Consider the following 72,089-nt stretch of genomic DNA (forward strand, 5'->3'; position numbering starts at 1 on the left):
CCACCACCATTCTGCAGTTGCTCAGCCGGTAGTTGAAGAGTTCTTTTTCACTGTCCAGGGCGCCTGTATAGGGCTTCATGAGCCATGGCATTAGCGGGTAGGCTGGGTCCCCGAGGATCACTATAGGCATCTCCACATCCCCAAGAGTTATTTTTTGGTCCGGGAAGTAAATACCTTCCTGCAGCCGTCTAAACAGACCAGAGTTCCTGAAAACATGAGCATCATGAACCTTGCCCGGCCATCTACGTTGATGTTTGTAAAACGTCCCCTATGGTCCACCAGTGCTTGCAGCATCATTGAAAAGTAGCCCTTTCAGTTAATGTACTGGCTGGCATGGTGGTCCGGTCCCAGGATAGGAATGTGAGTTCCATCGATAGCCCCACCGCAGTTTGGGAATCCCATCGCGGCGAAGCCATCTATGATGACCTGGATGTTTCCAAGGGCCACAGCCTTTGACAGCAGTAGCTCAACGATTGCATTGGCTACTTTCATCACAGCAACCCCCACGGTAGATTTGCCGACGCCAAAGTGATTTGCGACTGACCGGTAGCTGTCTGGCATTCCAAGCTTCCCGAGGGCTATGGCCACTTGCTTCTGGACAGTCAAGGCTGCTCGCATCCGGGTGCCCTTGCGCTTCAGGGCAGGGGACAGCAACTCACAAAGTTCCAGGAAAGTTCCCTTCCACATACGAAAGTTTCGCAGCCACTGTGATTCATCCCAGACCTGCAGCACTATGCGGTCCCACGGCATCAACATGACCCAGTGCCACCATGATGTCCACGGCGCGGGGTCCCGTGCTTTGTGAGAGGTCTGTGCCAGTCTCAGACTTCATGTCCTCACCGTGCTGCAGTAGCCTCCTCGCCCAATTTCTCAGCATCTGCCTCTGGAAAAGGTGGATGATAAGGTGCGAGGTGTTGACAACGGCCATAACTGCAGCGATGGTTGCAGCGGGCTCCATGCTCGCAGTGCTGTGGCGTCCGCGCTGTCACTCACCAGAAAAGTCCGCGAACTGATTGCCCACCGGCGCTTTCAGGGAGGGAGGGCGGGAGTGACGGTTGAATGACAACAGTTACCGAAAACCACTCTCGACACATTTTTTTCCCCAGCAGACATTGAGGACTCGACCCAGAATTCCAATGGGCAGCAGGGACTGCGAGAACTGTGGGATAGCTGCCCACAGTGCACCACTTCCAATGTCGACGCTTGCCCCGTTAGTGTGGACTCACAAAGTCGAATTACTGTCCTTAGTGTGGATACACACGTTCGATTCCACATATTCAATTTAAGTACAATTGAACTACTCTCGTAGTGTAGACATACCCTAAGTGACGTGAAATTTGGGATACGCAAGACCAATCAGACTCGTGAAAGGGGTATAGTAGTCTAGAAAGGATGAGAGCCACACTAGCAGCTCTTGCATAGACACAGAGAGCAGTGCAGCATGAGAAGCTATCCCACTGTGGAACTGGCCGCAGGGTGCTTTGGGAAGGGTTTGCAATGCCTCATGGGGGCAGGTGCAGCGTCACATGATGCAGGTTTCTCGTTCCATGGGCATCCTATTAGATTACCAGCCGCTTTTCAACTGCTCTGATAACCTGCACCCCAGCCATCTCTGTCAGAAAGCAGGATCCTACACTGCTATTCAGTATTGTGCTGTGCATTGTGAACACAAGTCTATAAGAGGGGCTCAGCGAGGGGGCTATTCAGCTGAGGGATGCCTGGAAGGAGCATTTTAACACTGAGCCACAGTGATGTGTGTGGCTGTAGTGTGCTGAGCCTGGCAGTGTTTGTTTGCACCTGCTATGAACCTTGAAATGATTGATGTGTGTGCCCCAAAAGTAACACCTTTTAAATCACTTTTTAAAAGTAGCACTCGGTAATCTGAGTGCTGAGCTGAGCACTAACACAAGAAGCCCACAGAAGTGTGTGTGCGGGAGGGAAGGTTGTGTGTGTATGAGTGAGAGAGAGGAAGAGACCAAGTGTGAGTTGGTGAAGTGTGTGTGTGGGGGAGGGGAGGGTATGTGTGTGTGTGAGTGAGAGAGAGAGAGACAGAATGTGAGTTGGGGAAGTGTGTGTGTTGGGGCAGAGTGAGTGTGTCACATGCTGTCTCTTTAAGCATAGCACTCACCAGCCTGAACACTTGCTCAGACAGCAGCCAGAAACAACCAATCCAGGTGCCCCCCGGTCCCCACATCCCAGCTCAGCGGAGACCAGTACCCCACTGGGGGAGGGGAACACCCCGACATCAGCCCCCGCCTCCCTCCCTAGCTCTGCAGAGCACATATTTCCCTCCCCCACCCCCCACAGCAGCCCACCCTATCTGCCTGCTGCTGTGGCCCTAGTGCCAGCAAGAGCAGGATTCTATGATTCCCTCCCAGTTCTCCCACAGGAGTTGAAAATGGTGAGCAGAGCGGTCAGAATGGGCATTGTGGGATACCTCTGGAGGCCAGTTTCAGTGATGTAACTACACCTCTACACCTCTCCTTGAGGTGGTTTTCGTTATTCGGCAAAGCAGAAGAGTTGTGTCGGCGGTATTGCCGTGTGTACACCACCACTGTTTTGTCGATAAAAAGCTGCCTTTTGTCTACAAATCTCTGTAGTGTAGAAAAGGCCACATATTAGTGTAGTGCATCCCCCTAGGGAAAGTGGAATAAGCTATACCAGTACAAGGCACCTTTATGTTGGTAAACTGCGTCCGCACTAGAGGTTGCACCCTACCTGTAGAACTATTTCCATAACAAAAACACACCACTAACAAAATAGTTATATTGCTGCAAAATTTGGGTGGAGAGCTAGTGTGAGTCCCTAAGAAAACACATCAGTACATTCATGGCATTGAACAAACTCAAGTTAACTGTCCTTTGCATTCGTAGAATCATAGAAGTATAGGACTGGAAGGGACCTCAATAGGTCATCTAATCAAGGCCTCTGCACTCATGGCAGGGCTACTTAATAAGTAGAGTGATTAAGAGTCAATAAACTTGGAAATAAAAATGTAAGCCATGCTGTGTGAAGATCCAGGTCTATCCTAGAAGAGGGCTGGGAATAATAATTTTCTAGTTTGTTTTACATTCAGAAATAAGTGAATATTTGTATTCTTCCATAAAGGCTCGAACAATCATTTCCTTCAGGGAAAGAAGTGACAGTATGTCAAGCTTCATGGTGAATAAGGACAGTTTTGGAGTGAAGTTGCAGAATATATTGAAATACATACAACTGAAATGATTATATTCACTGTACCCAATCAGACCAGGAATTGGCTAGTGTGAATGTATAACACTGTCCTTTACGGGATGGAATCAGTACTGTTCTGTTGCTTATCAAACTCTCTAACAGACCAATAGAGGCCTATAGTTCTGATAGAAGATTATCTAATACAGGGGTTGGCAACCTACGGCACACGTGCCAAACATGGCACACGAGCCAATTTTAAGTGGCACGCAGCTCCCTGCTGCGGTCCCGGCCCCCAACCCCACTCAGCCACCCTCCCACCGCTCTCCCCTGCGGGGGCAGGAGGCAGAAGCTTGGTTCTGCGGCAGCCAAGCTTCCTCACTCCCCCTCTTCTTCTCCCAGCTGTGCTTTCCGGCCCCTCGTCCTCTCCTTCCCTGCGCCAATCAGCTGATGGCCCTAGCAAGGGGGAGGGGGAAGAGCAGCAGCATGCACACAGCTCCGTAGAGGACGCAGAGAGAGGTAGGGACGGAGCCTGGGGGAAGGGGATGGAACAGGGCATATCCCTTCCAGCCCCCTGCCCTGAGCCACTCCACGAGCCGAGCACCCCACCCCTATGCCCTGAACCCCCACCCCCACCCCAACACACACCCATCCCTCTGCCCGGCACCCCCACAGCCCCATCTCTCTGCCCTGAACCCCCCCACACACACACTCAGCCTTCTGCCCTGTACCCCCATATCCCCAGCCTTCTGTCCTGAACCCCCCACACCCCAACACACACCCAGCCATCTGCCCTGCACCCCCAAACCCCCCAGCCCTCTCCCCTGAACCCCCCACCCCAACACACACCCAGCCTTCTGCCCTGCACCCCCACAGCCCCATCCCTCTGCCCTGAACCCCCCCACATACACTCAGCCTTCTGCCCTGCACCCCTCACACCCCCCAGCCCTCTGCCCTGAACCCCCAACACCCCAACATACACCCAGCCTTCTCCCCTGCCCCCCCACCTCCCCCCCCCCCCACCCCGGACCTCTGCCCCCCCCCCCCCACACACACACACCAGCCCTCTGCCCTGACCCCTGAAACACCCCCTCCCCAGGTCTGGGGTCCCGGCTGCAGGCCCTGTTCAGCCCTCTGCCAGCCTAGGTGAACAGAATCCCAGGTTGGCAGTGACCTGAGCAAGCTGGTGGCGTAAGATCAGCATTTTAATTTAATTTTAAATGACGCTTCTTAAACATTTTAAAAACCTTGTTTACTTTACATACAATAGTTTAGTTATATAATATAGACTTATAGAAAGAGACCTTCTAAAAACGTTAAAATATATTACTGGCACGCGAAACCTTAAATTAGAGTGAATAAATGAAGACTTGGCACACCACTTCTGAAAGGTTGCCGACCCCTGATCTAATGTATATAATTGCTGTGGCACTGAAGATCCACATGATCATGAAACTTGTCAGGGATTTGGGAAGAAACTATTTGCACTTTATAATCTCAGGTCTCTAACTTCCATGCTTCCATGGTCTGGGCTTTTCCAATAAGCCTAAGGGAGTTAGGTACCAAACTCTCATAGCAATGTGATGGGAGTTGGATGTTTATTGTGTACATTACGCCTTTCTAAATCCCAGCCTAAATGAGTGAAGCACGTTGTTGTCTCTGCATTTTATCTGAGTAACAATCCGGTAACATTTCAAAAACACTTAAGCGAACATCAAAAGTGATTTAGGAGCCTAAGACGTGTTGACCTTCAGTGAAGATCTAGGCTGCTAAGCCTTAGAAACTAACAAACTTTTGAAAATGGGATTTAGGCTCCTAAATCACTGAGATGATTTTTAAAATGTTACCTGAACTGATTGAGTAAGCTTAAGATTTCCAAAACTGCCTCAGGGAATTAGCTGGGAACTCAAAATCACTCAGGCAGCTCTGAATATCTCAGATGTAAAATCTATAATTAATGCGTTTTCTTGACAGTCACCATAGCATTCACTCAATAAAAATAGAGATTTGTTTTAGGATTAGAATTTCCTTCCCTCTCCAGGACTTTCCCTTTGAGATTAGAAGTTTGACTCTACTGAAGTTTTCTAAAAGTCAGCCAAAACTTTTCCTTGCCTGTTACATTCCCCACAGCGGAGATGCCTCAGGAGACTGCATCTTGCCACAGAAGGATATATAACGAATCAGAGAAGACGTTCCCCATTTAGCGGAGTGTATTATGCACAGGGCAAGTTACCAGACATGGTAACGGAGTCTCAGTAGCTTTTCTAGGTTATGACATTCTATTTACTGAGTAAATGAAAGAACATGGATGCGGTGGGAAGCGAAGATGGACTGAATAATCTGGATCCTGGTCTCTGAAACGGTGAGTGAGAAGGTGACAACAGAGATTCTGGCTTGTGACTGACCCACCTTAAAGGTAAATCAGCCTTTTCCTCCCTGCTTCTTGAAGCTTGAGGTTTTTGAAGCAATATAATTTTGCTAGGTAACTGATTCCATGGGAATCCAAGGGGAACTGGGCAATGATCTCTCTCAAACTCCCAACCCAAAGCAAAATGACAGAATTTGGAAAAAGGAAAGACCAGTGAGGTCTCTGCTATCCTAGCTTCTTATTTGGCCCCTATCAGTGTAGTATCTGGGCACCTACTGTCTTTAATGTCTCTATCCTCCCATCACCCCAGGAGGTGCTACTATCCCTGCCTTACAGATGGGGACCTGATGCCCAGAGGGACAGATTTATAGAGGTGTTTCAGCACCTAAAGACACATACACACACTCCTAGTGGGAATTGTAATCGATGGGTGTTAGGTACCGCACATACTCAGGCACCAATGAGCATTTTTTGTACCTAGAGAGCTTTGATAATCTGGCCTGAAAGTCACACAAGGAGTTTGTGGCTAGGGAGGGAATTGAACTAACCTTGCCCAAGTCCAAGACGAGCTCGTCAAACACTGCAGTATCCTTTATTCCACTTTAATCTTCCCTCTGTGCTACTTACAGGATTTTACTTTTCTTTATGGCACAGACCTCGCTGGGGCATGGAGAGGGTTAAGGAGATGTTGTGGGTAAAAACTGAGCTGGTATTTGCTGCTGTGCTCAGTGCTAAGAGAGGAGACATTGGCAATGAATTCGCTTGGCAGAATCTGGATTTTTTTTTTTTTGTAGTTTTCACGACTAATGTTGATTTTTATTAATTCCCCCTTCCCCCATTTTAAACTATTTTAATTTTTACGCTTGCAGGAAGTTCAGCAGGGGGTGGGGTTGGGGTCAGGGTTAGGGCAGCGCTTACAGCGGGGCTGCAGGGGCTCCCAGCATTCACCAATAGGATACTGGTGGCTCCCTGCACCACCAAGGTGCAAGGAGCAGGGAAGGTGGCTGCCCTGGTTCAGTGGAGCAGTGGAGTGGCTTCCCCTTAAATAAAAAATCCTGATGCATTTCAGCAGTGGAACTGCAACCTATCAAAGGACACTGTTCTGCGTTGATACACCAGGAAGTGAAAGCTGTGACTATTGGAACCAATATCTATCTGTGTTTCTGAACTGTTGTACATGAGCCTCATCACCATAGTATTTGAGTATTTGGTGTGATCTCTCCAGTTACTACACAGGTTTCCAGAGAGATTAACGTTTTGGTTAACCTGCATTCTGCTCATATATCAAATCTGTTCCAGGGGTCAAGTGAGATGGCATTTTCCTCATTTCCCTTCCCTAGCCTCCACTCTCTACTCAGTTATTGTTCTGTTAAGCAGCTGCAGGGACAATGAAAACAATGCTGACCTTTTATTGAGTGAATGTTCTTCATTTATATCCCATAGTGAATTTCTTTCCCGTAGACACAACCTATGACGAACCCAGAACAGAGAAATCAAACGTCCATCGCAGAATTCATCCTCCTGGGATTTGGGACTCTTCCTGATCTGCAAATCCTTCTTCTTTTCCTGCTGTTTCTCTTGATCTACATTGCAACCATGGCCGGGAACATCCTCATCATGGCGCTAGTTGTGACTGATGGTCACCTTCACACCCCCATGTACTTCTTCCTGGGGAACTTGTCCTGCTTGGAGACCTGCTACACCTCGACCATCCTGCCCAGTATGCTGGCCAGTCTCCTGACTGAGAACAGAATCATTTCATTTAGTGGGTGTCTCACACAATATTTTTTCTTTGGTTCTATGATTGCCACAGAATGCCTTCTCTTATCAGTGATGTCTTATGATCGGTATTTAGCGATATGCAATCCAATGCACTATGCAACCCGTATGAGTGGCAGGTTATATCTCCAGCTTGCAGGTGGCTCTTGGACAGGTGGCTTCCTATGTAGTGGCATAATAACATTGTCGATATCCCAGTTAACTTTCTGTGGCTCCAATGATATTGACCATTTCTTTTGCGATCTTATCCCCCTGGTAAATCTCTCCTGCAATGATCCTCAGATGATGGAAATGTTGGCTTTAACACTATGCTTGATTTTCTTAGTGGTCCCATTCCTACTTACCTTGATGTCCTACATCTGCATCATTGTGACCATCCTAAGAATTCCTTCCACCATTGGGAGGCAAAAGGCCTTTTCCACCTGCTCCTCCCACCTCATTGTGGTGACCATTTATTATGGAACTCTACTGATTGCCTATATGTTCCCAACAACCAACACACTGAGAGATTTCAAGAAAGTTCTCTCTGTCGTCTACACCATCCTGACTCCCCTGGTCAATCCCCTCATCTATAGCCTGAGAAACAAAGAGGTCAAAGAAGCTCTGAGGAAAGCTAGCAGGAAGTTCGTGTTTGGACGATGCTAACTGATCAGTTTCCTTAGGTTAAAATGAAATAGACATATCATAGGCTGGTTTGGGGCCTGAACCGCAGCCTGCTGTAGTCCAAGGTCATGGGTTTCGTGTCATGCTCTTAGAGTCACAACCATGGGAGAAAGTAGAGACAGAGAGCTCTTTAATCCTGTGACCCCATTCTTTTTAGAACCTTTATAAGATGCCACAGGTGGGTACTACTGGGTTGCTGAGAGACTTGAACTTCTGGCTGCTCAATGTTCAGACAATGAGGGGAGTTTGTGCTCAGTGAGAGGCTGCAGGCAAGATGAACTCAGCTGGAATGCTGAGCATCCATTCATTGTAGGGTGAGAGAATTCTACATACACACACACACAGACACACACACAAACACACACACACACAATGTGTGATTCCTACATTATAATTATAATTGCAATGTCCACATGGAGCTCCAGTGTTAGGCAATTGTATAATTAACTTTTGTTTCTTAGTGTCTTTCATCCCCAGGCTTCTTTCCAAAGGAACAGAAAAGCAAAAGGAAACCCTCTAACCTGTACCACAGGACACAGGACATCAGCCCAGGCCTCTTATATGCCAATTTTTAACAATGACTTAGGCCCAGTTTTTCAGGATACTTGGGTGCCCAGTGGGATTTTCAAAAGCATCTGGGCATCTCGCTTGCTAGATTGGGCCCAGCAGGTGAGCCAGACCAGGGAACGTCTCTCTTCCCCAGGTCCGTGCATCGCTCTGGGGCTTCGGCGATGAGGTGCCTGGTGTGCGGCTGCAGGGGGCATGTCCAGAGACAGAAGCATAGGGGCCTATGGGCCTTTTACTGCAAACACTTAGGTGCCTACAGGGTTTGCCGGCAGCTCAGCAGGGTTTTGTGAATAACAGGGGGCCGGATTCTGGGATTCAGAGGCCTAAAGTGGAAGTTGTGTGACTCTAGCCCTAGCTCCACATCCTTATCCTCATGTTATAGCTGGGGAAACAAAGGCAGAAAGATGTGATGTTACCTGCCCAGAGTCATTCAGCAGGCTAGTGGCAAGGACAGGCAAAGAAACCAAATATCCAGAGTCCTAATCCAGTGCACTGTCCACTCCACTATGTCCAGTTGTAATTGACAATGGGACCTAAGGGTATTAGGTGCCCAACTCCCATTCACTGTCCATAGGATTTGGGTGCCTAACATCAGCCTCTTATAGAAAAACCCAGTCTATACATTTATAGCCAAAGCAATGCCCTGAGAATTCCTTCCACTCCCAGGCGATGTTTCCCACCAGTTCCTTCTAATGTTTTACCATTTTCAAGGAGACCCTAATAATTGTGTCTCTGTTACCAAAAGCATCGTTCAATAAAAGAACTAAACTAAGTCTTCTCTTTCTGTCATCTTTGTTGTCATACCTCCCATTATCTACCCTCTTCATAACCAGTGTGAGGAATACATGTGTCAAGGCTTGGCTACACATAAAAGTTGCACCACTTTAACTGTACCGGCCTATCCCTGCCTGTGACAGGGCCGCGTGCCCTTGGGCTGGAGAGCCTGAGGCCAAGCCAGCCCTGATTAGAGAAGGAGCCCAGCTGAGGGGAATCAAGCAATGTTCAATAAAGGGCAGAAGGGGGCTAGAATAAGAGGCCAGCTCAGGAGGCTGAAGTGAAATTTCAGAGAGCGAGAGAGGGAAAACCCTGGTACTGGGGGAATTGCTCCAGCTAGGAAGAGCTGAGAATAGCCTGCTAAGGCGGGAAGGACTCAGATCAGATGGGGAGTTTGGATGTATGCAGCTGGAGGGAAGACTTCTGGGTTTAGTTTTGAACTTTAAGTTAATAAATGAAACCTATATGGGGCTGATTTTGATTGGAATGGAAAAAACCCATGTGGAGTTTATTTGGGGGAATGAAGATTGCAAACTGAGGTGAGGGGCCGTGTTCTGGGCTGCCCTCAGGCCTTCAGGGGGCACTGTGAGGGGGCCATTCATGTACTCTGACTGGATGCAATTATAGTGATGTAAAGGTGCTCATTTCGGTATAGTTCATTCCCATACGGGAAGGGGAATAAGCTATAACAGTATAAGGGACTTCTATATTGGTAAACTGTGTCCACACTAGAGGTTGTACCGGTATAATGATTTCCATAACAGTGTCACACCACTAACCAGAATAGTTATACTGGTGCAAAATCTGTGTGGAGACCTAGAGTGAGTCCATGTGAAAATACATCAGCACATTCATGGCCTTGAAAAGAACGCTGATAATCCAAGGAAACTGTCTGTTGCATTTCAATGGAATGCTGATAATCTACGCTGATTGGCCAAGTCAAAAGCGGCCGACTGACGGAAAGAGAGACCAGAGTGAATAATTCACAGCTAGACACTTGGGGGGCATCTACACTGCAGCCGGGGCGGTGAATGGCAGCTCCTGTAGACATAGCCGCTGTAGCTGTACCCTAGCTAGCTCACTCAGAATAGAAGTGAAGAAACCACAGTACCAGCTTCAGCGCCGGCTGCACAAGCAAGAATGTACCCTGGCTGCCAGTGCTGAACTCTGCACTGGGGGCAGCAGAGGGGGAGGGATGGGAAAGGGGCGGCTTTATTGTGTAATGGCACTAGGGGTAACAGAGGGTGGGGCAGGGATAGCTCAGTGGTTTGAGCATTGGCCTGCTAAACCCAGGGTTGTGAGTTCAATCTTTGAGGGGGCCACTTAGGGATCTGGGGCAAAAATCATTGCTTGGTCCTGCTAGTGAAGGCAGGGGGCTGGACTCCATGACCTTTCAAGGTCCCTTCCAGTTCTAGGAGATAGGATATCTCCATTTTAAAAAAAAAAAAAAAGGGTGAAGTCTGGTAAAGGTGTGGCTATGGTGTATAATGGGCACTATGCAGAAGCCAAGCTTAATAAGGCCAATGTTTTATGTATCCTTTCTAATGATCTCTAGATGACAGCGGATCATAGGGAATGACAAATGGACAGTAATAAATATTAAACCTGTGATTTCAGTAAAAAAAATATTAAGTGATTAGGAGTCGATAAACTCAGAATTAAATATTTAAGCCAAAGCGTGTAAAGATCCAGGTCTATCCCTGTATTATAGCCAATTTTCAGTTTAGATCTGTATCCTTCAAAGAGTTAGGCAATGGGTTTTCATCCCTATCTGCAATATTTTTGTCAGAGATTAATTAAAAGCAAAGCAAAAAAAAAAAAAGAAACCTGTTTTTTTCCCCTTAAATGCAGTTATGTGGGCCACAATATTCAACATTGGGCATTATGAAAAATAAAGCTTTGGTAACACAAAATTATTCACACAGGTGATAAACTGGACTGACACCTTATTACATGGTTAGTGAGCACATTACACTAGGACAGGACTTGGAATAACAATCTTCTAGTTTGTTTTGCCTTCAGAAATAAGTGGATATTTGTATTCTTCCATAAAGGCTGGAACAAACCTTTCCTTCAGGGGAAGATGTGACAGTATGTCAAAAACTTCATGCTGAGAAAGCCCAGTTTTTGAATCAAATTGCAGAATATCCTATAATACAAAAAGAAATGAAATGATTATATTAACTGTACCCAAATAGGACCGTGAACTGGATAGTGTGAATATATAACCAATCCTATAGATGAGAGCAATCAACAATGTTCTGTTGGTTATCATTCACTCCAATAGACCAACAAGAGGCCTATAGCTCTGGTACAAGATTATCTAATTTGTAATAATTGCCATGGCACTGAAGATCCCTGAAACTTTTCAGGGATAGGTGAAGAAACTATTTGCACTTTTGTAATCTCAGGTTTCTAGCAATTCAATGGGAGTGGGGTGTTTATTGTATATATTAGCCCCCTTTGAAAATTCCAACCTAAATGTGTAAAGCACCTTGTTGCACCTGCATTTTATCTGAGCAACAATCCCTATTTGCTCTTTTCAGAAATGTCTGAGCAGGAGGCCTTAAACGAAGGGTAACATTCTGAAAAACAGTAGAGCAAATTTTAAAAGTGACTTAGGAGCCTAAGACCCCTTGACTTTCAATGAGACTTAGGCTGCTAAACCTTAGTAATTAGGACCTTCTGAAGATTGTACTCTTAATGGCAGCACCCACCTCACTGGGGCACTGGGAGGGTTAGTGAGATGATGTGGGTGAAGCAGAGCTAATATCTGCTGCTGCTGCTGCACTCAGTTCTAGGGGTTGGGACATTGGCTATAAGGGTTGAAAAAGGCTAAAGGCGTTAGATGTCCAAATCCCATTGAAATCAAAGGGTCCAATCCTTTAAGTCAGTGGGAATTTTATCTTTTACCACAGCAAAAGAAGGCTCAGACTCAACACAATTATTTCCAGGTGTAAAATTAACTTTGTGCATACCTGTATGCAGGATCGGGTCCTTACTTGACAGACAGAATATAATGGCAGATAGGACATCCACAAACAAAAAGATGGAGAGAATTCATATTTTTTAACCAAAAAAAGAGAAGAAAATATAGAGCTGATCAATCATTTTCTAATGGAATGTTTTCCCATCAGAAAATGCCAAATTGTCAAGATCAAAATGTTCCATGGGAAATTTCTACACAATTTTTGTTTAGGGAAAAACTAATTACTGTATATTTTATAAAATAATACAAAATGAACTATAATATAAAAATAAAATAAAATAGAAAATAAAATTTAAAATGAACATAAAAAGTCATAAAAACTGAAATAAAATCTCAAAATAAAATGTAAAATATATTTTTGGAAAGTCAGAATTGGAATGAAAACAAAAATTTGAACTCATGGAATTTCCCATGAAATGAAAATTCTGGTTCCTGAGTAGCTCTACGAATAAAAAAATCACCATGTTTCTTACAAATTGCATACAGAATTTATTCATGAATAAAAGGGTAAATTTCCAGGCAAAATAAAATTTGTGGCTTGTTTGTTTTTGGTGGGTTTTTTTAAAATGAAGACAGGATAAGTGTGTGACCAATAATACCATTCCTACCGTGGGGGCTAACCACAGAGATTTTCAAACTTTGTTACTTTTGGCGTAAGAGAATTACCAGGCTGGGTCTCTGTATGTAGTGAGCCCTATTGTGGAATAAGGAAACACTATGAAAGGGAAGGACAGAAGTGTGTATGTAGTAGCATACACACTTCTCTGGGTGTATGCCATGAGCGTCATGGGAGGAAATGACAACAATGATTTTAGGTATCAGTTCTGCCATACGTACTTGTGTCTCCCTCACAGACCACTTGTCCCAAACCTACACATCGAGCTCAGTTCTGGACCTACAAAGTGCTGGTGCCACTGACCTAGACCTGATGGGGAATCCTGAACTTGATCATAGAATCATAGAATCATAGAATATCAGGGTTGGAAGGGACCTCAAGAGGTCATCTAGTCCAACCCCCTGCTCAAAGCAGGACCAATTCCCAACTAAATCATCCCAGCCAGGGCTTTGTCAAGCCGGGCCTTAAAAACCTCTAAGGCAGGAGACTCCACCACCTCCCTAGGTAACGCATTCCAGTGCTTCACCACCCTCCTAGTGAAATAGTGTTTCCTAATATCCAACCTGGACCTCCCCCACTGCAACTTGAGACCATTGCTCCTTGTTCTGTCATCTGCCACCACTGAGAACAGCCGAGCTCCATCCTCTTTGGAACCCCCCTTCAGGTAGTTGAAGGCTGCTATCAAATCCCCCCTCATTCTTCTCTTCTGGAGACTAAACAATCCCAGTTCCCTCAGCCTCTCCTCATAAGTCATGTGCTCCAGACCCCTAATGTCAATGTGAGCAGACTGAATCCTGCCTAGCACTGACCACTCCAGCCCCAATGCAGCAAAGCATTTAAGCACATGCTTAACTTTAAACACCAGGGTATTCCCACTGAGGTCACTGCAGTTAAAGGTGTGTGCGATTTGCTGGAGTGGCGTGTGGGGTAGCTCCGTTCATTATGTCCATTATTACCAGGATATTGAATTCAGTGAACTAACACAAAGGATTTGTGTGTCTAATAGAGATGGAAGAGGAGAGAGATTGGAACTTTCAGGTTCACTGGTAGTGAGTTATACTGAACTGCACTTTAGTGATGCAGGTGGGTTTTTATGTTATCTCAAGGGCACTTAAGGACAGATTGTTAAAGATATTTAGGTGCCTAGTGGGTTTTTCTAAAGCACCAAGGTTTATAAAACTCACTGACTTCAAAGGGTGTTCGGCGCTTCAATGCTTTCGAAAATCCCACCAAAGGCTGGATTCACAAAGGGTCTGTGATCATTGGACCTACGAACTTACCCTCATTGTGAGCTCAACTGTGAGAAGTGCGTGAAAGTTCACAGAGCATCACAGTAACCTAGAACAACAAATGTTGATGGGAAAAGGAGCAAAGAAGAGATAAAAGACTGAATTAGTCCAAACAAGAAGGTCCCCTGGTATAACTCAAGGACGGTTTTACGGTCATGTCTGGTAAATGAGAACAGCGTGAGACAGGAAATCAATGAACCAAAAATGGCATATCACAAATTAGAGCTAATTGATGGACAAGATAATGAGGGGATGGGCTTTTTCACCCATCACTCCCTTTTGGGGTTCTCAAAAAAAGAGACTTTGGGAGGAAGTTTGCCATCACCATGCTGGCTGACTAAAAGACAAGAGAAGGGGAAGGTCCAAGCTTCGCCAACATGGGCTCCCACCCCCACCATTTTCTGGGACCCTGGACCTTCTTCATCCTAATCAGGATGTACAAAGTAAAAGTGCTTGTCAACGCAACCATAACTCTGCGATCCTTGAGCAATGACCCAATCTGCGTAACACACATAGTCACACTCTGCCTTTGCAGATCACTCAGGCACTAGGGCACAGGACAGCTCTAAGACATGGCGGAGGAGTATGAAATAACTAAATATTCACTGGAGCTAGAGGACTGGAGCTTGGGTGTCCCAATTCCTACATGTGAGCCCCAACCACGCCATTACAGAGTAATTGTAAGTCTCTTTCTTTGGCCCGACAGATTTTTAACTATTTCATACTAAGCTTCAACAGGCCAGAGTAAGAAAGGCCTGGGGCACAGACCATCTTTTTGTTCTGTGTTTGTACAGCACCTAGCACAATGGTCCCTGGTCTATGTCTAGGGCTTCAAATAATAAAGTCTTTTTAGTTTTGAAGCTTTTCCTTCTCTGTTCCATCCCCTCTGTGGCCAGAAGAAGTATGATTCTATTAATATACTGTCTACCATCAACAAATAAACAAAACATGCAAATAACTTTTCCTTCCCAGTAATTTAAAATGCTTATTAGCAGATGTCTCAAGGGAGAATTCACCTGCTGTGTTTGCAGGATAAATAATTGCTCTGGAGGAATATTCATTTTCTGGTGAGAGATACAAGGCAAAGCAAACCAAGGGTCTCAGCACAACTAGGGTGTCCAGCCAGGAACATGCAGGTCTCATTACTGCTTTTCACTGCGGTGTGTAGCTACACATATCTTACACGCTGCCGCCAATAATGAGCAGTGTAGACATACCTTGAGACAACTAAAACACATGAAGAGGGTGCAGATAGGAGACAAATGGCAGAACCAGGATCCTGCTCTCTGAAACACTGAGTGAAGAGGTCACATCACAGGTTCCAGCTTCTTCTATGCCAGCCTTAAGGTAAACAAATCTTTCACACTCAACTTCATTAAAAATAGATCATTCAAGAAAGGGAAGCAAATGTCACCTTATCCATCCAACCATGTCAATGTAGTTTCCTTTCTGATAACCCTATATCTTTTGCCTGGGTCACTGAAAAAATTAGGGTGATGATGGAAACTCAAAGATCCAAGCAGAAGTTGCGGTACTAGAAAATTTGCTGCCAGAGTCTTGGTTCTTCACTGAACCAACAAGATGAAGGGCCTTATGGAATATTTATGGAACTAAATTGAAGCTGATGGTTGATAAAAATGTATCATCTTCAGATTCTATTGTAACTTGTGTTTTCTTTCCCCTAGTTGCACCTCATGGCGAACCCAGAGTGGGGAAATCAAACAGTTCTCACAGATTTCATCCTGCTAGGATTTGGGAATCTCCCTGGGCTGCAAATTCTTCTCTTCTTGTTGTTTCTTGTCATCTACATTGTGACAATGGCTGGGAACATCCTCATTGTTGTGCTAGTTGTGGCTGATCAGCAACTTCACACCCCCATGTATTTCTTCCTGGGGAATTTGTCCTGCTTGGAGACCTGCTACACCTCCACCATCCTGCCCAGGATGTTGGCCAGTTTTCTTACTGGGGACAGAACCATTTCTGTTAGCAACTGCCTCACACAATATTATTTCTTTGGGTTCCTGGCAGCTGCAGAGTGCTATCTCCTGGCAGTGATGTCTTATGATCGGTATTTAGCAATATGCAAACCACTGCACTATGCTGTCCTTATGAATGGCAGGTCCTGCCTCCAACTAGCAGCTGGCACTTGGATTAGTTGTTCTCTGGCTATAGACATAACAATATTTTTAATGCAACAATTAACTTTCTGCGGCCCCAATGAAATTGACCATTTCTTCTGTGACTTCATCCCAGTAATAAAACTCTCCTGCAGTGACACACGTATGATGGAGCTTATCACTACCATACTGGCTGCTATATGCACTCTCCCGCCATATCTATTAACCCTGGCAACATACGTCTGTATCATCACCACCATCCTGCGAATCCCTTCCACCTCTGGGAAGAGAAAAGCCTTTTCCACCTGCTCCTCTCACCTCATCATGGTGTCAATTTTCTATGGGACCATAATGATTGTCTACATGCTACCAAAAATTGATACACTGAGAGACCTGAACAAAGTGTTCTCTGTCTTCTACACAGTCCTGACTCCCATGCTCAACCCCCTCATATACAGCCTGAGGAACAGAGAGGTCAAAGAGGCCTTGGGAAAAGTTGCCACTAAATTTTCTGCTGTCAAAAAGGTTCAAACCTTTTTATCATAGTTTGTTCAGTGCACGTGAAGTGGGAATGAGCTAGTTTGCTGTAATAGGTCTGAGTCACCTCTGTCACTGGCCATCTGGCTTTTTAGGTGAGATTAGTGGCCGCTATAGCTCGCAATCAATATTGGGGCTGATATTTGTGCTGTTTGGGCTTAGGGATCCAGGTCTTTGTGGTTTTGTTAGTCTGATATTTATCACTGCTATTGTGACTTGCTTTAAAAAACATTGTCAATGAGGCACCAAGGCAGAGAGATGCCATCCTGTGCTTCCATTACGATACCGCCTGTAATTACATGAGCACACACTGTGTTTTATACTGGGACCCTTTATCATGGATTGCACCAGATGCTCAATATTTCTTTTTATCCATCTCCTTCAATATGCCAAGGTAATGTGAGATGAGGCCCAGGACCCAATAGCTCTGTAAGAACTTGAGCACTGAGGTGAGACAATAAAGAAGAAAGGTTGGTACTGTGATAATGGCACAGAGAGACCTGGCTTCTATTCCCTGTTTTGTCACTGGGATCCAGGGAAGTTGACTTCACCTCTCTGGACCTCAGTTTCCTAAGGCCTTGGCTACACTTACCAGCTAGTTCGACGGCTGGAAATCGAAGTTCTGGGTTCGACTTATCGCGTCTAGTCTGGACGCGATAAGTCGAACCCGGAAGTGCTTGCCGTCGACTGCGGTACTCCAGCTCGGCGAGAGGAGTACCGCGGAGTCGACGGGGGAGCCTGCCTGCCGCGTGTGGACCAAGGTAAGTTCGAACTAAGGTACTTCGACTTCAGCTACGTTATTCACGTAGCTGAAGTTGCGTACCTTAGTTCGAATTGGGGGGGGGTAGTGTAGACCAAGCCTTATCTGTACAATGGAGTTTCTTGACACCCTTGTGTGAATGGCTGCTTCAATCCCTTACTGCCCAGGGTACCCTTGTTTTGCAGATTTCCAAACTTTATAGCTCTGAAATTTGATCTGTCAATTATACAGCAGAGAAAGCATATGGTGTCCATTCCTACAGGGTGCTGGGCATTTCCTGTGAAATGCTGAGCACCCACAGCTCTCAGTGAAGCCAGTGGGAATTGAGGGCACTCGGCATCTTGTAATGTCAAGTCCAAGGTGAGCATGATTGTGGGTGAACACAGCCTGGTCTGGGGCAGCACCTGGAAGATACATCTTATTTCCCAAGAACTCCACCAGATTCTGTATCAGCAATTCATTGTTGCCCCATTAGTGTCATTGTGATAGCAGAAAATGCAGAGTGCCAGCTCTGCTATAATTAGGCTTGGAAGGATTCGATTTTTATCAGTCAATGCCGGTAAGCATCAATTTCCCCGTACATGCACAACTGAGAAAAACATATTTCCACAGATAATAATCAAAATGTGCAGATAGGCAAAGTAAGAAAAATGCTGTTTGAGAACTTATTGGAGTTTGATTTAAGGATATTTACTTTGTATATTTTGACATGTGAGTTAACAATTTGTGTTTTAATGGTTATGAAATTTAACTTTGTAAATCTAAATGTTTTTTTGCCATTAAACAATTATTGTCTGCTGCCCTCATTGTCTGACCGCCCATAATTTTGCACCACTGTGAAAATAAAAAATAAAAATAATGCTTAAAAATGAACATCAATGTTATCCATCGAATTATGTTTTTAAAAAAACGAATTCTGCCACGCCTAGCTATAATTAGGGTTGAGCTTCACTTTTTCTTGGAAGGTGGATCATTCTAAGTGCTTATAAATTTGCCCTACCTCATGGGGCAGCCAGGTAACATTAGTGTTCCAAATTTGAACCAGAGATTCCTGAGTTTCAAACACCCCCGCAACCTTCCCAAGCAACAGCATTGTGAAATCAAGTTCTTCTAAGGATTTTTTTTGTCATACAACTGGGGCTCAAATTACAGCCTGGATCTGCCCCAAACTTATCTCAGTCACTCAGGATTTATCTCAGCTAATGCACAGCACACACTGCCCCTTTGGGGTTACATTGAAGAAGCTGTTGTGACCCAGAGACCTCATGGTGTGAACTGGCAGAGGGCTCAGGGGGTCCATAGAATTTTACAGGGATCCTCTAAGTCAGTTATATGCATAATAGTTCACCAAAGGGTGGCGTGTGAGGTCTCTACCAGGAGCAAGTAGCTCACTGATCATCATAATTATTGGAAGATGTTTGTACAGGCAACAGTTAAGAGATATGTAAAATATTCGGTTCCAAAACTGTTAAAGGACAGCTTGTCACCTGAGTCAAGGCAAGGCTCAGGGCTAACTCAATTAGCACACAGAACAATGAGTATCCGGGGAAACAGCCTATATTTACTGTCTGGGCCAGATGAGGGCCTGAGGATTTACAAAGACAAAGGAACCCCAAGAAAAGTCTCTGAAGAGGGGATCTTTTGGGGGAAGAGACAATGTCTGTAACTGCATAAAAAAAGAGGAGAGGGGACAAGATTTTATGCTTCAGCAAGGAGGCAAGCTGGCAGTGTGCTTTGTCATAAGGAATAGGGGTCACAGGCAGCCTGGCTGTAAAGCGCTGGTGAGCAATACCTTATCAGACATGAGAGTATCTTGTTAATTAAGTCTCGGCTCTAGGATGCTGAGACATTCCCCAGGGTACAATCTGGACAGATGGACAGCTGTGTCCCCTCAATTCTCCAACCTGGGGTGCTTTTTACATTGCTTTGCTGTGAGAACAACCACTCCTTACCTGCTCATACACAGCCCTCAGCATGTAAATCACTCCCTGCTACATTGAATGAGTGTTATAGCCAAACACCCATGAATTACATACAGGGTGACACCAGCAAACTCCCAGTCCCAAATTTGTCCCCAGAAATGTGTGTCTTGGACTGCCCAGCTCTCTCCTTCTGGACAATACAAGCTCATAGAAAGTCCGTCTAGAGAAAGTCAGGCAAGGGGAGGGAGGATGGGGGAGATAATGTTGTGCCAATATTCAAAAAAGGCAAGTAGGGTGCTTGAGTAACTATAGGCCAGTTGTCCTGACATCAATCCCAGGCAAAATACCGGAAAAGCTGGTACAGGGTTCAACTGATAAAGAATGAAAGGACAGGAATATAAATAATGCTAGTCAACCTGGTTTTATGGAAAACAAATCTTGTCAAACTAACCTGATTTCTTTCTTTGATGAGATTACAAGTTTTGGTTGGTAAAGGTAACTGTGTAGATTTGATTTACTTAGACTTGTGCAAGGTGTTTAATTTAATACCATATGATATTCTAGAATCATAGACTACTAGGGTTGGAAGAGACCTCAGGAGGTCATCTAGTACAATTCCCTGCTCAAAGCAGGACCAACACAAACTAAATCATCCCAGCCAAGGCTTTGTCAAGCCAGGCTTAAAAAAAAAAGGATGGAGATTCCACCGCCTCCCTAGGTAACCCATTCCAGTGCTTCACCACCCTCCTAGTGAAATAGTGTTTCCTAATATCCAACCTAGACCTCCCCCACTGCAACTTGAGACCATTGCTTCTTGTTCTGTCATCTGCCACCACTGAGAACAGCCTAGCTCCATCCTCTTTGGAACCCCCCTTCAGATAGTTGAAGGCTGCTATCAAATCCTCCCTCACTCTTCTCTTCTGCAGATGAAATAACAACAGTTCCATCAGCCTCTTCTTGTAAGTCATGTGCCCCAGCCCGCTAATCATTTTTGTTGCCCTCCGCTGGACTCTCTAATTTGTTCACATCCCTTCTGTAGTGGGGGGACCAAAACTGGACATAATACTCCAGGTGCGGCCTCACCAGTGCTGAATAGAGGGAAATAATCACTTCCCTCGATCTGCTGGCAATGCTCCTACTAGTGCAGCCCAATATGACATTGGCCTTTTTGGCAACGAGGGCACACTGCTGACTGATATCCAGCTTCTCGTCCACTGTAATCCCTAGGTCCTTTTCTGCAGAACTGCTGCTTAGTCAGTTGGTCCCCAGCCTGTAGCGGTGCATGGGATTCTTCCTTCCTAAGTGCAGGATTCTGCACTTGTCCTTGTTGAACCTCATCAGATTTCTTTTGGCCCAATCCTCCAATTTGTCTGGGTCCCTCTGTATCCTATCCCTACCTCCAGCATATCTACCTCTCCCCCTAGCTTAGTGTCATCTCCCAATTTGCTGAGGGTGCAATTCATCCTATCATCCAGATCATTGATAAAGATGTTGAACAAAACTGGCCCCAGGAGAGACCCCTGGGGCACTCTGATTGATACCGGCTGCCAACTAGACATCATGATCGCTACCTATTGAACCCGACAATCTATCCAGCTTTCTATCCACCTTATAGTCCATTCATCCAATCCATACTTCTGTATCTTGCTGGCAAGAATACTGTGGGAGACAGTATCAAAAGCTTTGCTAAAGTCAAGATATATCACATCCACCACTTTCTCCATATCCACAGAGCCAATTATTTCATGATAGAAGGCAATCAGGTTGGTCAGGCATGACTTGCCCCTGTTGACTGTTCCTGATCACCTTCCTCTCCTCCAAGTGCTTCAAAATGGATTCCTTCAGGACCTGCTCCATGATTTTTCCAAGGACTGAAGTGAGGCTATAGTTCCTCGGGTTCTCCTTCTTCCCTTTTTTAAAGATGGGAACTATATTTTCCTTTTTCCAATCGTCCGGGACCTCCTCCGATCACCATGAATTTTCAAAGATAATGGCCAATGCCTAAAAATATAACACTATGCGCAGTATCAGTAAAGACAGCAGAGAATGGCAGAAAAAGAGCCATTAGCTGGAAGCTGAAGACAGACAAATTCAAAATAGAAATAAGGCCCACATGTTTTAATGATGGGGGTAATTAACTATTAGAACAAAATCCCAAGGGCAGTGGGGGATTCTCCATCTCTTGTTGTCTTCAGACCCAGCCTGGCTGCTGTTTTGGAAGATGCTTTAGCCAGACACGAGTGATTGGGTTCAAAACACGGGTAACCGGATGAAACGTAATGGCCTGTGCTGCACAGGAGTCAGACTAGGGGACGTAATGCTCTCCCTTTTGGCCTTAAACTCTATGAATCGCTGATAACTGGGGATGGGTGGTAGGGAAGAGGATTGAGAGTTGGGGAAGTGTCCAGGGGAGGATGAGTTGGGCCAGGAGGAGGGGAGAAACACTGGAAGGGGATCATGGGTGTGGATGGCAGGGGGATGGAGTCTAAGGAGGTGGGGACTGTCAGCTCCACATTCCCCTATCTGGTTTGAAGCCACCACCCCTTTCCTCTCCCCTCCCCTGCTCCTGTCCCAACTGGGTGGTATGGGTGGTGAACGAGAGATGCCTTTTATTCACAGCCCCATCACTCAGGGCAATGGCTGGGAGATAGAGGGGCACACCTCAAACAAAGGGGGGAATGGTGTGGCAGCGGCCCCAGACCCAGTCAGGATCTGGGGGGCCCTGCTCCTCTGGGGGTGTCTGATCACCTGTTCCTGCCCCCCATGCATGAGCCTCGTCTGCACACTTCCACTGACACCACCAATAGGATTCGGTGCTGAAATGAGGTGTCCTTGATCTCTCAAAGTGCAGCCGCACCGCTCCTCATATCACAGCGACAGCTCTGATCGCAAGCTGCTCCTGCTAATCTCTCCACTGCTCAATGCAGCTACGCCTAATACAGTGACCCCGCTTGGGGCAGACGCAGACCAGTGCTGGTATTCAAATCTGTGGAACACACACCGACAGCATCCTATTCTCTTAGCCCTTCCTCACACCTACTGAGTGTGGATTCATAGATTTTAGGGTCAGAGGGGACCAACAGATCATCTCATCTGACCTCCTGTATAACAAGACAGAGAATTTTACCAGTCACTTTTGCATTGACTCTAATAACTTATGTTTGACTAAAGCATCTTCCTGTCCTGATCTGGAGACATCAAGAGCTAGAGAATCCACCACTTCCATTGGTAGTTTAACTTTTGCAGGCACCCCCATTACTGACTTATACGCGATGGCTATTGCCAGCACCAGGAATCAGAGTTAAAGTTGTGTTGTGGCGATAGTGTGTACCTTAACTCTTCATTTCCTGGTTTTCAGAGGTTTAAGTTTAATGACTTTCCTCATTCTGAAAGGGTACAAGGCACCTCTGGGCAACCTTAACTCGGATTTAACAAAGTTTTGGGGAATTTAATATATGTTCTAAAGAGAAAAAAAATGGAGAAGAGTTTTTCTTTGAGGTTAGAAGTTCTATGCCCTCCAACTTGTTCCCTTTCAGGTTAAGAGTTTAACACTCATAACAATGTCGCAGTTTTCCTATACATTGATTTAAACTCCCATCTGCAGAAATATCCCAGGAGATTTCACCTTCTTGCATGAAGGATAAATAATGAGACAACAGAGACAGTCGCTTTTATACAAGGCGCAACGTACACCAAACAGAGCAGTAGAACTAGGGCATCCAGACTGGAATCTGCTTATTGAAGGAAATCAAATACATGGAGAGGTGGTGTTAGAAGATGGACTGTAGAACCTACATCCTGGCCCCAGAAATGTTGAACAAAGGGATCATAGCAAATGATTCCAGCTTGAAATAGACCCATTTCAGAGGTGAATCAACCTTCATTACTCTTTTCAGTTAAATCAGAAATGCAGAAGGACAAGAGTGGGCAGCTGATAATGTCCATCCTCTCTGCACACTGCTGTATTTTACCTTTCAGGAGGGGATCTGCCTCACTGAGTTGTTGAGAAACTTAGTGATAGATAGATGCTAACAATTTTTTTAGCTGTATAGGCTGCAATTTTCATACCCTCTTTACTGGGCACCCCACTCCCCTAGGCAAGTTTGAAAATCTCAGCCTGAATTATATATCTTGGAACCATAGGAATGGCTGTATCAGATCAGATCGTTGATCCACCCAGTGAAGTGGCCTATCTCCAACAGTTATATGCACACACTGCTTAAGAGGTAGGTGCACAGAGCAGCTTTCTCCCAATCAACCCATTTAATTAGCCATTTAATTGGCTTATACTCTAAGCCAAGGGGATTTATTTCCCTTCCAAACCTCTGAATTTTATCTTTGGTTTGTGTTTGAATTCTTGATAGTGTAACTCTAGACGTTCCGGTTATCCATGTAAATGCTCGGTCCTTTTAAATCATGGTTTGCTGCTCGTGGCTTCTGTTCTGCAGACCAGTGCTGCATGGTGTGGGAGCAAACAAAACACCCTTGTAGAGAACACATTTAACGGACTTTCCAAATATTTTCATGTTCTAGAACATGATGATTTCTGCAGATCCATGAAGCTGACTGATTTTTTAAAAGCAAATACAAAAATAAAATAAAAGATTGTTGTGCATTGCCACTGGCTTCCAGCGCTTTCCATGCAGTTCTTAACACTGATATAACCTGTATTGCTACAGCATATGTATACCTAGCCTGATATTTCATGTTGTACGTTCAGTGTCCATATAGAATAACAGATTCTTTAAGCTGCTGTTGGAGAAGAGCAATAATCTATTACAGAAATTGAGTTGTCTATCAATTTACACCATGGGTTACATACCCCACCCAACCATTCAGCCAGTAACCAGCAGGAGAAGTCATTAAAAAAAAAGAAACTTCTGGCATTATTTGCCGACAATACATTAATCTTTAAATATATTTTTCATGTTCTCTTCCAGGGTATACTGGATTTTCTCTAGATACCACCCATGGCCAATGCAGACTGGAGCAATAAAACAGCTATAGAATTCATCCTCCTGGGATTTGGGAATCTCCCTGAACTGCAAGTTCTTCTCTTCCTTCTATTTTCAGTTATCTACACTGTGACCATGGTAGGGAACATACTCATCATTATACTTGTTGTAATTGATCAGCACCTTCACACTCCCATGTACTTCTTCCTGGGGAACTTGTCCTGCCTGGAAACTTGCTACACCTCAACTATCCTGCCCAGGATGCTCGTCAGTCTCCTGACGGGGGACAGAACCATCTCATTCAGAGGCTGTATCATACAATTTTATATTTTTGGAGTCCTAGTTACAACAGAGTGTTTTCTCTTATCTGTGATGTCTTATGATCGGTATTTAGCAATATGCAAACCATTGCACTATGGAGCTCATATGAATGGCAAATTCTGTGCCCTGCTGGTGGCTGGGTCTTGGATAAATGGCTTTTTGGCTATTACCATGACAACGTCTTTGATGTCACAACTGCCTTTCTGTGGCAGTAAGATTGATCACTTCTTTTGTGATTTCACTCCAATGGTAAAACTCTCCTGCAGTGACACTCGCCTAATAGAATTTTGGGGTTTTGTCCTGTCAACTGTATGTTCACTGCCACCATTTCTACTAACTGTAACATCCTACCTTTGTATCATCACCTCCATCCTGAGAATCCCTTCCACCACTGAGAGGCAAAAGGCATTTTCCACCTGCTCCTCCCACCTCATTGTGGTTACAACTTTCTATGGGACTCTGATCATTGTTTATCTCCTACCCAAAACTAAGATACTGAGAGACCTGAACAAAGTGTTCTCTATCTTCTACACAGTCCTGACTCCCCTGGTCAATCCCCTCATATACAGCCTGAGAAACAAAGAGGTAAAAAAGGCCCTAAGAAAAGCAGTCAGTAAATTTATGGATTTCACGAGAATTTAGAGAATGTAAGGTCATTGTTTTAGCTGTCGATGAAAAGGCAATAAACTGAGAAGATTTACTGAATGTGAGAAACAGATTTTTCTTTTTGGTGTTGTATGGTCATTTCTTCAGAATACCTAGTGATGACTTGTGGCTTCAGAATAGCTAGTGATGACTTGTCCAAAGAAGAATGGAGTTACTAAGCCTAATAGAGTGAGATAATCAAGATTTCTCCAGGGTCAAAATCATTGGGTGATATCCTGACCCTGCTGAAATGAATGGCAAAACTCCCATGGACATCACTGGAGCAGGATTTCACTCATTAAAATAACACACCATTCAAATGTAATTTACCCAGTGTACCTGTTTTGTATTGTACTTAACAAGTGTTATATAAATAGGCTTGGCAGGATTAGATTTTAATTGGTAAATATCAGTAAACATTGTTTTGTCTGTACACACACAAACTGATGAAAAAATATTTCCATCGAAAATCATAGAAATCTACAGGCAGGCAAAGAAAGAAAAATGTTGCTTGAGAACTTATTAGAGTTTGATTTAAGGCTATATACTTTGTGTATTTTTGCATCTGATGCTGACAATTTGTGGTTTAGCCGTTATAAAGCTTTAGCTTTTTGAATCTCAGTGTCTAGAGTCATTAAATAATTATTGTCCGTTTTTTTCAACCCAAAACTATTCATAAATATAAAGTGAATTCACTGAGGAGTTTTAGCCCCAATTTTTTTTTCAGGATAGATTGTCAAGGGGACTTAAGGACCATTCACAAAACAGCTGAAGAGCTGGCACCCCCTATAGACTTTATCCCTGTGGTTAGGTCAGTCACTTGGAATGTGGGAGACCAGGAATCAATTCCCCACTCTGCCTGATGTGGATAATGGATTTGAACTTGGACTTCCATCTCTCAGGTGACTGCCCTAACCACTGGGCTGTAGCATAGCCTAGGGGGCATGAGGGGAGTGGATGGATGTGTCTCAGTCTCTCCTATTGAAACTCTTCCACTTTGTTTAAATAATAAGAACATAAGAATGGCCATACTGGGTCAAACCAATGGTCCATCCAGCCCAATATCCTGTCTTCCAACAGTGGCCAATTCCATAGGCTAGGGACACCATCCTTGCCCATCCTGGCTCATAGCCATTGATGGACCCATCCTCCATCAACTTATCTAGTTTTTTTTGAACCCTGTTATAGTCTTGGCCTTTATAACATCCTCTGGCAAAGAGTTCCACAGGTTGACTGTGCGTTGTGTGAAGAAATACTTCCTTTTGTTTGTTTTAAACCTACTGCCTATTAATTTAATTTGGTGACCCCTAGTTCTTGTGTTATATGAAGGAGTAAATAACATTTTCTTATTCACTTTCTCCACACCATTCATGATTTTATAGACCTCAATCATATCCCCCCTTAGTCGTCCCTTTTCCAAACTGAAAAGTCCCAGTCTTATTGATCTTTTCTCATATGGAAGCTGTCCCATACGCCTGATCATTTTTGTTGCCCTTTTCTGTACCTTTTCCAAATCCAATATATCTTTTTTGAGATGGGGTGACCACATCTGCATGCAGTATTCAAGGTGTGGGCATATCATAGCTTTATATAGAGGCATTATGATATGTTGTGTCTCGTTATCTATCCCTTTCCTAATGGTTCCTAACATTCTGTTTGCTTTTTTGACTGCCGCTGCACATTGAGCGGATGTTTTCAGAGAACTATCCACAACTCCAAGATCTCTTTCTTGAGTGGTAACAGCTAATTTAGACCCCATCATTTTAATCATTGGACCAGGGACTTACGTTTTGTTTTCCCACCTCCCAAGTGAATGCTCTAACCTCCAAGCTACAGATCCATGCTCTCTCTCTCACTGGCCCAATGACCATTCAAGTGCTCTCTCATCACAGAGCACAAAGAGATCTGAAACTGGCCACAGAAACCCCTAGAGAATTCTTCCTGTGGAGGGGCAATCCTCAGCCAAGGCAATGTCGATGGATTGTCTGATGGGGATAACAACCTAGTTCAATCACCAGAGAATTGAGTATCAGAGTATAACAGCTTCTTGTTGCTATCAACTAGATGAATTGCTCTTTTAGGTCAAGTTGTACAGGTCTGGCCTGCGAATGAAGGTGTCATGTTCAAAACCTAGTGCTGTTGCATGTGAGAAGTTGTTACAGTTGCACATAACGGATATTAACTGTGTGTGTTTGTGTGTGTGTGTACACATGCACACTAGTAACTGAGAGCCCCTTCTGTCATGAATTATGGCAGATGCGCCAAGTCTCCCTCATATAACCAATGAAATTGCTGCATGCAAATTAGCTGTAGGATAAGGGTGGTACTGGTAGAGTTACTCTGATAACACAATGGTCTAGGTCTCTCAGCATGACCTAGATCAGTGGTTCCCAAACTTCTGCAAGCTGTGAAACCCTTTCACTAGCACGTCAAGTCTCACGAACCCCCTCTTAAAAATGAATATTTGCAGGGATTTTCTCCTTTACCTGAGTATAAATTATAAAAGCAGTGATCTTGGAAATATAAAATTTGTTTTTATGACATGATTATTACACACTATTTATTATTAATTATTATTTATCATTACAGTATTTTTATTACATTATGAAAACGGCAACACTCTTCCAAGATCTCACTTTCGTAGCTTGTATCACTTTGAATAAGCCTGTTATAAGACAAGGCTCCTATGTTTCATCAAGGAGTATCAGATGTGAAAGAGCATGAAGGTATTTAAGAAGCCAACTCAGAGTTCCTCCTACACAAGCATTCAGGTCTTGAGCAGTCCAGGCAAACAACGCACGTTACAACAAAGCTTAAACTTGTTCTTCATAATTTAAAAACAATACTAGCTGCCTATTTAATTTTAAAAACAGCAAAAAATATCCACCTCCCTTTCCATTTCTTATAAGGAGTCTTGAAGTTTAAATCTCTTCAGTGTGATAGATCTGCTTGCTTTGATCTGCTTAGCTCTTGGAAGTCCAGAGGCCCCAGGCTGCTGGCCCCGTGCTGCCCAGGGTCCCTAGGGACAGCTCTGTCTGCCATTAGGGAATTTTTTCCTGAGAACCCCCTGTAACATTTCGCAAACCCCCAGGGGTTCACGAACCAGAGTTTGGGAACCACTGACCTAGATACACACCTTGCTGTCACACAGGGGTAATTTGTGAAGTCATAATGGCTGAAAATTTCCAGATTGGATGGTAACAGACGGTGAATCCCAGCAATTATTGAACCCGGTGATATTCTGAACAAAAATAGCTCTCAGTTATGCTTATAGCTGCTTCCATCACTTCACACTGACTCAACAGATGTTCTAGGCTGCAGAGTGATACAAAGACAGAGTATCAGAGGGGTAGCCGTGTTAGTCTGAATCTGTAAAAAGCAACAGAGGGTCCTGTGGTCTTGCATCAGAAGAAGTGAGGTTCTTACCCACGAAAGCTTATGCTCCAAAGACAGAGTAATGATCATGAAAATCTATCTATCTATCCCATACAAACATGTCTGTCTATAGCTATCTATCTATCTACGTATTGATACATAAATAAATTAAATTACATTACAATTAAATCAAATCAAATTAATAAAAAAAACTCTAGGGAATTCCATTTAAAAAAATGTATGTTAAGGCTGTAATTTTCTAAGGGGCTTAAGGAAATCCAGCACCCAAATCCTATGGAATATCACGGTGAGTTGGGCACCTACATACCTTTGGTTCTTTTGAAAATCCCATCCTATTATATGCTCTTTGGCTGAGATTTTAATGCTGCCATTGAACCATCCAAATCTTTCAGGCAGCTTTGAAAATTGCTCCCTCCTCCCCACCTTCGTCCCCATGAGTGACAGAGATAGCACAGTGTGCGTCTCTCTCATCTGTTTCGGAAATGAAGAGAAAATGGCAGCTGCTTCCCACAGAATAGATCCTTGGGTCCAAGATTTGTGAGTCCATGGTCCCCTTCCCAACCTAGGTCCCAAATCTGGAGCCTGCCTTAATCCATCCCTGGTTACAGAGCCAGATACACCCTAACTCCACTGGAACATCTGCCTGAGTAAAGACTGAAGGCCTCATACACAAATTACTTAAGGGCATGGTAAATTTTCCAGGTCTGAATTACATAAAAACTTTAATTCTGGCCGTGTAAAGAGGCTTTAAAATGGGCATAAATTACAGTCACACCAACTTAACTGCTCCTTTAGCTGCCTGAATGGTGTAAGAGGTCTGCAGTGCGAATGGAAATTGGGAACTGGGTGCCTAACTCCCCTTCATCTCCTTTGAAAATCCCAGTCTAAATCAAGACTGAGTATATTTCTAAAAGACCTGCTCTAATTCCACCACAAGCTATTGGCCTCCATTCCTAGATTGCAAGGCCAGAGGGGACCATTGTGATCATCTAGTCCGACCATCTGTATAACACAGGCCAGAGAACTTCAGAAATCATTGGGTGAAAATCTCTGGCAAGTGCCATGCAGGCGGTGAGACTAGATGACCATAATTGTCCTATCTGGCCTTTAAATCTATGAATTAGAAATGGTCAGAAATTCTCCAGCAGAATGTATTTCCATTGGAAAATGCTGATTTATCAAAAGTGAAATGCTTCTTGCAAACATAGGTATTTTAGATGTATTGAACACCTGCCGCTCCCATTCACCTCTGCTGGATTTATGCCTGAGGTCAGCACCTCTGAAAACCAGGTCCAATGTGTATGAAATTGGGCTCCTGAAAACCAGATGCACCCAAAATCAGAGGCTGCTTTTGGAATATGTTGCCTATATACGATTGTCCTTGTTTTGTGTGGTGGACTTTCATCTTCCAGGTAATTCTCTGCCACTGAGAATAAGCAGTTATCCTCATTATCTCTAACAAGGCCCTTTGGGGTTCATATGTGGTGGCAAACTTCTACAACCTAGAACACTTATTTATGCTAATCCCCAGTGCATTTTGTACTCAGAATCCATCATTTCCTTGCTCTTTGTGGGCCCCATCCTGGAAGGCACTAGCCACCCTCTATACACCAGCTGACTTCACAGGATGCACTCAACACCTGCTTAATTAATTTTTACACTCGAGCAACACAACTTGCTTTAATGTGAATACTCATTTGAGTAATCAATACTTGTGTGAGTAAGCATTGCAAGATCAAGCCCATGTATAAGCAAAATGTGCATGAAACTCAATGCCTAAGTACAGTGTAATCAAATCCAGTAGGTTTAACACCCTGATCCTTCAGCCTTTATTTAAAAGAGTAACCCCTAGTGAGCCTACTCCATGGGACTAATGGATAGAGTAAGGTTTATTGACCAGATAAAGCCTTGTAGGATTGAGAGATTATTTTAAGCTCCTTCCACATGAAAGATGGGAGAGCCAAGGCAGATGATATAATGGAAATTCAAGAGTTGTTTGTTGACTTCAGGCTATCTGCTGTGTGATCACTCTACAGGACTGGTCTCCCTAGACATGCCAGTCAGCATGTACTTATAGGAGCCTGTTGAGCTACTGAACGAAAGACTTTATGTGCTCAAGGCAGGTGAGACACATCATTGAGTTGACCTGAGAGGAGACCCATGTTATTGTTCATGTTATTGTTTAACGCATGCATATAGAGTCACACGAGCACATGGCACTTTACAAAGGGATTACAGACACAGATATGATTCTCCTCTTGCTACTGGCCTAACTCTTATTTACACCAGTGTAAGTGAGAGAAGAACGAGGCCATGTCTACACTACAGCTGCTACGGTGGCACTGCTATGGCGCTGTAGTGTAGACACCACAGCGATGGAAGGGGGTTTTCCAACGCAGTAGTAAATCCACCCCTCTGAGACGCGGTAGTTAGGTCAACAGAAGAATTCTGCCATGGACCTAGATCCATCTACATTGGGGGTTAAGTCAATCTAACTATGTCACCATAGAGTGTGAAATTTTTCACAGTCCTGAGTGATATAGCTGTTGTCAGTTGCTGGCTATGTGGGGGATCTCTCTCTCTGCTGCACTGGCTCTAGACAGGTAACCAGTATAGCAGACCTTGATCGAAGTGCCCAAGAAGACCACAGACTCTGTTCAGTGGCAAAGGCACTCGGCCAGGTTTATTGATGACAAAGCACGGCATTACTGCCCTATACATGCTACAGGTACACTTAATACATGCCTGTGACAATGGACCAGCTCAGTGAGCGGCGGGACTTTCCACTCCCATCTCGGCCAGACAAAGACACCCCCTCTGTGACCCCTTTTTTATACACTGATACAAATAAGTTACATTTCGCCCCTCTGACATGGTTAGTTATCATCCTTTACCTTGTACCTGTTGGTTCAATCAAAACATCTCTATCCATCACCCTGTTATCCTGACCTTATCTTTAAAAGGGGTCAGTGTATCCTTGTATAATCTATGGGGAGTGTCTTTACACCATAACTTTGTATCAGGGTGTTCTGGTACTATCCTTCTGGAATGTGTTTACCTGAATACTTAGTGCCTAGGAGTGCTTGTGTTTTTTCAATGCCAGCCCTGTTCTTGCCAAGTTCATATATCAGAGAGTGAACTTGCAAGCAGGCATCTGCTTTGGAAAAGATCCTGACTTTAGTTCATGCCTTAGGCCTTACTTAGGCCCCTCAAACCAGGCCTCATGTCTCAGGCTCTCTCTTTCTACTACAGTAGCTAGTCAACCTAATTTTTTAGGGGTAGACCAGGCCTGAGATCCATGGTCCATGCAGCAAAGATCTCACTGTTTGAACTGATCAAGACAAGAGAGGTTGGTGTGGGAGGTAACAGCAGGCCATGGAGACAGATGGAGTGCAGAAGAATGAACAGGTTAAGGTGATGCCTGACTGGTACTTTATGAAGTCTATTTTCTTTCTTTCTTTCTTTCTTTCTTTCTTAGAAATGTAGGGCTGGAAGGGATCTCAAGAGGTCATCAAGTCTAGGCCCTGTGCTGAGGAAGGACCAAGTAAACCTAGTTTAGACCATCCCTGACAGGTGTTTGTCCAACCTGTTCTTATAAACCTCCAGTAATGGGGATTCCACAACTCCCCTTGGAAGCCTATTCCAGAGTTTAACTACCCTTAGAGTCAGAAATTTTTTCCTAATTTCTTTCTTTCTTTCTTTCTTTCTTTCTTTCTTTCTTTCTTTTATTATCTCAGGGGGATTCATGACAGAATGACAGAATCATTGACTGAGGGATCATAGGGGGAAAAAAGTGAGTTTGGAAGAGGAATCTGAAGGAGTGGAGAGAGTTTGCCAGTGCTACAGGACAAGGGATGGCAGTTTAGATGGAGACTGCAGCATGGCAAAAGTTACTAGTAGGAGAAGGAAACAAAGCAGGCATAGAAGCAGGTGGGACATGCAGTCTGAAGAGGAGAGAGATGAGCAGCCATGTAGACGTCAGGCAGTTAAGGGGGGGGGGGCAATGGAGTGCTGCTAACATTTAACATGGGGCTCCCACAAAGCTGCTCCTCATTAGCTTCTGTAGCTGGTAGTGATTGTGGAGGAGACAGATGAGAAATCCTCCTATTTGTTAGCCACCTTATTATTTGCATGGCTCTCACCTGGGATTCCCACAGGATGAAGACTGAAAATCCAAGACTGAGTAGATGAAAAGGGAAACAGAGATACCCATGATCGGGTAGCAGAGCTGGGAACAGAACGCAGCTCTCTGGATTCCCAAGCCAGTGCCTGCTTGGAAGGACCATGCTACCACACATTTTAAATGTGTCTTATAGCCCATTAGTAGGTAGTGTCTCTGGATGATTCCACTTCTATTAAGAACAAATCCTTGAGAATATTGCTGTCTTGTTGCTGAAATGGAAGCAGAATGCTGTTAGCTCATGGCATATCACAGTGTTTAACTTGTGCTGTTTGAAATGGTGTGTGTGTGTGTGTGTGTGCGCGCGCGCACACCTATCATGGCAAAAGAAGTACTCCACCCATCAGGTATGCTGAAGAGTTCCTTGATTATACTGGGAAGGGTGAAAGACAGGTGCTGATGATCAAGTTTAAATAATCAAGAAGGCTGAAATCAAACACTTCTGCAGCAATTGTCACTGAAATGCAGAGCCAGCTAAAAGGAAAGGGTGGGTGACAATAGGATGCAGATTGTTGTGTCCTAACACATGGATGAGAATATGCTGGAGATGAGAGGTTTAGAAATCTTTGGAGAAAGCAGGCATAAACAGAAGGGCACCTACCATAAACAGAGGTGAATCAGCCTGCTAGCTGTTTAAAAAACAATCTAGAGGGGTTTTATTTAAATTAGGAATGGAGAGAAAGCTAGCAGGGAGAAAAGTCAATTAAAGACAAGTGTAAGAGAGGGTGAAGTTATATGATAAGTGGCTGAACTGCTAACAAAATATCTAGTCTATGACTGAAAAAATATTATACTATATGACTGGAGGGTAGCAAATAGAGAGAGCCACTTGGAAATTTTCCATCAAAACATTTTTTCAACAGAAAATGCAGTTTTGTCAGAATCAAAATTTTCCACAGGAATTTCAGCCAAACATTTTCAATTTTTTTCCTGATGGAAAATTGGAATGAAATATTTTGTTCTGGATCAGGATGATTTGAAATTAAAATATCAGTTTGTCAAATCCAATCAAAACATTCAATTTCAGGGCAGTTGGACCTCCATGTGCATCCAACTGAGCAGCCATGATAATTCACGGGAGCTGTAGTTCAGATGCCTCGTGCCTTCTTTCTCCTCTGTGGGCTGGGCTCTTGGGCTGGACTACATCTCCCATGATGCACTGAGGACTCCCTTCTGATTGAACCATTCAAAAATTCATAGATTCCAAGGCCAGAAGGGACCACTAATCCTCTAGTCTGACCTCCTGTATAACACAAGCCATAAAACTTCCCCAAAATAATTCCTATTTGAATTAGAGAAGATCTTTTAATAAAACTCCCAACCTTGATTTAAAAATGTCAGTGATGGAGAATCCACCACAACCCTTGATAACTTGTTCCAATGGTTAATTACCCTCACTCTTAAAAAATGTATGCCTTATTTCCAGTCTGAATTTGTTCAGCTTCAGTTTTCAGCCATTGGATCTTGTTATACCTGCTAGATTGAAAAGTGCATTAAAAAATATTTGTTCCCAATGTAGGTACTCATAGACTGTAATCAAGTCACCCATTAACCTTCTCTTTGTTAAGCTAAATAGATAGAGCTCTTTGAGTCTATCACTATAGGGCATGTTTTCTAATCCTTTGGTCATTCTTGTGTCTCTTCTCTGAACCTTCTCCAATTTATCAACATCCTTCATGAATTGTGGTCACCAGGACTGGACACAGGATTCCAGCAGCAGACGCACCAGTTCCAAATACAGAGGTAAAATAACCTCTCTACACCTAGTCGAGATTCCCCTGTTTATGCCTCCACTGCAGTACATCAGATGAGACTCTGCATTCTGATGATGGCCGGGACATGGGTCACTGGGCTCCTTGCTCCCTGCTGCATACAGCGCTTACCTTCTCCCTGTCTTTCTGCCACTCCAAAAAGTCAACCAATATTACTGTGACGTTCCTACAGTGCTGGCTTTATCCTGCGCTTCCACATACCTCACAGAGATGGTGGCCCTTATCATAGGGGGAATATTCAGCGTGGGGGCCTTTCTGGTCACCCTGGTCTCCTACATCCAGATCACCTCAGCCATCCTGAAGATCCAGTCGGCTGAAGGCAACTGCAAGGCCTTCTCCACCCGCACCTCACACCTCGCAGTGGTGTGTCTGTTCTATGGCATGACCATCTTCACCTACATATGCCCCTCGTCAAACCACTCACCGGATCGGGACAGGCTGGTGGCCATGCTGTATGGGGTCTTCACCCCCATGCTGCACCCCATTATCTACAAGCTGCGGAACGCAGAAGTGAAAGGGGCCTTGAGGAGAGTGATGCGTCATAAATGTCACTAACATCAGAGAATAGGCATTTGGGGTAGCCCATTGTAGCCTCTTTGCTGACCTTCACTGGGGGACTGGTCAGCCATCGGAATGAGATTTTCAAAGCCACCAAAGGCTTTTGGATGTGCAGTTCCCATTATGTGTGATGGAAATTGTGCCTCCAAATCCCTTAGGCAACTCTGAAAATCTCAGCCTGGGGTTCCTAGTTCCACTGAAGTCACAGGGTTCCTGGAGTTCTCACTCAGGGCCTGATTCTGCGATCTCTATGGGGCCTGATTCCCCACTGTTCTACTCCAGTGCTAAGTCTATATGACTTCACTGAACATTGATGGAGTTACACAACACAAAGTGGAATAAACCAGTGGGAATTCAGGCACATTAGGTAGTGACTTAACACTGCGATTTTCAAATGGGTATAAAGGAATTAGATGATTAACCCCATTAACTTTTAATGGGAATTGGACTCGTGACTCCCTTTGGCCCCTTTGAAAATCCAAACGTCACTAAAAAATACTCCCATAGATTTAAATAGCACTTCGGAGAGCAAGGCCGTAGTCCTACATTTTAACTTCCATGGGGTGCCATGCAGGAGCAGGATGCAGCAGACCAGCTCTAACACACTCCCCAGTCTGAATAAGGGTTGTAGAAAACAGGTCGTCATTTGGAGCTGACGTAGACTTTCATGAACGTTGAGGGAGACAAACATCTTATGATTAGTTCTCATTAGTTTTGAACCTCAATTAGTAGAGTCACAGTGAATCAAAGTAGTTTTTTTTAATTAGCAATATGTAAAAAGTCATGGGAACAATAGATCAGTCATTCTAATTTCCTACACATGGGTTAAGGAGGTACTTTCAGTTTAAATGGTGCTTTGTATGAGCACCTTTAACTGGTTGAAGATATTTTTGATCAACAATGTCTATTGGATTTTTTGAATTCATGAGATAATATATGCTAACCTAATTCTCTGCAGTAGAGCTGGCCAAAAAATTTCCAACAAAAAAATTTGCAATGGAAAATAGGGCTTAATCAAAAATTATTTTACTTTTTTTTTCCCCCAGGAGAAAAATATTGTGTTGAAAGTCTGGAAAAGAAACAATTTCAGCGAAAATGAAATATTTCTGCAAATAAAATAATCTCAACATTTGTTGGTGTTTCTGAAATTATTTGTTTCAAAACTGTGGGATTTTCTGCACTTCCTGTCTGTTTTCCAGCTTGCAAAAGTTACCTAAGTAAGTTGAGCACATAAATAGCACTTTCACTTTTCCCAGCTGGAAAATTTTGGGAAATGGTAAGAAAGTGTGAGAAGGAGGGTGACAAAAAATCTTTCCCACATTTTCAAAATTTCCCACACTGGAATTTCCTGGTGGAATTTGTCAAATGGGAATTTTTCCTGTAACAATTATCATGGCAAAAATCCTAGTTTTCCAACTACACGTAATAATCACAGATGTAGATCCTAGTGTACATTGTCCTTTGACTTCAGTAGAGTTCCACTGTCTTACACCACAGTGCTTCATGTCTGCTTGTCAAAGTGATGATTTTGCTTTAACATAAGGTCCAAAATTCTACCTATTGACACACACCTTCAATTTGTTTGTAATTTTGTTTTTTAAAACATAAAAAATAAAGACAATGATATGGCTTGACTTCCTTCTATTTTAAGTGGAGCTTATATTGCAAATAATTACATCCATTGACAACTCTCACATCTATTTCTACATACATTAGTGAATGAAACTTTCCAAGCTCCTCTGATGTACACAATGGATCTGGTAAGAAAATGAGGGTGGAAAATCACTAAAATGTTCATGATTTCCACCCTCACCCTGTTTCTAATCCAAACCTCATTTGACCAATATTTTCCAACCATCTCTATTACACCTTAGTGTAATGCAAAGATGTGACTATGAAAAACATTCTAGACATGGATAATTAACTGAGTCAGACAAACCAGATTATTAGGGCTGGTCAAAAATTTTCCATCAAAACATTTTTCAGAGAATTGGGAATTTGATTAAATTAATTTTTTCATGGAAAGTATATGCTTCCCTTGCAAATTATTGATTTTTCATCAGAAACTGAAACGCCCAAACCAAAAAACAAATTTTGGAGGGTGGTCATTTTTGTCTGAAAATGTTTTAGTTTTTGGCCAAAAATTGTTCAGTTTTTCAGCTGAAATATTTTAGATTTTGATTGTTGAAAATAATTGGTTTGGGGGTGTCCATTCTTTTTTTTTTTTTTTTTAACAAAAACTCAAAATTTTCCCTGGGGAAAAAAACAAAAACATGTTCCGACCTGCTGTATAGATTTTTTGTTTGTCAAAACCTGTTGTGACATAGTGAGTAATGAGAGGTTGATATTGGGTGATTGTTCTGTATTTCCAAAGTCCCATATATAATATTCCATTATTTTCTTCTATTATTCCATCCTTTGCATGCAGAAGGCTGAGATTTTTCAGAGGCCCCTAAAAAATTTTGATGCCTCAATTCCCATCAGTTTTGAGAACTGGGCTTCTAAATTCCTTAGGCAGCTTCAAGAATTTCAATCATTGACTTCTCCACATTTATGCCGGTATTGCTGAGTCCACAGTTAAAGTGGAACACCTTTTGTGTGTAGAAAAGGCCTTCTCCACGCAGGGATTTGCAGCCATTTAACTGAATCAGCATTTGTCTACATGGAGAGTTGCACTGGATTGGAAATTCAATCTGATTTATTTCAAGCAATGCAAACCCCATTTGTCGACACTCTTATTTTCTTTTAAGAGTGGCTTGTTTTGGTTTAGTTTAAGTCAATTAGGAACAAATTAGGCTAAAAAAATTAAAAGTGTTCAGAAAAGAGCTATGAGACTATTTAAAGGTCCAGAAAACCTGCCTTAGAGTGAGAGATTTAAGAAGCTCCATGTATTTAGTTTATCCAAGAGAAGGTTAAGAGTAGAGCTGGTCAGGAATTTTTCTGAAAAACTTTTTTCCGGTCGTAAAATGCCGACTCCTCAAAATCAAAACTTTTCACTGAAACGTATCAGTTCTGATGATAATGTTTCTCACACTGCAAACAAGAACCTAGAGTAGCCAATGGTGGTTAGGGCCATCACAAGGGATGTTGGTGATGCTGGTTCAAGTTCTTACCATAAGGATTTTTTTTTTTAACATTGAGCACAATTAATTATTGGAACAACTTATCTAGAGATGTGGTGAATTCTCCATAGCTTGGAGTCTTTAAATCAAGACTGATTTCTTGTCTTTCTAAAATATATGTTCTATCTCATACAAAATTGATACAGGAATCACTAGTTCTTTGCCCTGTGTTCTTCAGAAGGTCAGAGTTGATTTATTAATGGGCCCTTCTGGCCTTACAATCTATGAATTTATGAATAAGCCACTCATAGCCTGCAATAAGTGTGTCCACACTGGGGTTTGCACCAGATAAACTAAACTGGTTTAATTAAAATGGCACATTTGTATGTAGAGAAGGCCTCAGTTTAAAAACTGCAATTTAAGTTAAACCCAGTGCTATTTCTTTGTGTGGAAAAGGCTTGGAAAAGAGACAAAGAGAACATGTGAGTTCTTGAAAAACATTTGACATCAATACAACGAGGAATGATTCTTTCCAGATCCCATGAGATATAAAGATGATTTAATGAGCCCATCTGAGATCCAAGCTCTGAGCGATTCAGGGTCTCTGTCCTGAAATGCCATGATTTTAAGTATAAAGAGCAAACCCTAAAAACCACACATGTTGTCATAACATGATTCATCTGCACATCAGAGTGTCAGACTTCTATCTCTCCCACAGGAGAGACAACTGTTTGGTAACAGTAGCCTCCAATAGGGCTGGAATACATTTTGATTCTAGTACCTGGAACTAGCTCTGATTTCAATTGGATCTATTGGTCAACGAAATTAGATCTCATAAAAGATTGGTTACTGGTATTCATACCTGAATTGTTCTCCTTTTTATCTATTTTTCTATCTTTGAATAAAATAGGAGAGGAAAGTGACTCAATGATGCCAAAACCCTGAAACCTGCCTGGGATTGATCAGGTAAGTGCATGTTATTTATATTATATTATATTGCACTATGTGAGATATGCAAGAAGGAAATTATTGCAAAAGTAACAATATTAAATTTTTGCCATTTTTCAGAATCACCTAGAATTTTGGGTTCCTTGCATTTTGTATGCCCAACTTTAGACCAGTGTCAAGGTGGAGTAACTCCATTGGCTTCTTTCTAGAATCTGACCTGAAATTGTCTAATTGAGGAACCAATGCAAAATATGAATCTATAGACAATTTACTGAATTATAATGGACTCTAATTCTGATCTTAATTTCACCAGTTTTACATTAGTATAACTTCATTTTTTATCACGTCAACACCTTCCTCTCTGACCTCCTAGACACACACACTGACCCCCTTCAGTCCCCACAAAATGCTGCTGCTAAACTCCTCTTTCTTTCCCATCACTTTGATCATGTAATTCCCTTTTGAATCCTTCTGTTGGCTTTCCAACCAATATTATATCACATTTAAGCTTCTTGTCACTACCTTCAAAGCTCTACACAGCTCTGCTTCCCCTTACTGATATTCTCTTTGTCAAGCCTCCCACGCCCTCCACTAATACATCCAGCCTCACTCTCCCTCTTGTCAGATTCTCACCCAGTCACCTCCGTGCCATCTTCCATGCAGCCACCTATTCATAGTCCAGCCTCCCTGAGCTATTCCTACCCTCTACAAGTGTGAGTCCCTCTTAAACACCCAGTCCTGCCACTCTGTTTTTGCTGAATCTTGCTGATATAGCTACATAAATGAGTGTAAATTGTATATATGTTGTCTCTGGTTATTCCCCTTCCCCTGACCTCTGTCTATTTGTCTGTCCTTAAATTGGGAGCTCCTCGAAGCAGAGATTGTCCTTCTTAAGTATTTGGAAAGTGCTTGATACACAGTGGAAAATATTCTTCTTAGGAGAAGGAATTGTATATAATTATATATTATCATATATAGTTCATATTCCATTTGTTATCGTAATTAGTATAACAACAATGAACTTCAAAAGAGTTACACCTGTGTTTAGATCCTCAGCTGGTGTAGATCAGCGTAACTACATTGACTTCACAAGAACTACACTGATTTATACCAGCTATGGACCCACCCCTGCTATCTAATCTAACTATCTGTCTGTCTGTCTGTCTGTCTGTCCGTCATACCACAGCCTTCAATATCTGTGCTGCTGTGTTGGTGTGAGATCAAAATCTGGCCCAGAACACTTTATCTTAAACTATATTTTCTAGAGAAAAGTAGTCCAGTCCTACTCATGCAGAAGTCAATGGGAGTTTTGCAATGGACATGAGTAGGAAGGGTATAGAGTTCAAATATGGGTTAATTACAGAGAATAAGAATGTTTGTCTCCGGTACATGTTGATTTAAGTTGCAGGGGAGATGATGGGCAGAAATCTATCAATCTTGGGATAACATTAAATAGAACAAGATTCCTTCAGTCCTGGGAGCAGCTCCTCACAGCTGTGGTGTTTAACAATAATTTCCATTTTATCTACATTGCCTAGCTATAAGGGCCCTGATTCTCCACTGACTTGCATTTTGTGTCATCATTAACCTTCGCACAAAGAGAGTGTACAAAATAATTGATGATGGCTATTATTTCCAAGGCGCCTATCTACACCTCTAGGCGCCTAAATACTTTTGAAAAACTGGCCTTTTGGTTCTTTTGAGAATTTCACTGACTCTCTAGACACCTGAGGATAACACAAACTTCAATTACAATCATCTCTGATCCATCTGTATTTTTTCTCCTATTTAGAGTCCACATCATCCCTCCACCAGCGCTGGACACTGCTCCTCAGTCTCACCCAGAACAGATTTTCCACCAAGTAGCTTTTAATTGAGAGATAAGTGTTGATAGAGGTATGTTTGACTGGAGTGCAGAGCACTTGGGGCAATGGAAAGGGGCAGGAAGAGCTAAAATAATTTGTTCTTGTGATTTTCATACCTTCATAGATTTTTAAGGCCAGCCGGGTCTGTGATGATTGTCTAGTCGGACCTCCTCCGTCGCACAGATTTGGTGTAAAACTGTGCGGCTCCAGTTACAGTACAACGAGCTGTGGTGACTTTCCCCAGCTCAGGGTCTTGTCCTGTGTTTAATGCTGATGTTTCACTATTCTTTCTTTTATTTATTTATTTATTTTGATTGGCACAAAAATAAGAAGTCCTGGACGCCCTGTCACAAAGCTGTGCCATGCAGCCCACCATCCTCAGCCACGAAATTTGGAGTAGCTCTTGGATGTAGCTCTGGATTCTTCACCCATCTTCCCAAAGCTATAGGGAGCAAGGGATCAGATCAAAGGTTTTCGTAAAAAAAAATTCTCTTTGCCTCCTTCTGTCCAATTCTTAACCCCAACATCTCAACTGGAAAGCCATTTGGAATCACTCTTTCTGTCCCCTCTTTCGCTTTTCTGATACTTCTTAATTTTAAACCTGCCCCCCCCCAAACTTGGGTGGGCTCTACCCCAGAGGCTGTGTTGCCTCAGGCTCTGAAATGCTAAAAGCAGTAACAATTTCAATTCGGTGAGTCTTCATCAGCACGGAACAGAGCCTCGTCTGTCTCACTTCATTTGTGGTGTGAAAAGGGGTCATTTTAAAACAGTTCCTTTTCAGAGCTGAACTAAATTTAGTTACTAAGGGCCAGGTTTTTTAATGTTTTTAGGCAGATAGATGCCTACTGAGATTTTCAAAAGCACCTAGGCACCTAACTCCCATTGATTCCAATGGGAGTTGATTCCAATGGGAGTTAGGCACTTACACGGCTTAGGTGCAGTTGCCAATCTCACTAGGCAACTATCTGCATCTTTAGATGCCTAAATACCTTTTGGAAATCTGGCCCCAATTTTTTTATTTAAGATAAGGAGAATTGTTGATAGTTCAAATTATATTGTTACATAAATATTCAGAGCAACTAATAAGAAGGTCTGGGGAACCAGCAAAACTGAGACAGTATAGATTGTAATATTCAGTGAGTTATGGGTGGGATTTTTGTAGTTTAATGGAAGTTGCATGCCAAACTCCCATATGCCCACAGCAAGTAAATATAAAGGAGGGAATGTTCAAAGCACCCTAATAGACTCGGATGCTCAGTTCCCATTAAAATTAATGTGAATTTGGCATCCTAATCCCCTAGGCAGCTTTGGAAAATTCCATCCAATGTTTTTGTGACAGTTACATGAGTGATTGTTCCTATCATTTCATTCCATTTGGTCCATCTTTTCTTGAATACCTCCATGATTAATCTAATTCAGGCAGTAAGACATCCCATTTCTCTCAGTTCGTTGGTGGTGATCAATCTTCTTTCAGTAGATGGTGTTTGGTTTTGCAACCATAGGGATGAAAGCCATTTATTGACATAGGACTGCATTTTAAAGGCTGGGTCTAGTCCCAGAATCTTTCTGGTTTATTGTCTGTCTGTGCTTGATTTATGCGCTGTGCTTTCTCTAGAAACCGTGCACATGACAGATGTCAAGAGGGAAAATCAAAGTGACATTACAGAATTCATCCTCCGCGGGTTCAGGAACCTCTACCCATTCCAGACGGGTCCCTTTGTGCTGGTTCTACTAACATACATCACCACCGTGGCTGGGAACACCCTGATCATTGTCACTATTCTGGTTGACAAGGGCCTCCACACCCCCATGTATTTCTTCCTGGGAAACTTGTCCTTCTTGGATATCTGGTACACGTCCAACATAGTCCCCAAAATGCTGCAAGGTTTCTTGGCTGAGAAGGGTGTGGCGATCTCCTTCAGTGGCTGTGTCACGCAGCTTTATATCTTTGGCTCACAGGCTGCCACAGAGATCTTGCTGCTAACGGTGATGGCTTACGATCGCTACTTAGCGATATGCAACCCTCTGCGTTACATGACCCTCATGAACCGGAGGGTGTGCATTAAGCTGGCATCCTGCTCTTGGCTGGGTGGCTTCCTCTTCAACCCAGTGCTAATTGCCTGGATTTACAGGCTACGTTTCTGTGGCCCTAATGAAATCGACCATTTCTTCTGTGATTTCATGCCCCTGGTAAAGCTGTCATGCAGTGACACCCATCTGATCACTTTAGCATCATTCCTGCTAGCAGCTACAGCCACCCTGATCCCCTTCTTGCTAACCCTGACATCCTACGCATTCATCATAGCAGCGATAGTAAAAAACCCTTCCAGAACCGGAAGGCAGAAGGCCTTCTCCACCTGCACCTCGCACCTTACTGTGGTCAGCACTTTCTACGGGGCTCTGGCCATGGTCTACATTGTGCCGAAAGCCAACTCAGCTGTAAACCTAAACAAAATATTCTCCCTTCTCTACAGCCTTGTCACCCCATTGCTCAATCCTCTGGTCTACTCCCTGAGAAACAAGGACGTGAATGACGCCCTGAGGACCATGGCCGCTAGACTGATGGATTTTCGAAGGAGATAAAGTAAAAAAGGGAGCGTGGGGGACTTTAAAATGAAAAATACTGGGCCACATTCCCAGATGGTGTAAACTGACATAACTTCATTTGAATCAGTGGAGCTGTGCCAGTTTGTACAGGCAGTCCTCGACTTTATGACATTTGACTTAAGACAAATGGCATTTACGACATTTATAAATTGAAGAATAAAATCAGCTTTACGACGCTGGTTTTGACTTTATGATGCTCCCCCATTCATAACATGTATGTATGGGAAAATTGGTTCAGAGTTATGACGTTTTGACTTAAGACGTGATTTTCAGGAACGAATTGTGTCTTAAATCCGAGGACTGCCTGTACTAGCTACAAATCTGGTCCATGCCCCACCCCGCCAGATTTAACAGACAAGGGAATCCCATGTTGTACTCCCAGCTGATCAGGATGAATATCATAAACCATTTCCCAGAAACATTTTCTCAAAAATTGAACTGAGTTCACATCCATACCTGCCTGAATAAAGATTAATTTGGAATTAATTATTGTTGTTGTTTTTCTTTATTATTAAGGTAGCTAACAAAGATTGTAGTCAGAACTGGGGCCTAGTTCTGCCAAGTATTATCCACAGACCCTGCCCCCAAAGAGCACAGAATCAAAAAAGACTTCAGTTTGCCCACAAGCAGCTGGCTGGGAGGACAGAAGCGTGGTTAGCATCCTACTTTCAGAAGTGGGAAACCCAGATTCAATGTATTGCTCTGCCACGGACTCTGTGTGTGACCTTGGGCAAATTCCTTTGTCTCTGTGGGCCAGATTTCCAAAGGTGTTTAGGTCCCTACACTGCTTAGATGCTTTTTTAAATCCCACCAGGAGCTAGAGTCACAAAGAGACTTAGGCACCTAACTGCCACCTTAGGTGCCTAAATCCCAGAATAAAGCCCCTCTGGAATTCTGCCGCCAAACCCTATGGAAACTTAAACTTGCTCAGTGCTCAAAGCTTACCTACTACTTCGGAAAATAATGAAAACGTCATCGGGCTAGAGAGAGAGAGAAAGCACAAGCACAAGAATGGCTCTAGTCTAGTGGGTAGAGCACTCCCGGGGAGGTGGGAGACCCAGGATCCAGTCCCCCTGCTCCACTGCATTTTTTAATTATTTAGCCACAGTGGAACCACTTCCCCTGGAGAGACAAAGGGGTCTTGTATTGGAATATGCTGTAGCCCAGTGGTTGGGGCACTCACCTGAGAAGAGGCAAATCCCTTCTCCCCTTCAGTTAAAGGGGGGGGGACTTTGAACCTGGGGTTTCCCACAACCCAGATGAGTGCCCTAACCACTGGGCTAAAAGTGATGAGAGAGCTCCTCCTCTGCATACAGGGCACACTTGGCATGCTTTGAGAGTGTTTATCAGACCGGGCCCCACAAGCAAATTCAGCAGAGGAACGTCTCTCTTCCCACACTGCACACGGGCTTAGGCGTCCAGACACCTAGGGTGGAGCAGCAGGGTACATGCTCAGAGACAGAAACATCGGCATGTAGGGAATGTTCACTGCAAAAATTTAGGTGCTGACTCCAAGTGTCAACTACAGAATATTAATGGAGATATCCTATCTCCTAGAACTGGAAGGGACCTTGAAAGGTCATCGAGTCCAGCCCCCTGCCTTCACAAGCAGGACCAAGTACTGATTTTGCCCCAAATCCCTAAGTGGCCCCTTTAAGGATTGAATTTATAATCCTGGATTTAGCAGGCCAATGCTCAAACCACTGAGCTATCCCTCCCTACAGGGATTGGTGACAGCTGAGGGGAGGGTTGTGAATTGCAGTGGGGCCTGATTCTGGGATTTAGGCACCCAAAGTCCTTTGGTGAATCTTGCTCTAGCTGTAGAACTGGTTGATGTTACCTCTTCTTTGGGGCAAGGGAAGAGCCAGGGACTCTCAGGGACAAAATCTGTCTCCTGGCCTGCTCCAGTATAAACCTCTCATCTTTGCCATCTTTTCATGCATAATTTAGGACCTTACAATCCCCTATCCCCATCCACCACCACCCTAGATTGCTCGGCAAGTTAAGCTTGTGCTCAAGCACTGTACTGAATTGGGCTCTAAATTGCTAGGAGTCTCCTGGGGGCAGCTACCATTTTGTGCTTACTTCTAAAACAAACTGTTACCGATGAGCTACACACACTGTGCTCTCTGTCGTGGAGACTTTATTTATGTTTCTTCTTCTGTTCTGTTTGCCTTTAATATAAAATAAAAAGTCATAGAGACTGAGGCTGAGATTTTCAAAGCTGTCTAAGGCCTGGTCTACACTACAATTTTAGGTCGAATTTAGCAGTGTTACCTCAATTTAACCCTGGACCTGTCCACACGACTAAGCCCTTTTTTCAAATTAAAGGGCTCTTTAAATCGATTTCTTTACTCCACCTCCGACGAGGGGATTAGCACTGAAATTGGCCTTGCCGGGTCGATCTGGGGTAGCGTGGACGCAATTTGATGGTATTGGCCTCCGGGAGCTATCCCAGAGTACTCCATTGTCACCACTCCGGACAGCACTCTCAACTCAGATGCACTAGCCAGGTAGATAGGAAAAGGCCCACGAACTTTTGAATCTCATTTCTTGATTTGGCCAGCGTTGCAAGGTGCAGGTGAGTGCAGATTTCATCAGCAGAGGTGACCATGATGGAGTCCCAGGATCGCAAAAGAGCTCCAGCATAGACCGAATGGGAGGTACGGGATCTGCTTGCCGTATGGGGAAATGAATCCGTGCTAGCTGAACTCTGTTCCAGTAAACAAAATGCCAAAAAATTAGAAAAAGTCTTAAAGGGCATGAAGGAGAGACGCCATAACAGTGATGAAAAGCAGAGATGCGTGAAAATTAAGGAGCTAAGGCAAGTCTACCAAAAACCAAGAGAGGCAAACGGCTACTCCGGGTCAGAGCCCCAAACATGCTGCTTCTATGATGAGCTGCATGCCATGTTAGGGGGTGCAACCACCACTACCCAAAACCTGTGCTTTGACTCAGTCAATGGAGAAGCACGGAACACGGAAGCGGGTTTTGGGGATGAGGAAGATGATGATGAAGAGATTGAAGATAGCTCACAGGAAGGAAGCGGAGAAATGGTTTCCCCAACAGCCAGGATATGTTTTTCACCCTGGACCTGGAGCCAATAACTCCCGAACCCACCCAAGGTGGGCTCCCGGACCCTGAAGGTGGAGAAGGGACCTCTGGTGAGTGTACCTTTGTAAATGTTACACATGGTTTAAAAGCAAGAGTGATTAATGATTAATTTTCCCTGGCATTCGCGGCCAGTACAGCTACTGGAAAAGTCTGTTAACGTGTCTGGGGATGGAGTGGAAATCCTCCAGGGACATCTCCATAAAGCTCTCCTAGATGTACTCCCAAACCTTTGCAAAAGGTTTCTGGGGAGGGCAGCCTTATTCCGTCTGCCATGGTTGGATACTTTACCACGCCAGGCCAGTAGTACATAGTCTGGAATCATTGCATAACAAAGCATGGTAGCGTATGGTCCCGGTGTTTGCTGGCATTCAAACAACATCCGTTTCTTATCTCTCTGTGTTATCCTCAGGAGAGTGATATCATTCATGGTAACCTGGTTGAAATAGGGTGATTTTATTAAGGGGACATTCAGAGGTGCCTGTTCCTGCTCGGCTGTTTGGCTATGGCTGAACAGAAATGTTCCCCGCTGTTAGCCACACAGTGGGAGGAGGGGTGAAGCGATCATCTCAGATAATTGGGGAGGGGGGTATTTGGGTTTGTGCTGCATGTTAACCCGCAAACCGCAGCCTCTCCTTTTAAATTGCCAACCCATTTTAAATGGCCAACCCAACGGCCGCTTGGTATGAGAAATGAGGGCGCTGCTGTTTGAAACCATTCCCACATGTTATGAAGGTTAAAGAAACCAAAAGACTGTGGCTTACCATGGCTGCCTGCAAGCCAAATTCTGTTGCCTGGCACTGTGTGAGTGATCTCTCACACCAAACTGGCAGGCCCTCAATATAAGAGGCAAAATGCGACCTTGTAACGAAAGCACATGTGCTATGTAATCTGAACAACAAGGTTTAAGTGAAAGAGTCTACCCATTGTTCTCTAAAATGTGCCTTTTTAACTACCACTCTCCCTTTTCTTCCACTAGCTGCAAATGTTTCTCCTTCGCAGAGGCTAATGAAGATTAGAAGGTGAAAAAAACGCACTCGGGATGAAATGTTCTCTGAGCTCCTGCTGTCCTCCCACACTGACAGAGCACAGCAGAATGCGTGGAGGCAGACAATGTCAGAGTGCAGGAAAGCACAATATGAACATGAGGAGAGGTGGTGGGCTAAAGAGAGTAAGTGGCGGGCTGAAGATGATAGGTGGTGTCAGCTTGCTGACAGAAGGCAGGAGTCAATGCTCAGGCTGTTGGAGGATCAAACTCATATGTTCCAGCATATGGTTGAGCTGCAGGAAAGGCAGCAGGAGCACAGAGCGCCACTACAGCCCCTGTGTAACCAACAGCCCTCCCCCCCCAAGTTCCATAGCCTCCTCACCCAGATGCCCAAGAACTCAGTGGGGGGAGTCCAGCCACTCAGCCACTCCATCCCAGAGGATTGCCCAAGCAACAGAAAGCTGGCCTTCAATAAGTTTTAAAGTTTTTAAGATTTAAAGTTTAAAAGTGCAGTGTGGCCTTGTCCTTCCCTCCTTCCCCACCCCACCCGGTGCTTCCCTCCCGGGCTACCTTGGCAGTTATCCCCCTATTTGCGTGACAAATTAATAAAGAATGCATGAATGTGAAGCAACAATGACTTTATTGCCTCTGCAAGCGGTGATCAAAGGGGGGAGGGGAGGGTGGTTAGCTTATAGGGAAGTAGAGTGAACCAAGGGGGGGCAGTTTCCATCAAGGAGAAACAAACAAAACTTTCACACTGTAGCCTGACCAGTCATGAAACTGGTTTTCAAAGCTTCTCTGATGCGCACTGTGCCTTCTGTACTCTTCTAACCACCCTGGTGTCTGGCTGCACGTAATCAGCGGCCAGGCGATTTGCCTTAATCTCCCACCCCGCCATAAATGTCTCCTCCTTACTCTCACAGGTATTGTGGAGCGCACAGCAAGAAGTAATAAAAATTGGAATATTGGTATCTCTGAGGTCTATCCAAGTCAGTAAACTGCGCCAGCGTGCTTTTAAATGTCCAAATGCACATTCTACTACCATTCTGCACTTGCTCATCCTATAGTTGAACAGCTCTTGACTACTGTCCAGGCTGCCTGTGTACGGCTTCATGAGCCATGGCATTAAGGGGTAGGCTGGGTCCCCAAGGATAACTATAGGCATTTCAATGTCCCCAATGGTTATTTTCTGGTCTGGGAAGAAAGTCCCTTCCTGCAGCTTTTGAAACAGACCAGAGTTCCTGAAGACACGAGTGTCATGTACCTTTACCAGCCATCTCATGTTGATGTTGGTGAAACGTCCCTTGTGATCCACCAGTGCTTGCAGCAGCATTGAAAAGTACCCCTTGCGGTTTATGTACTCTCTGGCTTGGTGCTCCGGTCTCAAGATAGGGATATGGGTTCCATCTATCGCCCCACCACAGTTAGGGAATCCCATTTCAGCAAAGCCATCCACTATGACCTGCACATTTCCCAGAGTCACTACCCTTGATATAAGCAACTCTTTGATTGTGTTGGCTACCTGCATCACAGCAGCCCCCACAGTAGATTTGCCCACTCCAAATTGATGCCTGACTGACCGGTAGCTGTCGGGCGTTGCAAGCTTCCACAGTGCTATGGCCACTTGCATCTCAACCGTGAGGGCTGCTCTCATCTTGGTATTCTGGTGCTTCAGGGCAGGGGAAAGCAAGTCACAAAGTTCCATGGAAGTGCCCTTACGCATGCGAAAGTTTTGCAGCCAATGGGAATCATCCCAGACCTGCAACACTATGCGGTCCCACCAGTCTGTGCTTGTTTCCCAGGCCCAAAATTGGCGTTCCACGGCATGAACCTGCCCAATTAACACCATGATGTGCACATTGCCAGAGCCCGTACTTTGTGAGAAGACTATGTCCATGTCTATGTCCTCATCACTCTCATCACCGCGCTGCCATCGCCTCCTCGCTTGGTTTTGCTTTGGCAGGTTCTGGTTCTGCATATACTCCAGGATAACGCACGTGGTGTTTATAGTGCTCATAATTGCCGCGGTGATCTGAGCGGGCTCCATGATGCCAGTACTATGGCATCTGGGCTGAAAAAAGGCATGAAACGATTGTCTGCTGTTGCTCTGATGGAGGAAGGGGCAACTGATGACATGGCTTACAGGGAATTAAAATCAACAAAGGGGGTGGCTTTGCATCAAGGAGAAACACAGATAACTGTCACACAGAATGGCCCCCTCAAGGATTGAACTCAAAACCCTGGGTTTAGCAGGCCGTTGATTTCATGGAAGGAGGAAGCAAATGAATACAAAACAAATCAGGTCTATTTCTTGTTTTGATCCACTCCATCTACCTTTTACAACTTAGGCTGGCAGTATACGGTGCAATACGACTGCTAGCCATCATCATCTCCTGGGTGCTCGGCAGAAGATGGGAATGACCTGACTGAATCACTCCCATGTCTGCCCAGGCGCCCCTGACCGACCTCACCGAGGTCGGCTAAAAGAGCACCCAGGAATATGATGACGACAGCTACCAGTCGTAATGCACTGTCTGCTGCCAAAAGGCAATGAACTGCTGCTGTGTAGCAATGCAGTCCCATGTCTGCCAGTACCCAGGAGACGTACGGTGATGGTGAGATGAGCGGGCTCCATGCTTGCCATGGTATGGCGTCTGCACTAGCAATCCAGGAAAAGAGGTGTGAAACAATTGTCTGCCGTTGCTTTCACGGAGGGAGGGAGGAGGGGCCTGAGATGTACCCAGAATCATCCATGACACTGTTTTTGCCCCATCAGGCATTGGGATCTCAACCCAGAATTCCAATGGATGGCGGAGACTGCAGGAACTGTGGGATAGCTACCCACAGCTACCCACAGTGCAACGCTCTGGAAGTCGATGATAGCCTTGGTACTGTGGACGCAGTCCGCTGACTTAATGCACTTCGAGCATTTTGTGTGGGGACACACACAATCGACTGTATAAAAACAATTTCTAAAAAACTGACTTCTATAAATTCGACCTAATTTCATAGTGTAGACATACCCTAAGGGATTCAGGTGTCCAACTCCCAATAAAACCACTGGGTGTCCAAACCCCCTAGACAGTTTTCAAAGGCTCAGCTGGAAAGTACATGCTTACTGTTTGTGAATGGGAAACAGAAAAGAAGTCAAAGTCTAAGGTCTTGTCTACACTATAGAGTTTTGTTGACCAAAGTCACCTTTTGGTGACAAAACTGTGCAAGCATACACACTGCAATGTCCCTCCAAGTGACAAAAGTCTCCTGTTTTTGCGGCAAAATGAAACCAGTTCAACGAAATGCGGAGAGTATTTTGTGGCAATGTTTTGGTAACAAACTGTGAGTGTGGATACCGTGCTTGGTTTTTTTCGCTGTAATTGGCCTCCAGAGGTGTCCCACAATGCCCATTCTGACTGCTCTGGTCAGCAGTTCGAACTCCGCTGCTCTGCTCCCAGGTACACAGGCATCCACTCCTCTCCCCCCAACCCCGAAGTCCCAGGAATTTTGAAATTCCACTCCCTTGGCGTGGAGAATTCACATCACGTCTTCCCAGCTGACCATGGCATCTCCATGCGGCAAACGCTCTCCCGCTTGGCACACGGCTGAGTTGTTGGATCTCCTGAGTATATGGTGAGAGTAAGCTGTGCAGTCTCAGCTCTGCTCAAGCCGCAGGAATTTCAACACCTACAGGCAGATTTCTCATGGCTATGAGAAAGGCTATGAACGGGACACTTTGCAGTGCTGAGCCAATATAAAGGAGCTTAGGCAGGCGTACCAGAAGGTGAGGGAGGCAATCCGTCACTCCAGTGGTGCGCCGAAGACATGCTGCTTCTGCCAGGAGTTGTACGCCATCTTCCCTCGGCAGACAGTGGAGTGAACCCTGATGAAGAAGTAGTGGATAAGAAGATGGAGGTGGAGGACACTGTGGAGGACAACGCTGGATCGTCCGGTGGTCTGATGACTCAGGACATCCCTTGCACTCAGGAGGGGTCTAGGCAATCCAAGGAGTCCAGCTCCACCACGTACGCTGTGGAGGCGGAGGCAACCGGTAAGTGTTCTTTTTGGTGTTCCCTGGTTAGATGAAGTTCAGCTGTGCTTTTCTTTGTGTAAAGTGGGCCAAGGGATAGCAATGGGCAAGAATAGTGTGCTTGAGTGTGCTCCACATTCCCATGTGCAACTAACCGGTGCGGCAGAGCAGCGTGTTAATGCAAACTGCAATTTTGTGGGAATCTTCCATTGATATCTTTGAAAAACTTTCATGCAGGTACTCCACTATCCTCTATGGATGATTCCATCCCACTTTGTAAAAAGCAACAGAGGGTCCTGTGGCACTTTTAAGACTAACAGAAGTATTGGAGCATAAGTTTTCGTGGGTAAGAACCTCATTTCTTCAGATACTTGACATCCCACTTTGTAGCTTTGTTCCATCCCCCATTGTAAGACACTTTCCCACGCCATCGGGCAATCACTTGAGCTGGGACCAAAACAGAACACAGGCGAGCAGCATAAGGGCTGGGTCTGAACCCGCACACATGCAGTAGATGCACCCTTGCATCCCGGCTCAACCTTAGGAGCGAGATATCGGCTTCAATAAGCCTTGCCTGTGGAAAATGAGGGGAACATTTACAATATAGTCCATGCTTAACTAATCTGACACCCTTCCAATGTTAGGCACCCCCTTTCCCAATCTTGAGAGCCCAACCTCTACCCCAGCCTCACTCACCATGCTTTCACTGTTTTGCAAGATGTGTGCTTGGAGAGTGACTGTGATATTCACAGAGGTGTGTTATACTGTTAATGCTGTGCTTGGAATAACAATCATGTTTCTGTGTATTGTTCCTTGTGCTTCAGCAGAAGCATCCTTGAGGGGCACCCCCTCCACCCTGGCTGAGCGCCTTCGGCAGATAAGGAAATAGCCAAGGCGAAGCAAGGAGGACATGTTTAGAGAAACAGGAGTGAAGAGAAAAAGATAGGATGGAAAGGACACAGATTGAGGAAAGCATGATTAAAGTTATGGAGGAGCAGACTGCAATGTTGAAGTCTCTCAGGCAGCTCCAGGGTAGAGGGCTCGAGTGGGCAGAGAAGGGGGCTGCTGGGCAGGCAGTGCAGAGGGAGTCAGGAGGCTGCCATGCAGGAGGGCTGTGTCCTACCTTGCCAGCAGGGTTGCAGAGCAGGGGCAGGGACGGGGGAAAGAGACAGGGCAGGGGCGGGGCCTCGGGGGGAAGAGATGGGACAGGGGCGGGGCCTCAGGGGAAGAGATGGGGCAGGGGGTTCCGGTTTTCAGAAATTAGAAAGTTGCAACCCTTCAGAAATCCAGTGTCTCTGGTCAGTCCATGATTTTTAGTGTAGCAAAGTTATGAATTAAAGCTCCCAGGATTATCTTTTGAAAGTGTTGTGCAGGTTTCCTTTGAGGATGAGGACTGATAGGTCAGATATAGAGTGATCGCATTGTGAAAAGTGTTCACCCACAGGGGAGGGGGTGTTTTTGTCTTGTATCATTTTTGTCATCATTTTCCTGTGTGAGTTCATTAGATCACTAAATGCCCCTATAGCAACTATGTGGGTGAAACCAGACAATCACTATGCTCCTGAATGAACTCGTACAGGAAAATGATAAAGAACAAAACCACCCCATCACCTGTGGGTGAACACTTTTCATAAAGCGATCACTCCATGTCTAACCTATCAGCCCTCATCCTCAAAGGAAACCTGCATTTTTTTGCCCTTTCTTTCTCTTTCTTTTTTCATTTCCCTGTTTTGTTTTCTTGCTTTTTCTATCTTTTCCATTATTTTCTCTTTTTTTCTCTTTTCTTCTCTTTTTCTCCCCCCGCCCCACCATCTGTCTCCACGTTTTGTTTTTAACAGGAGGTTGTTGATTCATTTTTATTCATTCGTTCACTGCACTTTGAAACAGGAATAGATTCAAGCAGCCCCAGAGTTCAGAAGTTCATCTGCAGAGTTCACCTTCCAGCCTGGGTGGAAGGGGTGAGGTATGGAGGCACTTTACACTCTCCACTGCTTGGGCCCTTGACGGCTGATTGCCACGTCTCTCTGTGGGGTTCTACGCCAGTTCTCTCCACCAGCTGTCCAGCTGGCCACTCACCAATATGTCTTCAGGTCCCCCCACTTAACACAGCACTCAGTGATTTCAGCTGTTAGTAGGGGAGCCTCATTGCTAGTGCACCTGCATAGTCTTCTTGCATCAGAACCACGAGCCTAGAGTAGGTCTAACACTTAAACCTAGGTATCAGAGATTTCAGCTCTGCAGCCTGTAACCAAACTCTTACTTAAGTCTAAATTAGCTGTTATTATACAGTAAAAAGAGAATTAATCAGGAAAGGTGTACCACCCTGTCAAGTACAAATCTATACTAAAGAATTTTTTTTCACTTCAAGGTCCCAGAAGCAAAGATAAGGCTTTCATCTTGAGACCAAAAACATCAAGACACTTGATCATGGCCTTGGAAAGGCCAAGAGACTACCTACACTTGGCCACCACCAGCCACCCACATCTCTCAATTCACTGAGCTATGGAACCCATGCCCTTTGCCTAGCGACCGGTGCTTAGTTGAGGATGAGTTCCTCAGTCATAAAATGCCAAGTACAGTTCTACTTTCCTTGATTCACATAACCAGGATAATAACCCTTTATCACTCCTGTCCCAATAACAAAAGAGACTGGGGATCCCACAGCAGACAAAGTGACCATTTGGGCAAGCAGCCCCATCATGCTACACAGGGTGGGTGTGCCCATGCAAACGAGGTCAGCCCCTGAAGTCCTTTTCCACAGCTCACCACCAGATGTCAGGGGAGAGCTCACTCTGACTCTGCTTCCAATGGATTTTGAGCATTACCTGCAAATGATGAGGGGCTCTGAACTAGAGTTTCATTTTCTCCCAATACAGAGGTAAGGAAAGCTGTGAAATTAGGATTTCCATTATTTTTCCCTACACAGAGATCGGAGCATGTGCATTCAATCCATATGATATTTCTAAGAAAGAAAAAAAGACCCTGATTCACCACAGAATCTAAGCATGTGCCTATGCTTAGCATGTGATTGGTCTCATTGAAGTCAATGGGACCATTTCCATGTTTAGGTTTCAGGACATATTGAAGTGTCTTGTTGAGTCAGGACCATAAACTCTCCATGCAAATGTGAACAAGTGTGTTACCTGCTTTTTACTGACTTTGACTGACCTAACCACTGCTTACCCATGGACCCACCCAAGGTGGTTTCCCCTCATGTAAGGAACTACCACAAGCATCCTACTCAGTACCTGAGACATAGAATTTCAGACCCACAGCACCGTCAATGGAGTGTTACGGTCTGGGCTGGTTGTGGGGTTCCTGCGTTCCTCTCACTTCTGAATTTGGCCCATGTAACTTTAAAGTGACTACAACTAGTGCTGATGCTGCTCAGATGCAGCTAATGAGACCAAGTCCCCTGGTAGAGTCAGTTTCTACAATTGCTAACAATGCCTTTTGGAAAATGAGTTAGCAACAATGTAACCAAGGGCCTCTGCCATGTCACTCCATTCGAGATTATTGGTGACAAGTATATAGGCAAGTGGGGACAGAATGACAGACAGTTCTTCAGCTGAGGACATTCAAGTGTTTTCCAAAATATGTGAAAGCAGGAAGGAGACAAGAGCAGAGAGGGCCAGGGAATGTCTCTTACTGGGATCGCGGACTAATGCCTTGTCGACACTACAGAGTTTTGTCGACCAAAGTTTCGTCAACGAAAAGATTTGTTTTCCCATACCCATATTCAATTAAAAAAAAAAAAAAAAAAAAACAGGGACTGGTGAAAAATGCAAAAATTTCTCCATATTTATTTTTTATTTTTTTCTTTATTAGTGAAAATTTCACATTTCTGACAAATACCAATAATTCTATAAACTGATCAAAAAAGAGCAAAACATTTTACAACATTTCTGAGAAAAAAAATGTACATTTTATTTTAAAAATCCATTTTTCTTTATGATCTAATATTTTCCTTCATTGATTTTTCCCTTTGCCCCATTATTTGGATTTGGCTTTAGTGCTTTTCCTCATATCTTTTTGCTTTCTGATTCCCAGCTTCTCAAATAACATTTGCATTTTTATTTATTGAAACCTTTCTTATTTTCAGGTTCCATTAATTAATTTTTGGGAAGACAGTTCTACTTTAAATTCATCAAGGGCCAGAATCTGCCTTTCTCCCTGTCCCAGTGTAGTACCTTAATCTCTGAATAGACATATCAGTTCTGTGGAACTACTCCTGGAGTTAGGTGCTACTCATTGGAGGGGTGAGTGGCAGAAATCTGGGTTGGGATTTTTAAAGGATTCTAAGGGAGTTGGGCATCCAAATCCAGTTGAATTTCACTAGGTATTGGCTACCTGACCCCTTTAGGCCTCTTTGAAAATCCAGCTCTGATGCTCAGGCCTCATTCCACAGACACTTATCACCGGGGTACAGTGTTTACTCCTGGCCGCAGACTGTTCATGACCAACATTACCTTACTTGGATTCCTTCTCCTCACGTTAGAAGGAGTTGGGTGCAGTTGGCATTGGGGTATTCCTTGTAAACATGGCACCCGTCAGGGAGCTGGTAAAGAAAAACAGAGAGGTCAATGTGAAGGTTAAGTGCATCTGATAAGATAGTCCTGGACTCTGTGGCTCAACAAAGGTGCTGAAGTTTCTGGAGCCAGGCTTGAACTCAGGGCTGAGCTGGTTTCTATTCCAATAACAGGACAAACCAAAATGCATGACTTGATCGCCAGGTATCACCCAAAATTTGATCCGAACGCTGCTGCTAATGTTCCTCTGTTTAATTTCTAGTGCTTATTAATGTGTTTAAAAAAATTATTTTTCAGGTGGAAGAAAAAAATTAGAGAAAGTAGGGGAAAGACACTTTCTTTCATGTTTTTATTTACTTCTCTTTTCTCCCCCAATATCAAACTGGGGGCAGAGTTTTTTAAAAGGTTTAAAATGTGAGAGAAAGTAACACTTTTTCTTACTTGTTAAAACTTTTGAACACTTTTCCAGCAAGAGGGAAAAGTTTTAAGATACAATGAGGTGTTTTACCTCCTTTTTAAAAAAAACACACACACCTTTTTTCAACTTTTTCCATTGAAGTTTTGTCAATACCCCCTTTTTCAAGTTTTGGTTGAAAAAATGTCAGTCAGCCCTAGATGAAATCCCTTTCTTCCTGCTTCAAAATCACAGGCCTCAGCTACACTTGCAAGTTACAGCGCTGTAAAGCCTCCCCCAGCGCTGTAACTCACTCCCCGTCCACACTGGCAGGGCACTTGCAGCGCTGTATCTCCCTGGGTACACCGCTGCAGGTACTCCACATCTCCGAGAGGAATAACAGCTGCAGCGGAGTGGCTACAACTCACAGGTGTGAGTGTAAACGCTTGCAGCGCTGTACTAATCACCTTGTCAAGTGGCCAATCCTCTCCATTGTTGTGACCGGCTGCAGGAATGCGGAAGTGCGGGTTTCAAAGCTCATAGTGCAGAGAAAAGCAAACAATTTGCAGCTTGCTTTGAGTGAGTAAATGAATGAGCAGGGGGCTGGGAGTTTGGAACTTGCAAAATAGAGAGCTGACATGCTCCAAAAAGCCCTCTCTCTCCCCCCACACTCCCTGTCACAATCCACCCCACCCCCGTTTTGAAAAGCACGTTGCAGCCATATGAATGCTGGGATAGCTGCCCATAATGCACCGCTCCCAACACAGCTGCAAATGTTACAAGTGTGGCCACACCACTGCGCTGGCAGCTGTCAGTGTGGACAGACTGCAGCGCTTTTCCCTACTCAGCTGTACGAAGACAGGTTTACCTCACAGCGCTGTACAGCTGCAAGTGTAGCCAAGGCCTTAGTCTTTGGAGTTCAAAGAGAATCTGTGTTACCTGTCACCAGTATAAGGCCTTTGACAAACAGTTAAGCAAGTCTGATTGCTCACCCCACACATGCTGGGAATGGGTTAAAATGGGGCAGAGAGCCCAATTAATCTGCCTGCTCTCACCTAACCACCCCCAATTAAAGATAAAGCTAAGCAGAGTGAGCCCAGCTGGGGGAAGGAGACTCAGAGGAGAGGGGAAGAGAGTTCCCTCTCTCTGGGAAGCAGCCTGAAAGAAGAGTAGAGTAGAATGGTCACTCAGGGTCAGCTAGAAGCCTGAGAGGACTCAGGCACCTCAAGGAGCTATAGCCTGTGTGAACCCTGCTGTGAGGGGAGAAATGTGCTAGCCCCTGGGCTGTGGGTTGATTGAGGCACGGAAGCCTGTGTTAGACAGGGAGCAATTCTAGAACAACTGATAGAGCACATCAGTGATGAGGTGGCTGCCGGCTGAGCCTAGCCAGGCTGAAGGTTTGGTTAATAAAAGTTTCAGTTGGACCTTGGGTGAAAGGACTGTGAAAAATGGAGGGCCGGGACACTCTTGTGGCTGGAGGCTAAAAGACAATGGAGGAAACCAAGGCAAAAGTTGCTGCAGCCTGGAGCGGGCATGTTGGGGCAGCAACTTCGCCACACTCCCATACACACATTAGCCGGAATATACAACAATCACAGTCAGAAGGGTGTGGGTATCTATGCAAGTTTCTATCTCTGGCAGATGAGATGCATGGTTTCACATCTGTGAGAGACAGTTCGGTGCCAACACGCTAAGTAAGTGCCTCTGCCTTTGTCTCTGCAGATTCAATGTACCCATCCAATGGCGAGTGGCAATCACACCCCAACATCTGGCTTCATCCTCTTGGGATTCTCCAGCCTCACGAACCTGCAGGGTTTGCTCTTCATGGTCTTCGAAGTCCCAGCCGATGGGCTGTCCATATATCTTCTCAGGCAGTCTTCTGTCCCAACACCAGGTCCTGGGCCACTTTGCCAGTGGCTAATGGGGACCCAGATCCCCTGGTACTCCAGGTGCCAGCCCAGGGACCCTCTGACTAGCACACTAGGTTTGCTCAGTCTCAGACTCTGTTGCTGTACCCCAGCACTCTATCTCCTTGCCTACCTCTGGGTTCACCCATGGAGCTTCCTCCACTCCCTGTGGCTACTTCACCCCTCTAGGCCTCTTGTAAGACTCCCTAGTCCAGGGCAGAACCCCAGGGCTTAGTGTCCCCTGGATCTTCTCCTTGTCCCAGGGAGCAACTGCAGATATTCTGCCTCCCAGCAGCTCATTCCTGCTCGGGCTTCCTGGCTTGATAATGCTACCCCAGCTCCTCCCGCAGCTGGGCTTCATCTGCCATTAGGCCCTATCAAGCCCTGGTTTCCCTCCATGCGCAGCATCTAAGGTTAATTGGCCCCTCCCGGCCCACATTAACCCACTCAGGGCTTGTGTGGGGTGGACACTCCATCACACCCCCAGTGCACTTTTCAGGTATTGATCTCAAAGCACCTTACAAGGAAGAGAAGTGTGGCTAACCCCCTTTTGCAGATAGGGAAACCGAGGCACAGAGGGGTCATGTGATTTGCCCAGGGTCACCCAGCGGGTCAATGGTAAAAATGGAAATAGACGGCAGGTCTCCCAGCTCCCCAGCCACTGCCTCCCATGACACAAACACGAGTTTAGTGAAGAAAATGCTAGAGCCCGGGATTGTCAAATGGGCTCACTGGAGTCAGTGGAAATTCCAGGGAAGCTGGGCACCTAAATCCCCCTCAAAGCCCTTCGAAAATCCCACCCATAATAGAGGAAATATTGTACCAACTTTTATTGTTGTTGTTGTTGTGCAAAATACAATATTTTACTAATGACAACTTTCTGCCCTGCTAATTTCCAGATCCCTTGGTCTGCGTTTGGGAAGAGCCACAATGCTGGCAAACAGCTCAAAAGGGGGGTCCTGGTGGGTCATCGTGTTGGTTCACACAAAAGAGCTATGGAATAATGAAATCCCATTGTTTTAGGCGCAGATCGTCATCTGGTGACATACTGAAATATCTGTCCTTCACGTGTGTATGTGTGTATGTGTGTGTGTGTCTCTCTCTCTCTCTCACACACACACACAGGCTACATCTACACTATGAGCTAGGGGTGTGATTCCTCTGCTCGTGTACACCTACCCACACTAGCTCTCAACTAGCTAGCATGAGTAGAAACAGCAGTGTAGCCACGGCAGCATGGGTGGTGGCAGAAGCAGCACAGCTGAGCCATGCTCAGTACATACCTACCAGTTTCAGGGTCCCATTGACTTTCAATGGCAGCTCCACTGATTTCAAAGGGGGCATCTAGGCCAACTCTAGAAAAACTCACCTTTAGACTGAGATTTTCAACTCAAACACCGGGATTTGCATACCAATCCCAATTAGAAATTTAGTATCTGTGTCAGAGGCCCAACAATGACCATCCAAATGTGATTACGGCCTTTTATTGTGTTTTCCAGGCACATTTTCCATTTCCCATTCATGGTGGGATTACAATGGGCCCTGGCCCTGGAAGTCTCAATGAGCTACAATTCCAGCTGTGTCCAAAGAACATAGTTCTAGGAGGGCTCTGTGATTTCTTGCATGGCCTGGGCAGATGCAGATTTGCCCTTTACTCCTTGCTCATTCTAGACACTGGGCCCAGAACTGTGTCACAAGGGTCTGTGAGATGGGTACATGCTGGGAAAGGCACTGAGGCCCCCCCTCTCAGGCTGGTGCAGAGAGGGGATCAGAGCTCAGAGGCCCTCCAGCCTGGCTCTCTCTCTCCTTCCCCTCTCCACCTATGTACCTTGTGTACTCAGCTGCGGCTGGGCTGAATCTCACCCCAGGGGGCCCAGCGGAGGGACATCTCATCTCTTTCTCGCTCCACGCGAGGGTCTCTCCCGGTGTCAGGGTCACCATCCACTGACAGAAGAGGTACCTGAAGGTTGCAGAGTCTCGTTTGCTCAAGTGGAAATGACTCCGTCGAAGGCAGAGTGGCGCCTGCCGACATTCTCCGCTCTCGCGGGGTCTGTCCGCCAGTTACCTCGTCCCTGGAGCATGGGGTCTCTCCTCTGCCCTGCAGGAGCCCTCATTGCTCATTGTGTTCCCCAAATATAAATGGGAGTGGTTCCTCTGGGCTTTGTCTGGGTGTCTGAATGTCCAAGAGAGTGAGGTGGCCACCTGTCAGGTGAGATTGCTGTCTAGAACTGTCCTTTAGGAAATGTGAGTGGGATACTCAGAAGCTTCTAAAATGTACTATATAATGGACACTAGGGCAGCAGAGAGTAAAAGGTGGGGAAAGGACGGCTATACTGTATAATGGGCACTACGGGGCAGCAGAGGGTGAGGGGTGGGAAAGGGGCAGCTATACTGTATAATGGGCACTACCGGGCAGCAGAGGGTAAGGGGTGGGAAAGGGGCGGCTATACTGTATAATGGGCACTAGGGGCAACAGAGAGTGAGGGGTGGGGAAGGGGCGGCTATACTGTATAATGGGCACTACGGGGCAGCAGAGGGCCAGGATTTGGGGAAATGAGATAATTTACTCTGGTTTATACCAGCTCAAATTCTGGTGATATAAATTTAAACCAAGTGTCGTTATTCTCCTTGGCTTGAATCAGGAGAGACTCTCTTGCTATGAATATGCTGACAATGCTGTGAATTAAGTTGAATGGAAAATTAAATCCTAGCGATATATGTGTGATTAATTCCAAGGGAGGTGTGGAAACACGTGTAATGTCACATCTTTGAGTGAAACTACATGGCTTGAGATCATTGTGCCTGAGAGTGACTGATTTATTTCATTGTGTATGTGTTAGTGGGATTTTGCATGTGTTTACTTATGCCCAGTATGTTTGTCTGTGCGTGCATTGTGTGTGTGTGGGGGGGGGGGGGTCTGTATGTGTTGACCTCCCATGTTTGTGTATTCATATGTGGGCTATTGTTTTGGGACTTTGAAGTTTTAAGTGGGCTTTGAGGTAAGAGCCCATCTTGGAGCTGGACTTTGCATAGGAGGGAGGAGGGGGGTCTCCACCCACAAGAGAGAGGCTATTTAAACCTGTGGGACACCCCTCCATTTTGTCTTCAGCTGGCTAAGGAAGGAGCCTCTCCACACACACGACCGCCCCGCCTCAGGATACTTGAAGGTAACTGGAACAAACAACAGTAAAGGGGGTGTGAGTAATTGCTGGACCCAGGCTAAAAGGAGATTTAGCCTGTAAAAGGGAGCATTCTGGAACTGGTGAGGAACTTATCTGTATTTAGTTTGATTAGACATAGATTTGCGCATTTTATTTTATTTCACTTGGTGACTTACTTTGTTCTGTCTGTTACTACTTGGAATCACTTAAATCCTACTGTCTGTATTTAATAAATTCACTTTTTATTTAGTAATTTACTCAGAGTATGTATTAATACTTGGGGGAGCAAACAACTGTGCATATCTCTCTATCAGTGTTATAGAGGGAGAACAATTTATGAGTTTGTCCTGCATAAGCTTTATGCAGAGTAAAATGGATTTATCTGGGTTTAGACCCCAATGGGAGTTGGGCATCTGAGTGCTAAAGACAAGCACACTTCTGTGAGCTGTTTTCAGGAAAACTTGCAGCTTTGGGACAAGTGATTCAGACCCTGGGTCTGTGTTGGAGCAGACAGGAGTGTCTGGCTCAGCAAGACAGGGTGCTGGAGTCCTGAGCTGGCAGGGAAAACAGGAGCAGAGGTAGTCTTTACACATCAGGTAGCAGTTCCCAAGGGGGTTTCTGTGATCCAACCCATCACACAGCCCCAGAGTAAAAGGGGGGTACACAGGGTGTTAAAGGGCACCTTACATGGGGTTCCGCCGCAGCCTTCACCACGAGCCAGTCCACTTCCTGCCATCCCATGAACTGCTCCGCTCACCAACCTGTGAGCCACTCCAGCTGTCTCCACAAATAGCTCCACTCACTGACCTATGAGCCACTCCAGCCATCCCCACAAACTGCTCTGCCAGCCACTTAGCAATATAGTTTCAGGCTCCCCCATTCTTTAACACAGCACTCAGCAATCTCAGCTCTTAATAACTTTAGCTTTTTTGTGATTTCAGCTCACAGTGCTAGTACACTATTGGCCCAAAGTGAATTAAGCTCAGCAGGCTGTAACTAGACTCCTAATGGAATCAAAGTTAGCTCTGACATTCAACAATGGAGAGAGAGAATAGTGCAATTGGCGGCCGAGGGAGAGGCCTACCACATACACATACCTATCCCCAGCCTCTCTCAATTCACTGGATTGTGGAACCCATGCCCCTTGTCTAGCAAGCGCTACTTAATTACTGGTGAGTACCTCTGTCATACAACAGTTCCACTGGCCTTGATTCACAGAATCAGGGTAAGAACACTTTATTCTTCCTGCCCCAATAACAGAGAAACTGGGGATCCCATGCCAGCCAAATTAACCACTTTCAGTTGTTGTTGTCCCAGGCTAGGCGGGTTGGTGTGCCTATGCAAACAAGATCAGCCCCTGAAGTTCTTTTCCACACTTGCCATAATTCACCACCAGATGTCAGGGTAGAGCTTATCCTGACTCTACTTACAGGAGGAATGGAAAACCTGTCTTATGAGCGGAGACTCAAGGAGATTGGCTTGTTTAGCCTAACCAAAAGAAGGCTGAGGGGAGGTATGATTGCTCTCTACAAATACATGATACATGATCAATACCAGGGAGGGAGAGGAGTTATTTACATTAAGCGTGAATGTTGGCACAAGGACAAATGGATATAGGCTTGAAATTAGACACAGGTTTCTAACCATCAGAGTAGTGAAATTCTGGAACAGCCTTCCAAGGGGAGCAGTGGGGGCAAAAAACCTAACTGGCTTCAAGACAGCTTGATAAGTTTATGGAAGGGAGGATATGATGGGACTGCCTACAATGGCATGTAGCCGATCTGCAACTGCTAGCAGCAAATATCTCCAGTGGCTGGAGATGGGGCACAAGATGGGGATGGCTCTGAGTTACTACATAGAATTCCTTCTCAGGTGTCTCACTAGTGGGTCTTGCCCACATTCTCAGGGTCTAACTGATCACCATATTTGGGGTTGGGAAGGAATTTCTCCCCAGGTCAGATTGGCAGAGACCCTGGGGGGGTTTTCACCTTCCTCTGCAACACGGGGCATGGGTCACTTGCAGATTTAAACTAGTTTAAATGGTGAATTCTCTGTAACTTGAAGTCTTTAAATCATGATTTGAAGACGTCAGTAACTCAGCCAGAGGTTAGGGGTCTGTTACAGGAATGAGTGAGTGATGTTCTGTGGCCTGCAATGTGCAGCAGGTCAGACTAGATGATCATGATGGTCCCTTCTGGCCTTCAAGTCTATAAGTCTAAGTGATCTCATTGAGGGGGGAAACTGAGGCAGCACAAAGCAGAGTCACACTCAGCTGCAAGGGGATGCTGTAGGAGGCAATGGTGCCCTTCTATACAACCTGGATCAATTTCACTTGAAACATGTTAATTTCACTAATGCCCTGCTTAGGACAAAAATAATAATTAAAAAAAAAAAAAAAGAAGAAGCCTACTTCATTATGTGCTTGTTAAAACCATTTCTGTTAGCAAAGCTCCTTCTAAAAAGAACTCTTTCCAATTAGCCTGCAGCATCTGTTAGCTTAGAGACCTACAGGAGGACGCACCGGTCATTAGAACTTCACATGCCTTAATGAGCGCTCCGAGAAGGGCTCAGCCCAGCACAGGGCTGGGCCTGGCCTGGAGAGCTGACAACCCTCTCGAGGAATTATGGACCAGCAGCAGAAACAAAGTTACTCGTTGCTTTAATGGGTCCCACCGAGGGCTATTAGAATGGCAACGCTGCCGGGAAATGCCGGTCTCTGTGGCAGTCTTGTGGGGGCTGATTAGAAAAGAAAGTCAGAGACATTGATTAAAGTTAGATAAAGGAAGGGACTGGTCTGTTCCTATTGCAGATAGCCCTGATGGGAAAGCCAAAGGGGTCGAGCTGTTCATTCCCAGCGCCCATGACAAGTGATCCCTCCCTTCATAAATTCCATTAGAACCCCAGGTAGTGAGAGAAAGTAAGGAGGGTCGGGGTGGGGCTGCAGTGAAACAGACACGTAAACAAACCTCAGTTTCCCAGGAGATTAGCAAAGGCGGCACGGCCCAGAGGCAGTGAGCAAAAGGCAATTACGGGTTTCTAGGCCTCAGTGACTGATGGGCATTGCTGTGCTGCCCACAACCCCAGGCTCTGCCAATGTCCTCGGTCCTAACCCACAGCCCCCTTCTCCCCCACCCCATTCCATCTCTGGGCTCACACACACACAGCTGTGCTGGTGCCCCTCAATCCTGACCCGCAGCCCCCTGCTGTCCCAGCCCTGACTCTCTTACAGCTCTGTCAGACTTACAATACCCCTGCTGTGCCTGTCCTAACTCTGCTCCCTGGCTCTGCCGATATGTCACAGAAATGAGCTATCATTGCTGTCCTGTCCAAAACACACAATGCTGACAATTCCCCTCCAGCCTGACCCTTTGCGATCCAAGTTCACCATCCCCCTCCCCCCCCCACACACACATATGGAGCTCTGTCAATGCACCAGTGTTGTGACCTGCAGCTCTCCTCTTGCAGTGCTCCCATCACTTGGCCCTGGCCCTGCATCCTCAGAGCTCTGGTATTTCTGCTGAGTTCTGAGCTGCAGCAGCACCTGCCAGGCCAGTCCCAGGCCAGAACTGAGCTGACTCCATGCATCACAAAGCAGCTTGTACTTCTCCTCTGCACCCCCCCAACCCCTCCCCACACACACACAGTCACAGAGAACAGGTGTCCTTCCTTCCAAGAGGATGCAGAAGGGAAATACGTGCGCACACACACACACACACACACCAAGCGAGAGAAGAGGACAGCAGGGATGCATGCACCTGCATCCACACACTGAGCAGGAGACAACAACAAAACACACACAAACAAATACACAGCAGATCCCAGAGCCTCAGGCAGGGGGAACAGCCTCACAACATACTGTCCCAGATCCACAGAATCGGTGCTGCGCCACCAGCTTTGGACCAGTCCCTTACAGGACCCCCTTTGATGGGCCAGACCCCAAAAGGGTCTCACTCTCCCTTCAGGGGAGGCCATGTGGACTCACCACCTCCTGGACTGAACCTCTGGCGATCCAGCCCTCCTGCTTCACCCCGTGAGCTTTGTCCAGATAGTCCAGTGGAGCCAGACTCCTGGGAGAGACGTGTCCACTTGGCAGGGACCGATGCACCTCCCCCAGGATTCACAGTGACACTCAGGTAGCGTGTGCGAAACAGCCGGGTTTATTAGTCACATGGACACAGCCTAGGAAGCCCTTAGGTTAGCACAGAGGAATGAAGGTGAAAGAATCGTCCGTTCTGGTCAGCCCAGGGCCGAGCTGAGCTGGAGTAAACCCTGTGTCCAGGCTGTGTCTGTGTGTCTGTCTGACCTCTGTAGTCAGTTCCCAGGAGAGAGAGAGAGAGAGAGCGTCCAGAAGCCACCTCTTACCCCCACCTCACTCCTTCCCAGTCCTTCGTTCTCCAGCTGGGGTCTTTGCTCATTTTCCCTGCTGAGAAGGAGTCAGGGGAGCTGGCATTATCTCTCTGGCCCCCTTGTTCATCTGGGTCAGTTTCAACCAGTTCCTTAACGACTCTTCATGCCACCCAGACAGGGAGGTAATGCACACACTCCTCTGTCTTTTAGCCTTTCCTGAAAACACACGTAGTCCTTTTCCCCCCACTGGATAACCATGCACCATATACGGGAAACTGAGGCACACAGTGGGGTCATAGAAAAATTACCAAAACTTCCCCCTCCCTCACATATACACAGAGTAATATATCACGAAAAATGTTCAAGCTTCTATTATAGTTCTGGGTCTTCATAGTGTGAATCAGAATTAACCCCTGTGACTTAATTGGGGCTAATGCAGCTCTACATTGGGGCATCTGAGACCCTGATTTGTCTCCAGAGGTCAGTTTCTAACCTTGGTTTCACTGGTGTAAGTTTGGAGAAGAAGAAGAAGAAGAATTACACAGTTTGGAGCACGTGATGGAGATCCAGAGACCTTAGCTTTAATATCGGAGCTGGCCCTGACTTCCTTTGTGACCTCAGCCAAATCACTTAGGCAAAAGTTTTCAAACTCAGGTGCCTAAAGATAGCTAGCAAAAATCCCTACTAATCAAAGTGGCCAGACTTGCAGGTGTGTTGGGCACCTGCGTTTCTCAGTGACCTGTCTGGGAACCAGGGCTGCCCAGCAATCCTGAAAAAAACAGGCTAAAACAGAGACATTAAGGCTAAGATTTTCAAACTCCCACCAGGCTTTGGATGCCCAATTTCTATTCATTTCTAGGGGAGTTAGGTGCTAACTTGTTTAGGCACTTGTGTAAATTCCACAAGGCACCTAAATACCTTTAAAAACCTGTCCCTCTGGATAATGGGATTAGGTGCTTTTGAAAGTGTGACCCATCCCCTCTCTGTGCCTCAGTTTCCCCAAATGGGGCTGGGGTTGAGGTCTATGATTATGCCAGATGAGAGGCAAGTTTGGCATTTTGAAAGCAGATTTATAGGAGCTAGGTGTCCAAATCCCACTGATGTTCAATTGGATTTAGGAGCCTAATTCCAGCCTAATTATTATTAACTTTAGGTCCCCAAATTTGAAAATGTTGAAAATGCCCCATAGATTCCAAGGTCAGAAGGGACCAATGAGTTGTTGTCTCCTCCCATCCAGTCCCTATAATGCTATTTCCTTCTCATTTCGTATCCTTTGCTGCCCTCTGGTGACCAGATGAAGCAAACAGAATTTTTTTCCATCTTTTCTCTTTACCAGTATTTTACTATCAGCTTCCAAATGCTTCCCATTTGTCAGTCAAAACTCTAAGCACTAAGGGCTTGTTGGGGCACTTGGACTGTGAATGGGATCACAGAGTCCCAGGCACTGCAGAGTGGGTATTGTTAATTCATCAGCAGGTAACACATGTAGACTGCAATCCTGGGAGACAGGGGCCAATGGGAGGTTGGCCTTTGATCTCAGTGGGGACAGGTTTTGCACCCATTGTCTATCTAGGTAGGTAAATACTTCTGAGTACTGTAGTGTCTGAGCACACGCAGGGATGAGGTGACTCAAACAGAGCTATGGCCGAGTCACGCCAACTGGGGATCTACCGAGTGACTCCAATGGAGCGATGGTTGATTGATTCCAGCTGAGGATCTGTCCTACAGAGTTTAAGGTTGATATCTTTCAGTCCTGACTAGGTGATTTGGACACACATCTGGGATGTATTAACAGGAGTGTTGTATGTAAGACACGGGAGGTAACTATTCTGCTGTACTCAGCACTGGCGAGGCCTCAGCTGGGGTACTGTGTCCAGTTCTTGGCACCACACTTTAGGAAAGATGTGGACAAATTGGAGAGAGTCCAGAGAAGAGTAACAAAAATGATCAAAGGGTTAGAAAACCTGACCTGTGAGGAAAGGTTAAAAAATTGGGCATGTTTAGTCTTGAGAAAAGAAGACTGAGGGGGACCTGATAACAGTCTTCCAATAAGTTAAGGGCTGTTCTAAAGAGGACAGGGATCCATTGTTCTCCATTTCCACTGAAGAAAAGAGATGGGCTTAATCTGCAGCAGGGAGATTCAGGTTAGATATCAGGAAAAACTTTCTAACTCTCAGGGTAGTTGGGCTCTGGAACAGGCTTCCAAGGGAAGTTGTGGAATCCCCATCACTGGAGGTTTTTAAAACTAGGTTGGACAAACACCTGTCAGGGATGGTCTAGGTTTACCCTTGCTGACTCATAGATTAAATTATTTATTCCAAGAGGAGTTGTGAAATATACATTTGATAAGTGAAGTTTCTTGTTCATAACTGTTTCTGGTTCAGTAATTGACCAAGATTTTATCCTTCATTTATCTAAGTATTATATAGCACCCATCACTGTAGTATCTGACTCCCAAGTATTTTTGGAATTATCCACATAGCACCTTTGGAAGTAAGAATATCATCATCATCCCTATTTTTCAAAGGGGAAACTGAGGCACAAAGCAATGAAGTGACTTACCCAAGGTCACACTATGATTCTGTGATAGGGCTGAGAATGGAACCCAGAACCCATGTTCCCCAATCCAGTACATCACTGGGATGCTCTCTGCAGGCCAGTTGTAGATATTGCACCCTATCAATATTTTGGGTACCATATTGTATTAAGATTATGTATCACTGTGGGCCAGGAATTGTACATAACGCTAGGGGGATGGTTACGCCAGCTCCTCCAGGAACCAAAAACAGTAGGGGGTGAGTAAAACAATCACCATGTATGTCTACACTGCACCCTAAGCCCAGGCTCTGACTCACGACTGAGTCCAAGACTGCCTTCTGTCCACACACAGGTCAGTCTGACTCAGTGCAGCAAGACTCAGGGCTCGGGTCCTAGGATGCTGCTAGTGGGATGGATCAGAGCCCAAGTTCCGCTGAGACTCGGGTCCAAGCCCTGTCATTATGCACTGTGAATGCAGGTTAAGCCGCAGACCCGAGTCAGAAGGTCTGCACAGTGCAGTATGGACGCGTTTGCACGGCTGTGAGACCCAGGTCCAGCAACAGTAAACTCAGGCTTACAAAGCAGTGTGGACACTCAAGCATGGGCTTGGAAACACCAGTCCACAAGCCCGGGTTTACAATGCAGTACAGACACACCCATGGAGACTTACCAGCTTCAGAGAAGTTCCACATCCTCTGGGTGGTTTGCACAGACTGGGTCAGGTTGGGTTTTCCAGAAACGAGGAAACACAGAAAGGACTTTTGCTATGAAAGGATGAACTTGAACTGACTTGGGGCCTTCTTTCTGACCCATCAAATGGACTGGACCTTCTGTCCAAGGATGCCCCCCCGCCCTTGTGGAAGGGTTAGAAAGACTTTGGACTTCTAGGCCCTTAAGACTGATGGGTGACTCCTGCTATGCTCAGTGTGTTTACATCTGTTTATTGTCTTCATTATGATTTCTCTGTGATGCTTTTACCACAGTAGAAGCCAGAAGTCCTGAGTCCCAGTCCCCCCTACTTGAACCACATTTGCCTCCAAGAACCAGAACAAAACCTGGGAACACTGGGGCCAATCCCCTGCTCTAGTTGTTAGCATGCAATATCCACCCAGTGACAAGAAGAGGACCTAGAAAACAGAGAATCGATGTGAATGGATGGGCATGGACAGGTCTTTACATGGGAAGATACTAGAACAATGTGTAAAACAATCAATTGGCGAATATCTAGAGGACGATGCTGTGATCGCTAGCAGCCAGCATGGATTTACTAAGAACAAATCATGCCAAACCAGCTTGATTTCCTTCTTTGACAGGGTAAGTGGTTTGGTAGATATGGGGAATGCGGTGGACATAATATACCTGGACTTCAGCAAGGCTTTTGACACAGTCCCACATGATATTTTGATAGGTAAGCTGGAGAAATGCGGCCTTGACAGAACTACCATTAAGTGGATACATAATTGGTTAAACAACTGCAAACAAAGAGTAACTATTAATGGAAGGATGTCAGATTGGAAGGAGGTCTCAAATGGGGTTCCACAGGGATCTGTTCTGGGTCCAATGTTGTTTAACATCTTTATTAATGACCTGGATGGAGGAATAGAGAGCATCCTGATCAAATTTGCAGATGACACAAAGCTAGGGGGGTTGTCAACACTTTGGAGGATAGAGCTAAAATTCAGAGGGATCTTGATAAATTGGAGAACTGGGCTAAAGACAACAAAATGAAATCCAACAAAGACAAATGTAAGGTGCTACACTTAGGGAAGAAAAAACAAATGCACAAATACAGAATGGGGGATGAGTCAGCAATGGGATGCTGTTGCAAAAAAAGCAGATGCAATTTTAGGTTGCATTAACAGAGGCACAGCATGCAAGTCACGGGAGGTGATAGTACTGCTCTACTCTGCGCTGGTTAGGCCTCAGCTGGAGACTGGTGACCAAAATTGGATACAATGTATAGAAAGGATGTAGAGAAACTGGAAAGGATCCAGAGGCGAGCGACAAAGATGATCAACAGGATGGAATGCAAACCATATGAGCAAAGGCTGAAGGAACTAGGTATGTGTAGTTTGGAAAAAAGGACATGAAGTGGGGACATGACAGCAGTCTTCAAATACTTGAAAGGCTGCCATAAAAAGATGGAGAAAAGTTGTTCTCTCTTGCCACAGAGGGCAGGACAAGAGGCAATGGGTTCAAATTGCAACATCAGATTTAGATTACATCTCAGGAAAAACTTCCTAACTGTAAGGACAGTAGGACAATGGAACAGACCATCTAGGGAAGTCGTGGAATCTCCTTCACGGGAGGTTTTCAAAAAGAGGCCAGACTGCCACAAGTTTTAGACACAAGAAATCCTGTATCTTGGCAGGGGGTTAGACTAGATGACCCTTGTGGTCCCTTCTAATCCTATGGATTTAGGGGCTTGTCTACATTACCTCCTGGATCGATGGGCAACGATCGATCCAGTGGATGTTGATTTATCGTGTCTAGTCTAGACATGAAAAATTGACTGCCAAGCACTCTCCCATCAACTCCAGTACTCCACCAGGGTGAGAGGCGCAGGCGGAGTCAACGGGAGAGTGTCAGCCGTCGACTTACCGCAGTGAAGACATTGCAGTAAGTAGATCTTAGTATGTCGACTTCAGCTACGTTATTCATGTAGCTGAAGTTGCGTAACTTAGAATGATTCCCTCCTCCGCCCAGTGGAGACCAGGCCTAGGATTCTATGCTGGAGTGTTATACATTACTGGATGTGCTACAGTATGTGAGGCTGTTAATGGCCATGTACGTGTGAGTACAGACAGTCGTATGATTTTATTTTGTTGTTCTGTGTGTGGATTTAATATCTATCTATCTATAGGCTCATGTATATATACTGGGCCTGCTTCAAAGTCCATTGAAGTCTGCTGGAAAATGGGATATCTAAAGGAGCCTAAGGGAGCTAGGCAATCAACAGAGTTTATCTGAAGACCATTGAAAAGACTCACTCCGGCTGGAGTTTCCAATAGGAGTTGGTTCCCCAGCTCTCTTTGACAGAGTCTTTCCACTTACTTCAGTGGGTTTGGAACAGGACGATAGGTTGGGATTTTCAAAGAGGCCCAAATCCCCTGGAACTGGGTGCCTCAATTACTTCTTCAAAAATCCCAGCCACAGGGTTTAATATTCAAAAGTCTAGTAATATGGGCTGAAATTCTGTGCCTGCTGAGGTTGAAGACAAAAGTCTCTT

At 45.0% G+C, this 72,089-nt stretch overlaps 3 protein-coding genes and 1 pseudogene across 3 annotated transcripts; all 4 read left to right on the forward strand.

The window, feature by feature from the left end:
* The first annotated feature begins 15,907 nt into the window (after window positions 1-15,907).
* LOC117887548 (olfactory receptor 11A1-like) lies at window positions 15,908-16,879 on the forward strand. The gene has a single exon (XM_034790198.1). The coding sequence runs from the start codon at window positions 15,911-15,913 to the stop codon at window positions 16,877-16,879; it is 969 nt and encodes a 322-aa protein (XP_034646089.1). The 5' UTR covers window positions 15,908-15,910.
* A 7,643-nt stretch (window positions 16,880-24,522) lies between these two features.
* Window positions 24,523-25,470, forward strand: LOC117887549 (olfactory receptor 11A1-like). The gene has a single exon (XM_034790199.1). The coding sequence runs from the start codon at window positions 24,523-24,525 to the stop codon at window positions 25,468-25,470; it is 948 nt and encodes a 315-aa protein (XP_034646090.1).
* A 9,386-nt stretch (window positions 25,471-34,856) lies between these two features.
* LOC117887550 lies at window positions 34,857-35,376 on the forward strand (annotated as a pseudogene).
* A 7,504-nt stretch (window positions 35,377-42,880) lies between these two features.
* Window positions 42,881-43,837, forward strand: LOC117887551 (olfactory receptor 11A1-like). Its single transcript, XM_034790200.1, has one exon. The coding sequence runs from the start codon at window positions 42,881-42,883 to the stop codon at window positions 43,835-43,837; it is 957 nt and encodes a 318-aa protein (XP_034646091.1).
* The last annotated feature ends 28,252 nt before the right edge of the window (window positions 43,838-72,089 follow it).

This window comes from Trachemys scripta, chromosome 14 (genome assembly GCF_013100865.1).
Source record: "Trachemys scripta elegans isolate TJP31775 chromosome 14, CAS_Tse_1.0, whole genome shotgun sequence".
NCBI classification, from domain to species: Eukaryota; Metazoa; Chordata; order Testudines; family Emydidae; genus Trachemys; species Trachemys scripta.

What these genes read in the sequence shown, in the direction of transcription:
- LOC117887548 (XM_034790198.1), top strand. Translation starts at nt 15,911, where the DNA reads ATGGCGAACCCAGAGTGGGGAAATCAAACAGTTCTCACAGATTTCATC.
- LOC117887549 (XM_034790199.1), top strand. Translation starts at nt 24,523, where the DNA reads ATGGCCAATGCAGACTGGAGCAATAAAACAGCTATAGAATTCATCCTC.
- LOC117887551 (XM_034790200.1), top strand. Translation starts at nt 42,881, where the DNA reads ATGACAGATGTCAAGAGGGAAAATCAAAGTGACATTACAGAATTCATC.